Genomic DNA, 72089 nt, shown 5'->3' with positions numbered 1-72089 from the left:
TGTTGAAGGCAGAGCTGAAGTCCACAAACAGGATCCTGGCGTAGGATGCTGGGGCATCCAGATGCTGTAGGGTGAAGTGGAGGGCCATGTTAACTGCGTCGTCCACAAACCTGTTGGCTCTGTAGGCAAACTGAAGGGGGTCCAGGAGAGGGTCTGTGATGGCTTTGAGGTGTGCCAGGACCAGGCGCTCAAAAGACTTCATTACCACAGATGTAAGGGTGACCGGTCTGTAATCATTTAGTCCTGTTGGCCTTAGCTTTGTGGGCACAGGGATGATGGTGGATGACTTGAGACAGGCTGGTACATGGCATGTCTCCACGGAGGTGTTAAAGATGTTGGTGAACACCGGAGACAGCTGGTCAGCGCAGTGCCTGAGGATGGCTGGAGAGACAGAGTCCGGCCCGGCTGCTTTGCGTGGATTCAGCCTCTTGAAAAGTCTATTAACTTCTCCCTCCTGAAAGGAGAGAGTCGTCTCTGTAGTATGGGTGGGGGGTGGGGCCTCTTGGGTGGGAAGGGGTGGTTCAGGACAGTCCAATTGTCTTTCAAATCTACAGTAGAACTCGTTCAGGTCGTTGGCTAGGCGGGAGTCGTTAGTGGTGTGGGGGGCTCTGGGTTTGTAGTTGGTGATCTGCCTGAGCCCTCTCCAGACAGAAGCAGCGTCGTCGTTAGTAGAGAACTGGTGTTTTAGTCTCTCTGAGTACAGTCGTTTAGCCTCTCTCACCGCTTTGCTAAACCTGTTCTTCGACTCCTTGAATCTGTCTCTATCCCCACTCCTAAACGCTTCCTCCTTCTCCAACCTCACCCTTCTGAGCTTTGCTGAGAACCAGGGCTTATTGTTGTTAAAGTTCACCCTGGTACGTGTTGGGATACAGCAGTCCTCACAGAAGCTGATGTAGGACGTCACAGCCTCTGTGAGTTCATCCAGACTATTGGTAGCAGTCGTGAACATATCCCAGTCAGTACAGTCTAAGCACGCCCGCAAATCTTCCACAGCCACACTGGTCCACTGTTTAGATGTCCTCACAGCAGGTTTACAGAGTTTTAGTTTCTCCCTGTATGCAGGAATCAGGTGGACCATGGCATGGTCAGAGTGTCCTAGTGCTGCTCGGGGGACGGCGTGGTAGGCTCTACTGACTGTAGTGTAGCAGTGATCCAGAGTGTTCCCTTCTCTGGTTGCGCATTTAATGAATTGTATGTATATTCTTAGTTTTTTCGGTAAAGTCACGTTGAAGAGAAACAACAAAATATATATAAAACATTGACTTTTCCAAGAAGGAGGTTCTTTGTAAGCCATCTGGCTTCCATGAAAGATTCGTTCATGAGGCTATCCACATATACAAGCACAGAGACAATTTCAACCGAGAAGATGGATTCTATCTTAGCAATCATTGGAAAGATTTGATAAATCATTTCTGTTCTTGATTGATTGTTCACGCTTACAGTGGCTTTCAGACAGCATACATTATAAAAAATTTCGTCTCCCCCCTCCTCTTTTAAAAAAAAATAGATGGACTAGTCCTGGGCAAACTGCCAATCGCTGCGCGTGACGCCAACGTTTTTTTTATAAATAAATAAATGTGCCGTTTAAAAATAAATTTATGCAAACCAACACACCTGATGATGACCGTTTGAGTTATGGTCTAAACGTCGTGAGAATTTTTTATTGTTTTATATATATTTTGTTATTTTGTTGTTTTTCTTCAACGTGACTTTACCGAAAAAACTAAGAATATGAATTACTGCAGTCACGAAAGCTTTAAATCAAAATTGAATTGTATGTATTTGGGGAGTTCGTGGCTGAGATTACCTTTGTTAAAGTCGCCAAGTACGATAACCAACGAATCTGGATTTGCTCGCTCCACACTCAGAATCTGATCGGTGAGCATGCGTTGGGCCTCTTTAACCTGTGGACAAGGCGGCAAATAAACTCCGACCAAAATGAGCGACGCGAACTCGCGAGGCGAGTAAAACGGTTTACAGGTTATAAAAATTGATTCAAGGAGTGGAGAACAATGTTGCAGAATCACTGTGACATCTACACACCAGCCACTGTTAATGTAAAAACAAATACCACCGCCTTTCGTCTTGCCGGAGAGTGCTATGTCACGATCCGATCTTACAAGATGGAATCCTGATAGTTGTAGCGAAGTGTCCGGAATCAAATCACACAGCCATGTTTCCGTGAAGCACAAAACAGAAGCTGAAAGAAAGTCTTTGTTTTTTACCATCAGTAGCTGAAGTTCATCCATTTTGTTGTACAGTGAACGTACGTTGGAGAGGAAAAAGCTCGGAAGCACTGTTCGGATCCCACGTCTGTGTAGCCGTACTAGAGCCCCCGACCGTTTACCCCTTGGGCGGAGTTTCGCTGCTTGAGCAAAGCCTAGCGCGGCATTGACTAGAATGCCTACTAATTCTGCCGCTGGAAGCAGAAAAGTAGGAAATAAATCCGCAGGAGTTGTTTCCCTGATATTTAAAAGTTCGTCTCTTGTTAGAGAACTCCGGAAATCTTGTCAAAACACTGAATTGACAGACAAAACAAGACAAAACAGGGCGCACAGACCAGCTGAGGCTACCATCATCGGCGCCATCTTCGCACCAGCATGGGTGTGCTGAACAGCAGGCTCCTCTCACCAGCACGGGTGTGATGAACAGTAGGCCTCTCTCACCAGCTCAGGAGTGGTGAACAGCAGGCCCCTCTCACCAACACGGGTGTGATGAACAGCACGCCCCTCTCACCAGCACGGGTGTGATGAATAGTAGGCCTCTCTCACCTGCACGGGTGTGTTGAACAGCAGGCCCCTCTCACCAGCACGGGTGTGCTGAACAGCAGGCCCCTCTCACCAACACGGGTGTGATGAACAGCAGGCCCCTCTCACCAGCACGGGTGTGCTGAACAGCAGGCCCCTCTCACCAGCACGGGTGTGTTGAACAGCAGGCCCCTCTCACCAGCACGGGTGTGCTGAACAGTAGGCCCCTCAACACGGGTGTGCTGAACAGCAGGCCTCTCTCACCAGCACGGGTGTGCTGAACAGCAGGCCCCTCAACAGCAGGCCTCTCTCACCAGCGCAGGTGTGCTGAACAGCAGGCCCCTCAACAGCAGGCCTCTCTCACCAGCGCAGGTGTGCTGAACAGCAGGCCTCTCAACAGCAGGCCCCATTCACCAGCACGGGTGTGCTGAACAGCAGGCCCCTCAACACGGGTGTGCTGAACAGCAGGCCTCTCTCACCAGCATGGGTGTGATGAACAGCAGGCCCCTCAACAGCAGGCCTCTCTCACCAGCACGGGTGTGATGAACAGCAGGCCTCTCTCACCAGCACGAGTGTGTTGAACAGCAGGCCTCTCTCAAGACAAAACTGGACAAAACAGGGCGCACCAACCGGCCGAGGCTGCCATCATCGGCGCCATCTTGTCCAAGCATTTTAGGGCCTTCGGCCAGGAAAGTCACAACATTTGCACATGAAGGACGCATTCACGCAAGCGGCCCATGCTCCGTTTTGAAGTTTTAAAATGAAACATCTTTGAATCGTGTTGTGTTTTGAATTAGATTATTGTTATTTCTTCATTAAAAGCTTATTTCATTTTACATCCGGAAGGCTTCGTTGAGGACATTTCGTGTGAATTTTCTCTCGTCATTAAGTAGATGGCCTTGCCGGGGGCTCGGTTCGATGCGGACTTTCACCTGTTTGGGATTGCGGGATCGAGATGAGGCGACACGGAGCTGCTGGCCGTCTGCAGATCGATTAAAACGTAATCGAGCGTCTGTCCCTGCGCCTCCGTCGTTGGTACAGGGGGTGCGTGTCTCTGTTGTGGAGTTTCTGGATCATGTTTGGAATTGCCACAATTTTGACCGTGACACCAGTATGCAATGACCTAATAATTGTTTTTTTACCCTTTTATCTGGCAACAAAACTCACACCTTTTTTTTACAAGGAGTCATGTTTACATTGACTACAATACCTGCGGTCGGACTGCAAACACAAAACAACAACTCTGATAATGTATGTGGCACTGTCCTTGAAATTTATTGGTCCACACCCGAGACAGCTTTCTTTAGAGCCTCGTCTCACGTTGGTGTTGGACCAGAAGACGCCAAAGAACATTTTCTTGCTGTGGTTTCTTGCTGTGGTTTTCACACCTGATGATGATTGCTTCTTGTGTTGCAGTCGAAACGTTGTGAGAATTTTATTGTTTTATATTTTTATTATTTTATTGTTTCCCTTCTACGTGGTGGTGACTTTACCGAAAGAATCAAGAATATAAGTGAGCTTTCTCTCTCTCTCTGCGTGTCCTCGTGTTATTATTATTTCCTGCAGTCACCAAAGTTCCAAATCTCTTATTGACACAAGGCCGTAATTATAATATATTATAATTATAATATGTTATAATAATTATAATATATTGGTGGGGGACATATCCCCCCACAATAATCAAATATGGTCAAAATGCCCCCCCCAATATATTGCTATAAAATAAATATTTTTTTAAATAATAATTGCTATGCTATGTTAATAAAAACAACTTGCTAAACCTTGGCCACAAAATGTGGACTTGTCTTCATGTAACAATACGTAGATTTTTGTTTATATGATTGCCTTGTACTTTATGAATCCCTAATCTCTGCCATTACATACTATGAAACAAGAAAAGTTAAAAAAATAAACAACAGAGCAATGTAATACAATACAATATTATACATTATTGTATAAAATAAAAAAAATTCCATCCCATGTGTTAGTGAAATGTTTCAATATTTTAGGAAATGTCAGGAAATTAGTTTTCAAATTTAGATTTTTCTTTCTGGGGGGGGGGGACCCCAGACCGCCTGGTAGATTTGGTCCCCACCAATGTTGACTCCATGGCCACGGCCTTGCATTGACTCGCGGATTTCTCTACACCCCCTCCCCTCTCTCTCTGCCCCCCTCTCTCTCTATTTAAGGCCTCGACACAGAGGCGTTGTTTCTCTGTGTGCCTACAGTGAGGGAAAAAAGTATTTGATCCCCTGCTGATTTTGTACGTTTGCCCACTGAAAAGGAAATGATCAGTCTATAATTTTAATGGTAGGTTTATTTGAACAGTGAGAGACAAAATTATGAATTGATTCGCATTTTAATGAGGGAAATAAGTATTTGACCCCCTCTCAATCGGAAAGATTTCTGGCTCCCAGGTGTCTTTTATACAGGTAACGAGCTGAGATTAGGAGCACACTCTTAAAGGGAGTGCCCCTTATCTCAGCTCGTTACCTGTGTAGAGGTGTTAACTACGCGCTGTTGCGTAACCTGCGTTGCAACCAGGGCAGTGCAGCATTACCCCTGGGTACAACGGTTGGGGTCAGTCGAGGTGAAACGGATCGTGGCCAGGGTTTGGTGCGAACCAATCAGACGGTTCCACGTGGGAATGTATGATTGGTTCTACCTGGCCACGAAGGGGTATAAGACGGGTGACCCAACGGACCTCGGGGAGTTCTCTCCCTGCACGAAGATAGAAGACTGGGCTGAAGCCTAGCTAGGACCCTGGACCAGCCTTTCAGCCCTTCTAAGGGCTAAGGCTCGGCATACCCAGTGGTCAGGACCCACCGGGCCAGCGGTGGGTCAGATAGACTCCCCTAGGTCCTAGCCGGAGGACTAGGATAGCGGTAGACGTGTGAGTCCCGCCAAGTCCGGAGGTTGTACCTCCTTAGGTATCAAGGAGGTTAGCGGTAGACGTGAGAGTCCCGCCAGGTCCGGAGGCTGTACCTCGCTAGGGTATCGAGTGAGGGGACCGAATATCCCTCTGTGTGTGTTAAGCGTTGTATAAGGAAATAATACAATAAACAGAGTGTGCCTCCTAAAGAAGTCTGCTCGTCCTTACAACACTACACCTGTATAAAAGACACCTGTCCACAGAAGCAATCAATCAATCAGATCCCAAACTCTCCACCATGGCCAAGACTAAAGAGCTCTCCAAGGATGTCAGGGACAAATATTGTAGACCTACACAAGGCTGGAATGGGCTACAAGACCATTGCCAAGCAGCTTGGTGAGAAGGTGACAACAGTTGGTGCGATTATTCGCAAATGGAAGAAACGCAAAAAAAACTGTCAATCTCCCTCGGCCTGGGGCTCCATGCAAGATCTCACCTCGTGGAGTTGCAATGATCATGAGAACGGCGAGGAATCAGCCCAGAACTACACGGGAGGATCTTGTTAATGATCTCAAGGCAGCTGGGACCATAGTCACCAAGAAAACAATTGATAACACACTTCACCGTGAAGGACTGAAATCCTGCAGCGCCTGCAAGGTTCCCCTGCTCAAGAAAGCACATATACATGCCCGTCTGAAGTTTGCCAATGAACATCTGAATGATTCAGAGGACAAATGGATGAAAGTGTTTTGGTCGGATTAGACCAAAATGGAGCTCTTTGGCATCAACTCAACTCGCCGTGTTTGGAGGAGGAGGAATGCTGCCTATGACCCCAAGAATACCATCCCCACCGTCAAACATGGAGGTGGAAACATGCTTTGGGGTGTTTTTCTGCTAAGGGGACAGGACAACTTCACCGCATCAAAGGGACGATGGACGGGGCCATGTACCGTCAAATCTTGGGTGAGAACCTCCTTCCCTCAGCCAGGGCATTGAAAATGGATGGTGGATGGGTATTCCAGCATGACAATGACCCAAAACACATGGCCAAGGCAACAAAGGAGTGGCTCAAGAAGAAGCACATTAAGGTCCTGGGGTGGCCTAGCCAGTCTCCAGACCTTAATCCCATAGGAAATCTGGAGGGAGCTGAAAGTTCAAGTTGACAAACGTCAGCCTCGAAACCTTAATGACTTGGAGAAGATCTGCAAAGAGGAGTGGGACAAAATCCCTCCTGAGATGTGTGCAAACCTGGTGGCCAACTACAAGAAACGTCTGACCTCTGTGATTGCCAACAAGGGTTTTGCCCCCAAGTACTAAGTCATGTTTTGCAGAGGGGTCAAATACTTTTTTCCCTCATTAAAATGCAAATAAATTTATAACATTTTTGACATGCGTTTATCTGGATTTTTTTGTTGTTATTCTGTCTCTCACTGTTCAAATAAACCTTCCATTAAAATTATAGACTGATCATTTCTTTGTCAGTGGGCAAACGTACAAAATCAGCAGGGGATCAAATACTTTTTTCCTTCACTGTATGTGTGTATCTCTCTCTGTGTGTCTCTGTGTTATCTCTCTCTGTCTATGTGTCTCCGTGTCTGTGTTTTGTCTCTCTTTCAAATTGAGCAATCTTTGGAAGAACGTTATCAACCAGGTGGGGTGTTGACTCTTATGTTGGCCGACTCTCTGTGTTGTATTGCATTACATTTCTATTCTAGATTTAAAGCTTTCGTGACTGCTAGGATCCATATTCTTTGGTTCTATTGGGTAAAGTCACGTAGGTAAAAAATAAAATAACAAAAATCACGACGTTTTGGCCACAACACAAGCGGCCTTCATCAGGTGAAGGGACAAGACTGTCTGGAGGACAGCGCTGGAGTGGAAAAAGCCACGCGAAGATCACGACCTTTAAGCTGTGTGAGAAGAAACAAAGCGCCTTGACAAAGGAATTAGCATATAATTCAGCATTGAAATGGCTCATTGAAATAGCTAAGTTAAAGTATACACATCCGCAGAGGCACCCCTTGACAAAGGAATTAGCATATAATTTAGCATTGAAATAGCTGAGTGATTAGCCATGTAACTGGTCACAGAAATAGCTATGTTAAAGTCAGAGCATATACATTCACTGAGGCACCTAGTACAAATCAAACAGAAGAATTTAGCGAAACACAACCACGCTCAGACCGCGGACCTTTAAACTGTGTGCGAGCAAACAAGGTGTCCTGACAAAGAAATTAGCATAAAAATATCATTTGATTGGCCGATTTTAGAAAAGAGGTGGTGTACGTGCCGGTGGACTTGCCGTTTGGCGCGGGAGGGGGGGGGGGGAGTTTGCCTATTGATGGTGTGAAAAGGGAATTTATAAGAGCTACAAAAGTTTGGGGTACCACTACTTGAAAAATATACTGTACCATTGAAATTAGTTTAATGTTTAGTTCGATTTAGAACATCTTTCCAATGGTTGCTTAATTTGAAACCATCTTCTCGGTTGAAATTGTGTCTGTGTAGATCTGAATTGCCTCGTGAACAAATCTCTGATAAAAACCCGTGGGTTTGCAAAGAACCTTGGTATCGGAGAAAATTATATCGTGATCACCCACAGCGTTGTAACAGTGATCAGCCACGGCAGAAGAATTTGTTTTGCCGTGTTTCAAATCTGATTTGTGCTCGCGAATTCGGTCAGAGACATGTCGCTTTGTCTCCCCGATATAGCAATCACCGCAGGTACAACTCAATTTGTAAACCCCGGGGCACTGTAAGTCAGGAATCACATCCTTCACGGATGGGATCAGATCACGAATTTTGTGTACTGTATTGAACCGGACCTGGATCTTGTGTTTGTTTAGAATTTTGGAAATCTTTTTAGTAACGCCTGCTATATATGGTAGTGTGATGGTTTTGACCGGAGTATCAAGTGGTTGTTTCTGTATGGAGGGAGAAACAGCTTGGCGGATGGTACGGTCAGAGTAACCATTCCTTTTGAGGGCCAGGTGTACATGTTTTAATTCACTGGTCAGGTGGTGTTGGTCCGAAATGCAATGAGCCCTATGGTATAAAGTTTGATGAGAGAATTATTTTGGGCTGGGTGGTGGTGGGAATCAGGTTTCAAGTAGGAATCTGTGTGGGTGGGTTTCCTGTAGACAGAATGCCCCAATGAGCCATCAGGTCTCCTCTCAAACAGAACATCTAAGAATGGTAGCTTGTCATCTTTCTCCACTTCCATGGTGAATTTGATGGCGGGATGTTTGGAATTGATGTGGTGTAGGAAAAGGTTCAGAGCTGGGAGGCCATCTGGCCAAATGACGAAAGTGTCATCCACATATCTCTTCCACAGGGAAGGTCTGAGGGTGGAAGTCTGGATGGCATCTGATTCAAATTTCTCCATTAAAATATTGACTATCACTGGTGATAAGGGGGATCCCATGGGGGTACCCTCATTTTGTTTGTAGAAGGAGCCATTCCAAGTAAAGTAGGTATTGTTGAGGCAGTGCCTAACCAGTGCAGATGTGTCGGGGTCTAGTCCATGTTGGACCATATTTTCAATTATTTCAATGGTATCAGGTACTGGGACCTTGGTGAACAAAGAGACCACATCGAAGCTGACAAGGATATTGTCAGGGGACAGTACAACGTCTTTGACCATGGAGACCAATTAGGCTGAGTCAAGTACTGCTGAGGTGGTCTTGCCAGTGAAAGGCAGCAAGGTATCTGACAGAAAACGGGCTAGTCTATAGGTAGGGGAGTTGGTCGTGGATGCGATGGGTCGTAATGGGGTGCCTTCTTTATGAATCTTGGGAAGAACATAGAATCTAGGGGGTCTTGCAGCAGAACGTTTTAGGGAGGGACGTTTTGTTGGGTCGATTAGGGAGGTCGAACTTGCGATGATCTTGTTAGTTTTCATCGCTAGGCTATTAGTAGGGTCATTTTTTTATTTTTGAGTAACTTCCATCATTGAGCAGATTCTGGATTTTGTTGTTGTATGAATCTTTATCCATAATAACAGTAGCGTTGCCTTTATCGGCTGAGAGGATGACTATATCACTTCTGTTTTTTAAATTCGCGAGTTCAGAGCGTTCATTTTTGCTGATGTTACTAATGGGTTTCTTAGCATTCTTAAGAATAGTGGCTATTTCAGCTCTCGCAACGTCTGCTTGGATGTGTCCTACGCCTTTGAGGGCTACATCGACCTGAGAGATGATATCATCTACTGGTATGTGTTTTGGGGTGACAGCAAAATTTAGTCCCCTAGCCAGTACTGTTTTCAGAATGTCCGAAATCGGGGTGCTACTCTGATTAATGACGATTTTGTTAACATCTAGTTTTGTTATATGTGGAACTGGGTTCTTCTTTGATAGGTGGTTGAATTTAGAAATCAGGTTAGCTTTACATTTGACTAACAGTGACTCAGCAGAAGAAGCAGTCATGTTGTCTACGTGATTCCAATCAGAAGGTGACATTTTTTGTGTTAACATTAAATGAGCTTGTAGGAGAGGCCTGTCTAAAGTATCGAGTTCAAATCGGAGTAGCCTTATCCTCTCTGAGATTAAAGATAGGCTGGCCTTAAGCAGAATCTGTTTAGAATTCGGAGAAGATACAGCAGCAGAAGTGAGTGTGAAAGCGATGGGTATTACCTTGTGATCGCGGCATCTTTTGAGGAAGGTCAGCGTCTCGATGAGTTGCGACTTCTTGTCCCGTTGTCTGTTAAAAGCTCTAACAGATAGGTGAAAACTCTCCCCATAGAGGTTATCAATTCTAGATTTAAAGCTTTCGTGACTGCTAGGATCCATACTCTTTGGTTCTATTGGGTAAAGTCACGTAGGTGAAAATAAAATAACAAAAAAATTAACAAAAAATCACGACGTTTCGGCCACAACACAAGTGGCCTTCATCAAGTGAAGGGACGAGACTGTCAGGAGGACAACGCTGGAGTGGAAGAAGCCACGCTCAGATCACGACCTTTAAGCTGTGTGAGAAGAAAAACACCAAGCGCCTTGACAAAGGAATTAGCATATAATTTAGCATTGAAATGGCTCATTGAAATAGCTAAGTTAAAGTATACACATCCGCAGAGTTACCCCTTGACAAAGGAATTAGCATAGAATTTAGCATTGAAATAGCTGAGTGATTAGCTAGTAACTGGTCACAGAAATAGCTATGTTAAAGTTAGAGCATATACATTCACCGAGGCACCTAGTACTCATCAAACAGGAGAATTTAGCGAAACACAACCACGCTCAGACAGCGGACCTTTAAACTGTGTGCGAGCAAACAAGGTGTTCTTCAGAATGCTAAGAAACCCATTAGTAACATCAGCAAAAATGAACGCTCTGAACTCGCGAATTAAAAAAAAACAGAAGTGATATAGTCATCCTCTCAGCCGATAAAGGCAACGCTACTGTTATTATGGATAAAGATTCATACAACAACAAAATCCAGAATCTGCTCAACGATGGAAGTTACTCAAAAATAAAAAAAATGACCCTACTAATAGCCTAGCGATAAAAACCAACAAGATCATCACAAGTTCGACCTCCCTAATCGACCCAACTAAACGTCCCTCCCTAAAACCTTCTGCTGCAAGACCCCCTAGATTCTGTGGTCTTCCCATGATTCATAAAGAAGGCACCCCACTTCGACCCATCGTATCCACGATCAACTCCCCTACCTATAGACTAGCCCGTTTTCTGTCAGATACCTTGCTGCCTTTCACTGGCAAGACCACCTCAGCAGTACTTAACTCAGCCCAATTGGTCTCTATGGTCAAAGACGTTGTATTGTCCCCTGACGATATCCTTGTCAGCTTCGATGTGGTCTCTTTGTTCACCAAGGTCCCAGTACCTGACACCATTGAAATAATTGAAAATTTAGTCCAACATGGACTAGACCCGACACACCTGCACTGGTTAGGCACTGCCTCAACAATACCTACTTTACTTGGAATGGCTCCTTCTACAAACAAAATGAGGGTACCCCCATGGGATCCCCCTTATCACCAGTGATAGCCAATATTTTCATGGAGAAATTTGAATCAGACGCCATCCAGACTTCCACCCTCAGACCTTCTCTGTGGAAGAGATATGTGGATGACACTTTGGAGAAAGATGGCAAGCTACCATTCTTAGATGTTCTGTTTGAGAGGAGACCTGATGGCTCATTGGGGCATTCTGTCTACAGGAAACCCACCCACACAGATTCCTACTTGAAACCTGATTCCCACCACCACCCAGCTCAAAAGAATTCTCTCATCAAAACTTTATACCATAGGGCTCATTGCATTTCGGACCAACACCACCTGACCAGTGAATTAAAACACGTACACCTGGCCCTCAAAAGGAATGGTTAGTCTGACCGTACCATCCGCCAAGCTGTCTCTCCCTCCATACAGAAACAACCACTTGATACTCCGGTCAAAACCATCACACTTCCATATATAGCAGGCGTTACTAAAAAGATTTCCAAAATTCTAAACAAACACAAGATCCAGGTCCGGTTCAATACAGTACACAAAATTCGTGATCTGATCCCATCCGTGAAGGATGTCATTCCTGATTTACAGTACCCCGGGGTTTACAAATTGAGTTGTACCTGCGGTGATTGCTATATCGGTGAGACAAAGCGACATGCCTCTGACCGAATTCGCGAGCACAAATCAGATTTGAAACACGGTAAAACGAATTCTTCTGCCGTGGCTGATCACTGTTACAACGCTGTGGGGGATCACAATATAATTTTCTCCGATACCAAGGTTCTTTGCAAACCCACGGGCTTTTATCAGAGATTTGTTCATGAAGCAATTCAGATCTACAAACACAGACACAATTTCAACCGAGAGGATGGTTTCAAATTAAGCAACCATTGGAAAGATTTTCTAAATCGAACTAAACATTAAACTAATTTCAATGGTACAGTATACTTTTTCAAATAGTGGTACACCAAACTTTCGCAGCTCTTATAAATTCCCTTCTCACACCATCAATAGGTAAACTCCCCCCCCCCCCCGCGCCAAACGGCAAGTCCACCGGCACGTACACCACCTCTTTCCGAAAATCCGCCAATCAAATGCTAATTTTATGCTAATTTCTTTGTCAGAACACCTTGTTTGCTCGCACACAGTTTAAAGGTCCGCTGTCTGAGCGTGGTTGTGTTTCGCTAAATTCTCCTGTTTGATGAGTACTAGGTGCCTCGGTGAATGTATATGCTCTAACTTTAACATAGCTATTTCTGTGACCAGTTACAAGCTAATCACTCAGCTATTTCAATGCTAAATTCCATGCAAATTCCTTTGTCAAGGGGTACCTCTGCGGATGTGTATACTTTAACTTAGCTATTTCAATGAGCCATTTCAATGCTAAATTATATGCTAATTCCTTTGTCAAGGCGCTTGGTGTTTTTCTTCTCACACAGCTTAAAGGTCGTGATCTAAGCGTGGCTTCTTCCACTCCAGCGCTGTCCTCCAGACAGTCTCGTCCCTTCACCTGATGAAGGCCGCTTGTGTTGTGGCCGAAACGTCGTAATTTTTTGTTATTTTATTTTCAACTACGTGACTTTACCCAATAGAACCAAGAGTATGGATCCTAGCAGTCACGAAAGCTTTAAATCTAGAATGCATTTAATAACCCAACTTGTTTCTGTGATACTGTGCAAGCCCAGAGTTAATAAATACTCGTCAGGGCGCTTTGTCCGAGCTGTGTGTGTGTGGCGCTGACCCCTGGTGACCAGCACAGAGGGCACGGCACGGAGCCACAGCAATTCCACCACAGCTGTTGACGACCACGCCTTGTTCAACACCACACACACGTGACTTCCTCCTCATGCACCTAGCCTGGCACAGCAGTACAACACACACACGTCACCTGCTGGGTCTGTCACGTGACTTCATGCAACTAGCCTGGCACAGCAGTACAACACACGGCACCTGCTGGGTCTGTCTCTGTCACCTCCTGGTGCACCTAGCCTGGCACAGCAGTACAACACACACGCCACCTGCTGGGTCTGTCACGTGACTTCCTCGTGCACCTAGCCTGGCACAGCAGTACAACCCACGTCACCTGCTGGGTCTGTCTCTGTGACCTCATGCACCTAGCCTGGCACAGCAGTACAACACATGGCACCTGCTGGGTCTGTCTCTGTGACCTCATGCACCTAGCCTGGCACAGCAGTACAACCCATGGCACCTGCTGGGTCTGTCTCTGTGACCTCATGCACCTCGCCTGGCACAGCAGTACAACCCATGACACCTGCTGGGTCTGTCTCTGTGACCTCCTCATGCACCTAGCCTGGCACAGCAGTCAACACACGTCACCTGCTGGGTCTGTCTCTGTGACCTCGTGCACCTAGCCTGGCACAGCACTACAACCCACGGCACCTGCTGGGTCTGTCTCAGTGACCTCATACACCTAGCCTGGCACAGCAGTACAACCCATGGCACCTGCTGGGTCTGTATCTGTGACCTCATGCACCTAGCCTGGCACAGCAGTACAACCCCGGCACCTGCTGGGTCTGTCTCAGTGACCTCATGCATCTAGGCTGGCTGATTTTAACGACACAACATTTATATATTTACGCCATCTAAACCAACAAAACCTCTATTACGGACTCAATCACTCACTCGGCACTCACTCACTCAGCCAGTCACTCACTCAGCCAGTCACTCACTCAGCCAGTCACCCACTCAGCCAGTGACTCACTCAGCCAGTCATTCACTCAGCCAGTCACTCACTCACTCAGCCAGTCACTCAGCCAGTGACTCACTCACTCAGCCAGTCACCCACTCAGCCAGTCACTCACTCACTCAGCCAGTGACTCACTCAGCCAGTCACTCACTCACTCAGCCAGTCACTTAGCCAGTCACTCTGCCAGTCACTCACTCAGCCACTCACTCACTCAGCCAATCACTCACTCACTCACTCAACCACTCACTCACTCACTCAGCCAGTCACTCACTCAGCCAGTCACTCACTCACTCAGCCAGTGACTCACTCACTCAGCCAGTGACTCACTCAGGAGCTCAGCTGCTTACTCAGTCGCTTGCTCACGAAATTACTCAATCACTGAGCCAGTTTGACAGTAAACTTTATGTTTATATATCCAACAACACAGCACGAAATAACATCATCGTCTGGCTAATCAGGACCTCCGTCAGCCTACCCCACACCACACAATGGTACCCACATGCTTACCCCTCCACCGTGGTGGTGGTGGTGCTGGAATTGGTGGTGGTGGTGCTAGCATTGGTGGTGTTGGATCGTGGTGGTGTTGGTGGTGTCGTTCAGTGGGTGTTAGCGGTGGTGGTGTTGGTGGTGGTGGTGTCGTTCAGTGGGTGTTAGCGGTGGTGGTGTTGGTGGTGGTGTCGTTCAGTGGGTGTTAGCGGTGGTGGTGTTGGTGGTGGTGTCGTTCAGTGGGTGTTAGCGGTAGTGGTGGTGGTGTCGTTCAGTGGGTGTTAGCGGTGGTGGTGTTGGTGGTGGTGTCGTTCAGTGGGTGTTAGCGGTGTTGGTGGTGGTGTCGTTCAGTGGGTGTTAGCGGTGGTGGTGGTGGTGTCGTTCAGTGGGTGTTAGCGGTGGTGGTGGTGTTTATGGTGGTGTTGGTGGTGGTGTCGTTCAGTGGGTGTTAGCGGTGGTGGTGGTGTTGGTGGTGTCGTTCAGTGGGTGTTAGCGGTGGTGGTGTCGTTCAGTGGGTGTTAGCGGTGGTGTTGGTGGTGGTGTTGGTGGTGGTGTCGTTCAATGGGTGTTAGCGGTGGTGGTGGTGTTGGTGGTGTCGTTCAGTGGGTGTTAGCGGTGGTGGTGGTGGTGTCGTTCAGTGGGTGTTAGCGGTGGTGGTGGTGTTGGTGGTGGTGTCGTTCAGTGGGTGTTAGCGGTGGTGGTGTTGGTGGTGGTGTCGTTCAGTGGGGGTTAGCGGTGGTGGTGGTGTTGGTGGTGGTGTCGTTCAGTGTGTGTTAGCGGTGGTGGTGGTGTTGGTGGTGGTGTCGTTCAGTGGGTGTTAGCGGTGGTGGTGGTGTTGGTGGTCGTGTCCTTCAGTGGGTGTTAGCGGTGGTGGTGGTGGTGTCGTTCAGTGGGTGTTAGCGGTGGTGGTGGTGGTGGTGTCGTTCAGTGGGTGTTAGCGGTGGTGGTGGTGTTGGTGGTCGTGTCCTTCAGTGGGTGTTAGCGGTGGTGGTGGTGTCGTTCAGTGGGTGTTAGCGGTGGTGGTGGTGGTGGTGTCGTTCAGTGGGTGTTAGCGGTGTTAGCGGTGGTGGTGTTGGTGGTGGTGTCGTTCAGTGTGTGTTAGCGGTGGTAGTGGTGGTGGTGGTGTCGTTCAGTGGGTGTTAGCGGTGGTGTTGGTGGTGGTGTCGTTCAGTGGGTGTTAGTGGTGGTGGTGTTGGTGGCGGTGTCGCTCAGTGGGTGTTAGCGGTGGTGGTGTTGGTGTCGTTCAGTGGATGTTAGCGGTGGTAGTGGTGGTGGCGGCGTCGTTCAGTGGGTGTTAGTGGTGTTGGTGGTGGTGTCGTTCAGTGGGTGTTAGCGGTGGTGGTGTTGGTGGTGGTGTTGGTGGTGGTGTCGTTCAATGGGTGTTAGCGGTGGTGGTGGTGTTGGTGGTGTCGTTCAGTGGGTGTTAGCGGTGGTGGTGGTGGTGTCGTTCAGTGGGTGTTAGCGGTGGTGGTGGTGTTGGTGGTGGTGTCGTTCAGTGGGTGTTAGCGGTGGTGTTGGTGGTGGTGTTGGTGGTGGTGTCGTTCAATGGGTGTTAGCGGTGGTGGTGGTGTTGGTGGTGTCGTTCAGTGGGTGTTAGCGGTGGTGGTGGTGGTGTCGTTCAGTGGGTGTTAGCGGTGGTGGTGGTGTTGGTGGTGGTGTCGTTCAGTGTGTGTTAGCGGTGGTAGTGGTGGTGGTGGTGTCGTTCAGTGGGTGTTAGCGGTGGTGTTGGTGGTGGTGTCGTTCAGTGGGTGTTAGTGGTGGTGGTGTTGGTGGCGGTGTCGCTCAGTGGGTGTTAGCGGTGGTGGTGTTGGTGTCGTTCAGTGGATGTTAGCGGTGGTAGTGGTGGTGGCGGCGTCGTTCAGTGGGTGTTAGTGGTGTTGGTGGTGGTGTCGTTCAGTGGGTGTTAGCGGTGGTGGTGTTGGTGGTGGTGTTGGTGGTGGTGTCGTTCAATGGGTGTTAGCGGTGGTGGTGGTGTTGGTGGTGTCGTTCAGTGGGTGTTAGCGGTGGTGGTGGTGGTGTCGTTCAGTGGGTGTTAGCGGTGGTGGTGGTGTTGGTGGTGGTGTCGTTCAGTGGGTGTTAGCGGTGGTGTTGGTGGTGGTGTTGGTGGTGGTGTCGTTCAATGGGTGTTAGCGGTGGTGGTGGTGTTGGTGGTGTCGTTCAGTGGGTGTTAGCGGTGGTGGTGGTGGTGTCGTTCAGTGGGTGTTAGCGGTGGTGGTGGTGTTGGTGGTGGTGTCGTTCAGTGGGTGTTAGCGGTGGTGGTGTTGGTGGTGGTGTCGTTCAGTGGGTGTTAGCGGTGGTGTTGGTGGTGGTGTTGGTGGTGGTGTCGTTCAATGGGTGTTAGCGGTGGTGGTGGTGTTGGTGGTGTCGTTCAGTGGGTGTTAGCGGTGGTGGTGGTGGTGTCGTTCAGTGGGTGTTAGCGGTGGTGGTGGTGTTGGTGGTGGTGTCGTTCAGTGGGTGTTAGCGGTGGTGGTGTTGGTGGTGGTGTCGTTCAGTGGGGGTTAGCGGTGGTGGTGGTGTTGGTGGTGGTGTCGTTCAGTGTGTGTTAGCGGTGGTGGTGGTGTTGGTGGTGGTGTCGTTCAGTGGGTGTTAGCGGTGGTGGTGGTGTTGGTGGTCGTGTCCTTCAGTGGGTGTTAGCGGTGGTGGTGGTGGTGTCGTTCAGTGGGTGTTAGCGGTGGTGGTGGTGGTGGTGTCGTTCAGTGGGTGTTAGCGGTGGTGGTGGTGTTGGTGGTCGTGTCCTTCAGTGGGTGTTAGCGGTGGTGGTGGTGTCGTTCAGTGGGTGTTAGCGGTGGTGGTGGTGGTGGTGTCGTTCAGTGGGTGTTAGCGGTGTTAGCGGTGGTGGTGTTGGTGGTGGTGTCGTTCAGTGTGTGTTAGCGGTGGTAGTGGTGGTGGTGGTGTCGTTCAGTGGGTGTTAGCGGTGGTGTTGGTGGTGGTGTCGTTCAGTGGGTGTTAGTGGTGGTGGTGTTGGTGGCGGTGTCGCTCAGTGGGTGTTAGCGGTGGTGGTGTTGGTGTCGTTCAGTGGATGTTAGCGGTGGTAGTGGTGGTGGCGGCGTCGTTCAGTGGGTGTTAGTGGTGTTGGTGGTGGTGTCGTTCAGTGGGTGTTAGCGGTGGTGGTGTTGGTGGTGGTGTTGGTGGTGGTGTCGTTCAATGGGTGTTAGCGGTGGTGGTGGTGTTGGTGGTGTCGTTCAGTGGGTGTTAGCGGTGGTGGTGGTGGTGTCGTTCAGTGGGTGTTAGCGGTGGTGGTGGTGTTGGTGGTGGTGTCGTTCAGTGGGTGTTAGCGGTGGTGGTGTTGGTGGTGGTGTCGTTCAGTGGGGGTTAGCGGTGGTGGTGGTGTTGGTGGTGGTGTCGTTCAGTGTGTGTTAGCGGTGGTGGTGGTGTTGGTGGTGGTGTCGTTCAGTGGGTGTTAGCGGTGGTGGTGGTGTTGGTGGTCGTGTCCTTCAGTGGGTGTTAGCGGTGGTGGTGGTGGTGTCGTTCAGTGGGTGTTAGCGGTGGTGGTGGTGGTGGTGTCGTTCAGTGGGTGTTAGCGGTGGTGGTGGTGTTGGTGGTCGTGTCCTTCAGTGGGTGTTAGCGGTGGTGGTGGTGGTGTCGTTCAGTGGGTGTTAGCGGTGGTGGTGGTGGTGTCGTTCAGTGGGTGTTAGCGGTGTTAGCGGTGGTGGTGTTGGTGGTGGTGTCGTTCAGTGTGTGTTAGCGGTGGTAGTGGTGGTGGTGGTGTCGTTCAGTGGGTGTTAGCGGTGGTGTTGGTGGTGGTGTCGTTCAGTGGGTGTTAGCGGTGGTGGTGTTGGTGGTGGTGTTGGTGGTGGTGTCGTTCAATGGGTGTTAGCGGTGGTGGTGGTGTTGGTGGTGTCGTTCAGTGGGTGTTAGCGGTGGTGGTGGTGGTGTCGTTCAGTGGGTGTTAGCGGTGGTGGTGGTGTTGGTGGTGGTGTCGTTCAGTGGGTGTTAGCGGTGGTGGTGTTGGTGGTGGTGTCGTTCAGTGGGGGTTAGCGGTGGTGGTGGTGTTGGTGGTGGTGTCGTTCAGTGTGTGTTAGCGGTGGTGGTGGTGTTGGTGGTGGTGTCGTTCAGTGGGTGTTAGCGGTGGTGGTGGTGTTGGTGGTCGTGTCCTTCAGTGGGTGTTAGCGGTGGTGGTGGTGGTGTCGTTCAGTGGGTGTTAGCGGTGGTGGTGGTGGTGGTGTCGTTCAGTGGGTGTTAGCGGTGGTGGTGGTGTTGGTGGTCGTGTCCTTCAGTGGGTGTTAGCGGTGGTGGTGGTGGTGTCGTTCAGTGGGTGTTAGCGGTGGTGGTGGTGGTGTCGTTCAGTGGGTGTTAGCGGTGTTAGCGGTGGTGGTGTTGGTGGTGGTGTCGTTCAGTGTGTGTTAGCGGTGGTAGTGGTGGTGGTGGTGTCGTTCAGTGGGTGTTAGCGGTGGTGTTGGTGGTGGTGTCGTTCAGTGGGTGTTAGTGGTGGTGGTGTTGGTGGCGGTGTCGCTCAGTGGGTGTTAGCGGTGGTGGTGTTGGTGTCGTTCAGTGGATGTTAGCGGTGGTAGTGGTGGTGGCGGCGTCGTTCAGTGGGTGTTAGTGGTGTTGGTGGTGGTGTCGTTCAGTGGGTGTTAGCGGTGGTGGTGTTGGTGGTGGTGTTGTTCAGTGGGTGTTAGCGGTGGCGTCAGCGATGTGCTCCAGCTCGTCGAGGTACCGCTGTCTCAGCGACCCCAGGTACGTGGCCAGGCTGGCTCCGTCCAGCCGCGAGTGTCGCGCCGCCTGGCCCAGCCGCGTCGCGAGGCGGTGGACGGCCGCTCTGCGCAGCACGGGCGCGGAGTCGGCCTGACGCTCCATCTGGGGGGGGTCGCGGAGGGGTCACGGGGGGGGGGTCACGGGCGGGTCGCGGGGGGGTCGCGGCGGGGGTGTCGGCGGGGGTCAGCGTTGTTACCCAGCTCTTGCCGCCGATCCGAGCCAGAAGCCCCGTGGCGTCGCGCAGCAGGGAGGGCGGCAGCGATGACAGCGTGGCCATCTCCAGACCTGGACGCGGGGCACGCGGAGGGGGAGGGGGAGGGGGGGTGGGAGGGGGAGGGTGGTGGCCGTGAGACGCCGACCGCGTCGCGGAAGGCGACGGCTTCTTCTTCACGATGTTTGAGGCGCCGGCGGCCTCGGCAGGGCCGTCCCCACTTTGTGCCGCGATGAGTTTTTCCGGGCCGAGGGGTTTCCCCCCTCCCACTACCGGGACCTCGCGGAAATGCTCGGCAAATCTGAAAACCTGTTCCCTGGGGGTCGGAGATCGGGTCATCGTTCTTTCCCCCAATGATGGTAATTGGTTGTGGCGCCGCAGGTTACTTTCTTGATGGGAGTTAAAGAGCGATTTGTGATCGCGGGCCACTGATGCAGACTCCATCTCCTCGGCAACCCGCGACCGCCACCCATCCTTGCGGCGCCTCGCGGCTCTCCGAACCTCCGAGCGAGGGCTGCGGTAAGCCTCCTCATTCTCCGCCGTGGGATTCTGTAGCCGATGATAGTGGGCCTGTCGCCATCCTGAACACCTCCTCTGTCAGCCAGGGTCTCTGGGGAGGTCTGGACCGCGTACCCAAAGCAGCCATTTCAGCTGCATGAGTCACAGTCCTAAACCTCGCCCATTTACCCTCGACATCAGGAGGAGTGGGGGACGATGCCAATCCCAGCCGGCAGAGCATGCCACTAAGGGTTTGAATGGGGTCCTGGATGTACACCCACCACCGGAGTGGAAGAATTGCAGGTGCATCTTACAGATTACAAGTCGATGGTCAGAGGGCAGATCAGCTCCACGGTAGGTCCTGGTGTCAGGGACATGGGCTCGCATCCGCTGGTCCGTCACTATGTAGTCCAGCAGATGTTCTTGCTTGGACCCGGCATGCATCCATGATGTTGTGTGGATGCACCGATGCCGGAACAACGTGTTGGTATTTACAAGCCCATGGGCTGCACAAAAATGTAGCAGCCTCCTGCCGTTGTAATTGAGCTGGTCTGGCCCATTCCTTCCAATCACTCCAGACCAGGTGCATCATGACCAACTCGGGCATTCACCCAACAAGATGACTATCCCGAGGGGCCACTTTAGCTCGCACCTGTGACAGGAGGTCATAGAAGGCATCCGACTCATCGGCCTTGCCTGGATCCCTCCACGGATGTTCGTCTTCGGTGGGGGCATAAGTAACCACGACCACCACTCCTCACATCCGGTTGTTGGGAAGGCGAGCCCAAAGTAGCCTGGGGCTTACAGCTTCCCACACCTCACCACCACGCTCCCACGCCCCCTTCATTCTTTTGTTTAGAAGAAGAGCCACTCCCTGTTGTTTGGCAGTCTCCTGCCGTGAGAAGAGGACTGTCCACCCCTCATGGTGGTAGGAGCCAGAGCCGGTCCACCGGACCTCCTGAATACCACAGAGATCCAGGCGGTACCGGTCCAGCTCCCGACAGAGGAGTGGCAGCCTCTCCTCCGCAGTGAGCGTTCGAACATTCCACGTGGCCACCCGTAGTGGTTTTTCGTTGTTTCTGGAGGAGCCCCGAGGGTAGATATTCAGTCTCCTGGCTCTGCCAAATGGGGTTTGGTCAGGAGACGTCATAGACGCCTGTCCCCCCGGGGCCTCCGGCACAAGCTTATTAGTTACATATTTCGGTTTAACTCGTGGTTTCGTGGTAATTAATTGAAGGTGGAAGGGTTACCAGCCCCTCGCACCTGTCCAGAGCCCCCGTTTAGCCCCTGTGGTAGACACATTTGCCATGAGGGGAGGAGCCAATCAAAATTGGATCTCCCCCCAAAGCACTGTCCACGACAGAGTTGCCTGTCCGGCACCGCGAGGAGGTAGGGGGTTGTTTTGCCGGACCACACACACACACATGTACACACACACACACGTACACACACACACACGTACACAACAACAACAACCGCCATTCGCCACTAAGTGGCGGTGACGTCACCACGACGCTTGTGCCAGGCTATGTGCACCGTGAGGCCACGTGAAGTGTCGAACGCCCGCTGGCAGGAGGTCACTGGGCAGACCCAGGTGCCACGGGTCAACTGACTGAGATGACTGGCTGATGCACCACCTGTGCCCCCTACTGTGCCAACCTGCTGTGCTTTAGCCACCCGGCGCTCCGCTCGTTGTTCTGAGCATCGCTCCTCCGCCCTCCGTTGTTGTTGGAGGGCGACTGCCTCCAACTGCCCAGTAGCATCCTTCATGAGCCTCCTCCACAGAGGCCGATCTTGACACCGCTGGTACCAGTCATCGGCAAGTCCACTCAGCTCCACGTCCTCCTGTACCACATCACTCCATCTCTTCTCTAGCCCGTGCCGTGCCTGCTTAGCCCCCTCAATCCGGCCAAACAAAAGCTGTTTCGGCATGCGGGCTACATGACCCAGCCATCGCAGCCTTGCCTGCCGGAGGAGCTCACCGATGGGACCCTGCCCAGATCTTTCAAGGATTTGTGAGCTCCTCACACAATCCAGTCTGGTTAAACCCAGGATGGATCGTAGGCAGGCCAGCCTAAATGTTTCTAACCGGCGAAGATGTTCCACTAGGGGGGTCCACGTTTCGCAAGCGTAGAGAAGGGAGGGAATGACCGTGGCCGAGAAGACCTGAAGCTTAGTGCGGAGCGACAGACCAGGTAGCTTCCACACAGCGTTACGCAACCGATGAAAAGATATTGCCGCTCGACTGATTCGGAGTGAGACCTCTGCTGTTAAACTGGAGCCAGTCATAAGCACACTGCCCAGGTATGGGAAACTCTCCACTCTCTCCACAACTGCCCCATCACCGATTGGGAGTTGTGGGGGTGTAGTGTCCGATGGTACAAAATACCCAGGCAGGTGCTTAGTTTTGGTGGGGCTGATGGTAAGGCCCCACCTCTTAGTGGCACGCTCCAGTCTCAGCAGCAGCGTCTCCAACTCCTCCTCTGACTGAGCAGCTATTACCAAATCATCAGCATACATAACGTGGTTGAGCAATAGGGAGCCATCCCTTGACCGCACCCGGGCATCGATTAGCCTCCCATTATATCTGTACCATATGGAGATTCCCCCGGTACAGCTATTGAAGGCTTCACGAACTACGTGGTCAAAATAGATGTTAAATAATGTGGGAGCCAGAGGACATCCCTGTCGCACCCCAAGGTGTACAGGGAATGGCTCTGACTCCCAGCCACGTAGTTTTACCCGGGCCCGCTCACCATCATGAAGGTCCTTAATGATCGTGAGCAGAGGGTCAGGTACTCCAAACGCACGAAGAACACACACACGTACACATACACACACGTACACACACACACGCGTAGTACCATAGTGCGTGTCCGGCGTGTGCCCCTGCACCAGCTTGTACGTGCACGTTACACGTGGCACCGTCCGCGAGTCGTCGGCACCAGCGGCTTTACCGTCACGACGGCCGGCCCAGGGCAGCTGCTGCTGCTGCTGCTGCTGATTGCGCGACTCCACCAGGAAGTGGCTGTTGGAGACGTTGGGGTAGAGGGTAGAGAGGTGGCTCAGCTCCAGGTGGTGGGTGGCGAAGATGGTGAACGTCTGGGGGGGGGGGGGGGAGACACACAGGGGTGGTGAGGGTGGTGAGGGTGGTGAGTGTGAGTGGTGAGTGTGAGTGGTGAGTGTGAGTGGTCACCACCTTGCGCTGCAGGAGACACTCACAGACCGAGTGACAGATCCCCAGGGCCTCGTGGACCCCGGTGCCCCTCCCGAGCTCGTCGATGATCACCAGAGAGCGGTCGGTGGCTGTGCGAACTATGTAGTTCACCTGGGGTCATGGGGGTCACCGGGGGTCACCCACCCACTCACCCACACACACACCCACCCACTCACCAACTCACTCACTCACCAACTCACTCACTCACCAACCCACTCACTCACCCACCCACTCACCCACCCACTCACACACCCACACACCCACCCACTCACCAACTCACTCACTCACCCACCCACTCACACACCCACTCACCAACCCACTCACCCACCTACCCAACCACTCACCCACCCACTCACCCACCCAACCACTCACCCACCCACTCACTCACCCACCCACTCACCCACCCACTCACCCACCCAACCACTCACCCACCCACTCACTCACCCACCCACCCACTCACCCACCCACTCACCCACCCAAACCACTCACCCACTCACTCACTCACCCACCCACTCACCCACCCACTCACCCACCCAACCACTCACCCACCCACTCACTCACCCACCCACCCACTCACCCACCCTCTCACTCAACCACCCACTCACCCACTCACTCACCCACCCAACCACTCACCCACCTACCCACTCACCCACCCACTCACACACCCACTCACCAACACACTCACGCACCTACCCAACCACTCACCCACCCACTCACCCACCCAACCACTCACCCACCCACTCACCCACCCACTCACTCACACACCCACTCACCCACTCAATCACACACCCACCCACCCACTCACCCACCCACTCACACACCAGCCCACCCACCCACTCACCCACCCTCTCACTCACCCACCCACTCACCCACCCACTCACACACCCACTAACCCACCCACTCACCCACCCACTCACCAACCCACTCACCCACCTACCCAACCACTCACCCACCCACTCACCCACCCAACCACTCACCCACCCACTCACTCACCCACCCACTCACACACCCACCCACCCACTCACCCACCCTCTCACTCAACCACCCACTCACTCTCTCACACACCCAACCAACCACTCACCCACCCACTCACACACCCACCCACTCACCCACCCAACCACTCACCCACCCACTCACTCACCCACCCACTCACACACCCACCCACCCACTCACCCACCCTCTCACTCAACCACCTACTCACTCTCTCACACACCCAACCAACCACTCACCCACCCACTCACACACCCACCCACTCACACACCCAACCAACCACTCACCTACCCACTCACCCACCCACCCACCCACTCACCCACCCACCCTCTCACTCCCCACCCACCTCTCTCATCTCGATGGTGAAGGTGGAGGAGAGTGGCTGGATGTCGTCGTCCACACCGATGCGAGTGAAGATCTGATCAGCGATCCTCACGCAGGCAAAGTCGGCTGGCACGAAGCAACCTGAAGCAGTGGTAGCACCCAAACACTCACTCACTTACTTACTCACCTACTCACTCACTCAAACACTCACTCACTCACTTACTCACCTACTCACTCACTCAAACACTCACTCACTTACTTACTCACCTACTCACTCACTCAAACACTCACTCACTTACTTACTCACCTACTCACTCAATCACTCAAACACTCACTCACTCACTTACTCACCTACTCACTCACTCAAACACTCACTCACTTACTTACTCACCTACTCACTCACCAACTCACTCACTCACTCACCCACCCACTCACTCACCAACTCACCCACTCACTCACCAACCAACTCACTCACCAACTCACCCACCCACTCACCAACTCACTCACTCACTCACCCACCCACTCACTCACTCACCAACTCACCCCCCCACCCACTCACCGATCTGTGCCATCACCTGGCAGAGTGCCACCTGTCTCAGCAGCGTGGACTTGCCGCTGTTGTTGGGCCCCGTGACAATGAGGAAGTTGGAGGCGTCCGACAGGAAGACGTCGTTAGGCACCAGCGGCCAGCCCAGCACCCGCTCCAGGATGGGGTGGCGAGCCCCTTTGAGGGCCAGCGTGTCAGAGAATTCCGGACGGACTGCAGCTCACCACAGACAGTGGGGGGGAGGTCACGGGAGGTCACGGGGGTGAAGGTCATGGGGGTGGAGGTCAAGGGGGGGAGGTCACGGGGGGGAGGTCATGGGGGGGAGGAGTCAAGGGGGGAGGTCGCGGGGTAGAGGTCACAGGGCGGAGGTCACGGGGGCGGAGGTCATGGTGGCGGAGGTCACATGGGGAGGTCACAGGGGTGAAGGTCACGGGGGCGGAGGTCACGGGGGCGGAGGTCACGGGGGGAGGTCACGGGGGGTGAAGGCCACTCACTCACTCATCCACTCACCCACTCACTCACTCCCTCACTCACTCACTCACCCACCCACTCACTCACCCACCCACCCACTCACTCACTCCCTCACTCACCCACTCACCCACTCACTCACTCACTCACCCACCCACCCACTCACTCACTCCCTCACTCACCCACTTACCCACTCACTCACCCACCCACCCACCCACTCACTCACTCACCCACCCACCCACTCACTCACTCACTCACCCACCCACCCACTCACTCACTCACTCACCCACCCACCTACTCACCCACTCACCCACTCACTCACCCACCGACTCACTCACCCACCCATCCACTCACCCACTCACTCACCCACTCACTCACCCACCCACCCACCGCGTACCGGACTTGGTGAGCGTGGTGCGGTGAGCAAATGCCAGCAGCATGTCCACCATGGACACTGCGTCAGCAAGCTTGTAGAGACACACAATGTCCTCCCGGATCTCCGCAAACAGCTTAGACAACACCCTGGGCACGGAGACAGAGCGGGGGTCACCCTCCCCCCCCCCCAAAGGGTGTTGTGTAAAGAGTAGTGTACAGTAGTGTATAGTGTGCATAGTGTAGTGTACAGTAGAGTATAGTGTAGTGTATAGTGTAGTGCATAGTGTAGTGTAGTAGTGTACAGTAGTGTATAGTGTAGTGTATAGTGTAATGTATAGTGTAGTGTAGTAGTGTACAGTACTGTATAGTGTAGTGTATAGTAGTATAGTGTAGTGTATAGTGTAGTGTATACTGTAGTGTATCGTGTATAGTGTAGTGCATAGTGTAGTGTATAGTGTAGTGTACAGTAGTGTATAGTGTAGTGTATAGTGTAGTGCATAGTGTAGTGTACAGTAGAGTATAATGTAGGGTATAGTGTAGTGAAGAGTGTAGTGTATAGTGTAGTGTATAGTGTAGTGCATAGTAGTGTATAGTGTAGTGTATAGTGTAGTGTATAGTGTAGTGTAGTAGTGTACAGTAGTGTATAGTAGTGTATAGTGTAGTGCATAGTGTAATGTATAGTGTAGTGTATAGTAGTGTATAGTGTAGTGTATAGTGTAGTGCATAGTGTAATGTATAGTGTAGTGTATAGTGTAGTGTAGTAGTGTACAGTAGTGTATAGTGTAGTGTATAGTGTAGTGTATAGTGTAGTGTATAGTAGTGTATAATGTAGTGTATAGTGTATAGTGTAGTGTATAGTGTAGTGCATAGTGTAGTGTATAGTAGTGTATAGTGTAGTGTATAGTGTAGTGTATATTGTAGTGTATAGTGTAGTGTATAGTGTAGTGTATAGTAGTGTAGTGTATAGTGTAGTGTATGGTGTAGTGTATAGTGTAGTGTATAGAAGTGTAGTGTATAGTGTAGTGTATAGTAGTGTAGTGTATATTGCAGTGTATATTGTAGTGTGTAGTAGTGTAGAGTATAGTGTAGTGTATAGTAGTGTAGTGTATAGTGTAGTGTATAGTGTAGTGTAGTGTATAGTGTAGTGTATAGTGTAGTGTATAGTAGTGTATAGTGTAGTGTATAGTGTAGTGTATAGTAATGTATAGTGTAGTGTATAGTGTAGTGTATAGTAGTGTATAATGTAGTGTATAGTGTAGTGTATAGTAGTATAGTGTAGTGTATAGTGTAGTGTATAGTAGTGTATAGTGTAGTGTATAGTGTAGTGTGTAGTGTAGTGTATAGTGTAGTGTATAGTGTAGTGTATAGTAGTGCAGGGCATAGCCAGGGGGTTCCTCTGCAACCCCCACAGGTAGAAGCGGCAGTGAGTCAAGGAACAGATGGAGATTAGTCCACCACACTCTGCCTGGGGCAGGGGTGTTCCCTCACACGTTGGACATGAGGTAGATCTCCTCCACGGCCTCTTGGCTGCGGCAGTTCAGCCTCATGAGGTCCATGGTGGTGTAGCTGAGAAGGTTCCCACGTTTGCTCACCTGGTGAGTGAGGGGTGTTGAGTGGTGAGTGAGGGGTGGTGAGTGGTGAGTGAGGGGTGTGGTGAGTGGTGAGTGAGGGGTGGTGAGGGGTGGTGAGTGGTGAGTGAGGGGTGGTGAGTGGTGAGTGAGGGGTGGTGAGTGGTGAGTGAGGGGTGGTGAGTGGTGAGTGAGGGGTGGTGAGTGGTGAGTGAGGGGTGGTGAGTGGTGAGTGGTGAGTGAGGGTGGTGAGTGGTGAGTGAGGGGTGGTGAGTGGTGAGTGAGGGGTGGTGAGTGGTGAGTGAGGGGTGGTGAGTGGTGAGTGGTGAGTGAGGGTGGTGAGTGGTGAGTGAGGGTGGTGAGTGGTGAGTGGTGGGGTGAGTGGTGGTGATTGGTGAGTGGGGGGTGGTGAGTGATGAGTGAGTGGTGGTGAGTGGTGAGTGAGGGGTGGTGAGTGGTGAGTGATGAGTGAGTGGTGAGTGAGGGGTGGTGAGTGGTGAGTGAGGGTTGGTGAGTGGTGAGTGAGGGGTGTGGTGAGTGGTGAGTGAGGGTGGTGAGTGGTGAGTGAGGGGTGGTGAGTGGTGAGTGAGGGGTGGTGAGGGGTGAGTGAGGGGTGTGGTGAGTGGTGGGGTGAGGGGTGAGACTCACACGTAGACACATAGACTCACACATAGACTCACACATAAACACATAGACTCACACATAGACACATAGACTCACACATAGACTCACACATAGACTCACACATAGACACATAGACTCACACATAGACTCATAGACTCACACATAGACACATAGACTCACACATAGACTCACACGTAGACACACACATAGACTCACACATAGACACATAGACTCACACATAGACTCATAGACTCACACATAGACACATAGACTCACACATAGACTCATAGACTCACACATAGACACATAGACTCACACATAGACTCACACATAGACTCACACATAGACACATAGACTCACACATAGACTCATAGACTCACACATAGACACATAGACTCACACATAGACTCACACGTAGACACACACATAGACACATAGACTCACACATAGACACATAGACTCACAGATAGACTCACACACAGATACACATAGACTCACACATAAACACATAGACCCACACATAGACACATAGACTCACACATAGACTCACATATAGACTCACACGTAGACACATAGACTCAAACATAGACTCATAGACCCACACATAGACTCACACGTAGACACATAGACTCACACATAGACACACACATAGACACATAGACTCACACATAGACACATAGACTCATACATAGACACAGACCCACACGTAGACACATAGACTCACACATAGCCTCACACCTAGACACATAGACTCACACGTAGACACAGACTCACACATAGTCTCACACCTAGACACATAGACTCACACATAGACTCACACATAGACACAGACTCACACATAGACACAGACTCACACTTAGACACATAGACTCACACATAGACACAGACTCACACCTATACACATAGACACACCTAGACACAGACTCACACCTATACACATAGACTCACACATAGACTCTGCGCCTATGAGTGGTGAGTCTGTGAGTGGTGAGTCTATGAGTGGTGAGTCTGAGTCTCTGTGTGATGAGTCTATGGGTCTCTGCGTGGTGAGTCTGTGGGTCTCTATGTGATGAGTTTATGGGTCTCTGCATGGTGAGTCTATGGGTCTCTGTGTGATGAGTCTCTGGGTCTCTGTGTGATGAGTCTATGGGTCTCTGTGTGATGAGTCTATGGGTCTCTGTGTGAGTCTATGAGTCTCTGTGTGGTGAGTCTGTGGGTCTCTGTGCGATGAGTCTATGGGTCTCTGTGCAATGAGTCTATGGGTCTCTGTGTGATGAGTCTATGGGTCTCTGTGTGATGAGTCTATGGGTCTTTGTGTGATGAGTCTATGGGTCTCTATGTGATGAGTCTATGAGTCTCTGTGTGGTGAGTCTGTGGGCTCTGTGCGATGAGTCTATGGGTTTCTGTGCGATGAGTCTATGGGTCTCTGTGCGATGAGTCTATGAGTCTGTGTGGTGAGTCTGTGAGTCTCTGTGTGGTGAATCTGTGAGTCTCTGTGCGTTGACCTTGATGAAGACCTCTGGCAGACGCTGTTCGGGCTGCAGGGAGTGAGCGGACGTCTGGATGTAAAAGCCACGCACGGCGCTGTAGCTCATGGACATGGGCAGGTTGTGAATCTCGGAGAGCTGTTTGATGATCTCTGGGAGAGAGAGAATGGGCAGGTTGTGAATCTCGGAGAGCTGTTTAATGATCTCTGGGAGAGAGAGAATGGGCAGGTTGTGAATCACGGAGAGCTGTTTGATGATCTCTGGGAGAGAGAGAATGGGCAGGTTGTGAATCACGGAGAGCTGTTTGATGATCTCTGAGAGAGAGAATGGGCAGGATGTGAATCACGGAGAGCTGTTTGATGATCTCTGGGAGAGAGAATGGGCAGGTTGTGAATCACGGAGAGCTGTTTGATGATCTCTGAGAGACAGAATGGGCAGGTTGTGAATCACGGAGAGCTGTTTGATGATCTCTGGGAGAGAGAGAATGGGCAGGTTGTGAATCTCGGAGAGCTGTTTGATGATATCTGGGAGAGAGAGAATGGGCAGGTTGTGAATCTCGGAGAGCTGTTTGATGATCTCTGAGAGAGAGAATGGGCAGGTTGTGAATCTCGGAGAGCTGTTTGATGATCTCTGAGAGAGAGAATGGGCAGGTTGTGAATCTCGGAGAGCTGTTTGATGATCTCTGGGAGAGAGAGAATGGGCAGGTTGTGAATCACGGAGAGCTGTTTGTTGATCTCTGGGAGAGAGAGAATGGGCAGGTTGTGAATCACAGAGAGCTGTTTGATGATCTCTGGGAGAGAGAGAGTGGGCAGGTTGTGAATCACGGAGAGCTGTTTGTTGGTCTCTGAGAGAGAGAGATTGGGCAGGGGAGAGAGGGGGAAGAGTGGGGGAGAAAGGAGGAGAGGGGGGGGGAGATGATGGTGGAACCCACGACCTCCTGCGTACCAGGCGAGGTAGTTGACATCTCGCAGCCACCGTGATGATGACGATGATGAGAGAGACACGCAAACTCCAAACGTACAGCAGCAGGCGGTAGAGAGAGAGGAAGAGAGAGATACAAAGACGGCCGGGGAGGGCTACGGGTGGGTCAGCCGTGCCGTGCCTTCGATGTCTCCGACGGCCTCGGAGAGGATGCGCCGAGCGAGGTCCAGGAAGCCGTTGAGGCCGGGGCGCACGACGTGGCAGCGCCGTGTCCTGGCCGAGAGGAGGTTGCCCTTGCGGAAGGGCAAATCGTCGGTCAGCACCGTGCGCAGCTTGGCCAGGATCGCAGGGAACCTGGCACGGGGACAGCGGGGGAGGAGACGCGGTGGGGGTTGTGGTGTCGCCGCCGCCATCGACGCCGCCACCGTCGCCGACAACAACAACGACAACGGCAACCGCCGTTCACCACTAAGTGGCGGTGACGTCACCACGACGCTTGTGCCAGGCCATGTGCACTTCGAGGCCACGTGAAGTGTTGAACGCACGCTGGCACGAAGGTCACGGGGCAGACCCAGGTGCCAGGGGGGGACTGAGTGAGATGAGTGGCTGATGCACCACCTGTGCCTCCTACTTTGCCAACCCGCTGTGCTTTAGCCACCCGGCGCTCCGCTCGTTGTTGTGAGCATCGCTCCTCCGCCCTCCGTTGTTGTTGGAGGGCGACTGCCTCCAACTGCCCAGTAGCGTCCTTCATGAGCCTCCTCCACAGAGGCCGATCCTGACACCGCTGGTACCAGTCATCGGCAAGTCCACTCAGCTCTACGTACTCCTGTACCACGTCACTCCATCTCTTCTCTAGCCCGTGCCTCCTGTACCACACCACTCCATCTCTTCTCTAGCCCCCTTGATCGGCTGAACAAAAGCTGTTTCGGCATGTGATCGCTGGGCATGCGGGCTGCATGACCCAGCCAACGCAGTGTTGCCTGCCGGAGGAGCTCACTGATGGGACTTTGTCCAGATCTTTCAAGGATTTGTGAGCTCCTCACACAATCCAGCCTGGTTAAACCCAGGATGGATCGTAGACAGGCCAGCCTAAATGTTTCTAACCAGCAAAGATGTTCCATTAGGGGGGTCCACGTTTCACAAGCATAGAGAAGGGAGGGAATGACTGTGGCCGAGAAGACCTGAAGCTTAGTGCGGAGCGACAGACCAGGTAGCTTCCACACAGCGTTACGCAACCGATGAAAATATAATGCCGCTTGACCGATTCCGAGTGCTGTTAAACCGGAGCCGGTCATGAGCACACTGCCCAGGTATGGGTAACTCTCCACTCTCCCCACAACTATCCCATCACCAATTGGAAGTTGTGGGGGTGGAGTGTCCGATGGCAGAAAATACCCAGGCAAGTGCTTAGTTTCAGTGGGTAAGGCTCCACTTCTTAGTGGCAAGCTCCTGGTTCAGCAGCAGCGCCTCCAACTCCTCCTCTGAGTGAGCAGCAATTCCCAGATCATCGGCATACATTACATGGTTGAACAATCGGGAGCCATCCCTTGACCGCACCCGGGCATCGATCAGCCTCCCATTCTATCTGTACCAGATGGGAATTCCTCCGGTACAGCTACTGAAGGCTTCACGAACTACGTGGTCAAAATAGATGTTTAATAATGTGGGAGCCAGAGGACATCCCTGTCGCACCCCAAGGTGTACAGGGAATGGCTCCGACTCCCGGCCACGTAGTTTTGCCTGGGCCCGCTCACTATCATGAAGGTCCTTAATGATCATGAGCAGAGGGTCAGGGACTTCGAAAGCACGAAGAACAACCCAGAGCCCAGGCCTACTGATGGTGTCATAGGCCTTGACCAGGTCAATAAAGCGGAGATGTAGGTCTTGTTGGAATTCCCTACACCTATACTATACTGTAGACAGAAAATATGACATGTTGCAGGAACGCCTTTTCCTGAAACCGCATTGGGGTTCCGCATGCCTCTCCTAAGCGTGCCTTGAAAGGCGATGTTGAATAATCCTTGCCAGGACCTTTCCCGGCACACTGAGGAGTGAGATACCCCTGTAGTTGTTACAGTCTGTGCGGTCCCCTTACTACAAAGAGGGGGACCACCAGGGCATTCTTCCAATCCTGCGGAACCCATCCAGTGGTCCAGACTGTTGTTATGATGTCATGTAGGGCAGTTTGTGAACAAACGCCACCCTCCCTCAGCATTTTGCTTGGGAGATCGTCTCTGCCCGGTGCCTTTCCTGGTCTCAGACTCTGGATCGCCTTCAGTACTTCCTCAACAGATGGCACCTCAGCCAGCTACTCAAGGGGGTGACTTCTTCCAATATTTGAGGCACCGCAGCCTCAGTAGTGTCATCCCCACTTTGGCCCACGATGTTTTCCAGGTTGAGGGATTTTCCCTCCCCCAGGACCTCACAGAAATGCTCAGCAGATATGCAAACCTGTTCCTCGGGGTCGGAGATTGGATCACTGTTCTTTCCCCTAATGATGGTAATAGGTGTGGCGCTGCTGGTTATATTTTTTATGGAGTTAAAGAGCGATTTGTGATCGCGGGCCATTGAGGCAGACTCCATCTCCTCAGCAACCCGCGACCACCACCCATCCTTGCAGCGCCTCACGGCTCTCCAAACCTCCGAGCGAAGGTTGCGGTAAGCCTCCTCATTCTCCGACGTGGGATGCTGTAGGCTATGAGAGTGGGCCTGTCGCTTTTTCTCAGCCAGCCTGAACACCTCCTCTGTCAGCCAAGGTCTCTGGGGAGGTCTGGACCGTGTACCCAAAGCAGCCATTGCAGCTGCATGAGCCACAGTTCTAAATCTCGCCCATTGTCCCTCGACATCAGGAGGAGTGGGGGACGATGCCAACCCCAGCCGCACTGAGACCAGGCCACTATGAGTTTGAATGGGGTCCTGGGTGTACACCCACTACCGGAGTGGAAGAATGGCAGGCGCATCTTACAGATGACTAGTCAATGGTCAGTGGGCAGATCAGTACCACGGAAGGTCCTGGTGTCAAGGACATGGGCCCGCATCCGCTGTTCCGTCACTATAACATCCAGTAGATGGCCTTGCTTAGACCTGGCATGCATCCATGATGTTGTGTGGATGCGCCGATGCCGGAACAGCGTGTTGGTAATTATAAGCCCATGGGCTGCACAAAAATCTAGCTGCCTCCTGCCGTTGTTATTGAACGGATCTGGCTCATGCCTTCCAATCACTCCAGACCAGGTGCCAGCATCATGACCAACTCGGGCATTGAAGTCACCCAACAAGATGACTCTATCCCGAGGGTCCACTTTAGCTAGCACCTGTGACAGGAGGTTATAGGAGGCATCTGACTCATCGGCCTTGCCTACATCCCTCCACGGATGTTCATCTTCGGTGGGGGCATAAGTAACCACGACCACTACTCCTCACCTCCGGTTGATGGGAAGGCGAGCCCAAAGTAGCCTGGGGACTACAGCTTCCCACACCTTACCGCCACGCTCCCACGCCCCCTTCATTCTTTTGTTTAGAAGAAGAGCCACTCCCTGTTGTTTGGCAGTCTCCTCCCCTGAGTAGAAGACTGTCCACCCCTCACGGTGGCAGGAGCCAGAGCCGGTCCACCGGACCTCCTGATTACAACAGAGATCCAGGCGGTACCGGTCCAGCTCCCAACAGAGAAGTGGCAACCTCTCCTGCGCAGTGAGCATTCGAACATTCTACGAGGCCATCCGTAGTGGCTTTTCGTTGTTAAAGGAGGAGCCCCGAGGGGAAGGATTCAGTCTCCTGACTCCGCCAAATAGTGTTTGGCCAGGAGACGTCATAGATGCCTATCCCCCCGGGGCCTCTGGCACAAGCTTATTAATTACATTTTTCATTCATGGTTTGGTGATAATTAATTGAACGTGGATGGGTTACCAGCCCCTCGCACCCATCCAGAGCCCCCAATTGGCCGCTGTGGTGGCTACAAACGTCATGAAGGGAAAAGCCAAAAATCTAAATAGGCACCTCCCCCCATGGCACTGCCCACCACAGCGTTGCCATCCAGCACCAAAGAGGAGGTAGGGGGTTGTTTTTGCCACCGTCACAACCCCCACCATCACCACCATCACCCTCACTACCGTCACCACCACCACTATCACCACCACCCCCACCACCACCCACACCACCACCCCCACTACCACCACCGTCACCACCGTCACCACCGTCACCACCACCCCCACCACCACCCCCACCACCAGCACCACCACTACCACCGTCACCACCATCACCCCCACCACCACAACCACCCCCACCACCACCCACACCACCACCCCCACCTCCACCCCCACCACCACCACCACTGTCACCACCCCCACCATCACCACCACCTCCTCCACCACCCCCACCCACACCACCACCACCACCTCTTCCTCCACCACCATCACAAACCACCACCACCCCCACCACCACCCATCCCCCACCACCGTCACCACAGTCACCACCATCACCACCACCACCACCCCCACCACCACCACCAGCCTGGTCTCCTCGTCACCTGCAGTCCAACAGGGAGCTCTGGTAGGCTGTCAGCAGTGGAGTCTTGCAGGGGCTAAGCGCTCGCTGGGAACACAGCAGGGGAGAGATAGGTGAGGGTGACACCTGCACCTGTCACTCACCACTCACCACCTCACCACTCAACTCACCTCACCCTTCACTCAACACTCACCCACCCCTCACCAACCCCTCACCTCACCACTCACCACCTCACCACTCACCACCTCACCACTCACCACCTCACCACTCACCCCACCACCCACCTCACCACGCACCACCTCACCACTCTCCTCACCACTCAACTCACCTCACCCTTCACTCAACACTCACCCACCCCTCACCAACCCCTCACCTCACCACTCACCACCTCACCACTCACCTCACCACCCACCTCACCACTCACCTCACCACGCACCTCACCACTCACCTCACCACTCACCTCACCACTCACCTCACCACCCACCTCACCACTCACCTCACTACTCACCTCACCACTCACCTCACCACCCAACTCACCACGCACCACCTCACCACTCACCTCACCACCCAACTCACCACGCACCACCTCACCACCCAACTCACCACGCACCACCTCACCACTCAACTCACCTCACCCTTCACTCAACACTCACCCACCCCTCACCAACCCCTCACCTCACCACTCACCTCACCTGCCACTCACCCTACCTGTGGGTGTTGTGGAGGCACCCCCAGTGGCAGCTGTCTCTGTGTGTGAGTCTGCTGTTGCCTAGGGGCACCCCCAGTGGCAGCTGTCTCTGTGTGTGTCTGCTGTGGCCTAGGGGCACCCCCAGTGGCAGCTGTCTCTGTGTGTGAGTCTGCTGCTGCCTAGGGGCACCCCCAGTGGCAGCTGTCTCTGTGTGTGAGTCTGCTGTGGCTTAGGGGCACCCCCAGTGGCAGCTGTCTCTGTGTGTGAGTCTGCTGTTGCCAGGGGCACCCCCAGTGGCAGCTTAATGATAATGATAGTGATGATAGTGATGATAGGGATTAACGATAATTAGTGATGACAGTGATTAATAATAATTAGTGATGATAGTGATTAACAATAATTAGTGATGATAGTGATTAACAATAATTAGTGATGATAGTGATTAACAATAATTAGTGATGATAGTGATTAACAATAATTAGTGATGATAGTGATTAACAATAATTTGTGATGACAGTGATTAATAATAATAATTAGTGATGATAGTGATCAACAATAATTAGTGATGATAGTGATCAACAATAATTAGTGATGATAGTGATTAACAATAATTCGTGATGATAGTGATTAACAATAATTAGTGATGACAGTGATCAATAATAATTAGTGATGATAGTGATCAACAATAATTAGTGATGACAGTGATCAACAATAATTAGTGATGATAGTGATTAACAATAATTAGTGATGATAGTGATTAACAATAATTAGTGATGATAGTGATTAATAATAATTAGTGATGATAGTGATTAACAATAATTAGTGATGATAGTGATTAATAATAATTAGTGATGATAGTGATTAATGATAATTAGTGATGATAGTGATCAACAATAATTAGTGGTGATAGTGATCAATAATAATTAGTGATGATAGTGATTAACAATCATTAGTGATGATAGTGATTAACGATAATTAGTGATGACAGTGATTAACAATAATTAGTGATGATAGTGATCAACAATAATTAGTGGTGATAGTGATCAATAATAATTAGTGATGATAGTGATTAACAATCATTAGTGATGATAGTGATTAACGATAATTAGTGATGACAGTGATTAACAATAATTAGTGATGATAGTGATTAACAATAATTAGTGATGACAGTGATTAATAATAATTAGTGATGATAGTGATTAATAATAATTTGTGATGACAGTGATTAACGATTAGTGATGATAGTGATTAATAATAATTAGTGATGATAGTGATTAACAATAATTAGTGATGACAGTGATCAATAATAATTAGGGATGATAGTGATTAATAATAATTAGTGATGATAGTGATCAACAATAATTAGTAATGATAGTGATTAACAATAATTAGTGATGATAGTGATTAACAATAATTAGTGATGATAGTGATTAACAATAATTAGTGATGATAGTGATTAATAATAATTGGTGATGATAGTGATTAACAATAATTAGTGATGACAGTGATCAATAATAATTTGTGATGATAGTGATTAACAATAATTAGTGATGATAGTGATTAATAATAATTAGTGATGATAGTGATTAACAATAATTAGTGATGATAGTGATTAACAATAATTAGTGATGATAGTGATTAGCGATAATTAGTGATGATGGGTGATCAACAATAATTAGTGATGACAGTGATCAATAATAATTAGTGATGACAGTGATCAACAATAATTAGCGATGATAGTGATTAACAATAATTAGTGATGATAGTGATTAACAATAATTAGTGATGATAGTGATTAACAATAATTAGTGATGACAGTGATTAATGATAACTAGTGATCATAGCGATGAACAATAATTAGTGATGACAGTGATCTTGGGCAGGCGATGTAACCTGCAGTGGAGACACCAACTCCAGGACATGCTTGAGGTGGATGGCGTAGTTGATCTTAGACTCAGCAGTTCTCAACTGGAACAGGGTAGATGGATAGACAGATACATAGATAGATACATTTTGATTTAAAGCTTTTGTGACTGCAGGGATTAATATTCTTGGTTCTTTCGGTAAAGTCACCACGTAGAAAGGGAAACTATAAAATAATAAAAATATAAAACAATAAAATTATCACGAAGTTTCGACTGCAACACGAGCAATCATCATCAAGGTGTGAAAACCACAGCAAGAAAATGTTATTCTTTTATATTTATATTATTTCCCTTCTACGTGACTTTACCGAATATAGATAGATACATGTAGAGATAAATATAGACAAATAAATAGATCACTAAATAGCCTCTCTCTCTACATCACGGGTGGGGAACCTTTTTTCTACCAAGGGCCATTTGGATATTTACAACATCATTCGCGGGCCATACAAAATTGATCAACTTAAAAATTAGCCCGTTATATCTGGTCAAACGTTTAATTAACTCGCCCCTAATGTGATGGCCTGGAACTGCTTCTCTTTGGCGAGGCGTTTGGTGATGTTAGCCGGTATTGACGATGTTGTTGCTACTCACAACTGCTCTTCCAGGATTGCTCTACCTAGATTTATTGAATTTCGAGTCCCGCCTGCGGTTGCCTTGGCAGGGCCAGAGGCTGGACGTTCCCCACCCCTGTTTAACGTGATGAAGGGGTACTGTGTGGTGCTGAGCGAGGTGATGCTGATGATGATTAAAGTGATCATCTCACCGTCTCTGTCTTAGGGATTTGAATCAGCATTGAGAGCAGGTGGTCTACATCCAGAAACTGACTGATAGCTGCACACACATACACACAGACATCACACATATACACACAGACACACACACACAGACATACACAACAACAACAACCGCCATTCGCCACTAAGTGGCGGTGACGTCACCACGACGCTTGTGCCAGGCCATGTGCACCTTGAGGCCACGTGAAGTGTCGAACGCCCACCGGCAGGAGGTCACGGGGCAGACCCAGGTGCCACGGGTCGACTGACTGAGATGACTGGCTGATGCACCACCTGTGCCCCCTACTGTGCCAACCTGCTGTGCTTTAGCCACCCGGCGCTCCGCTCATTGTTGTGAGCGTCGCTCCTCCGCCCTCCGTTGTTGTTGGAGGGCGACTGCCTCCAACTGCCCAGTAGCGTCCTTCACGAGCCTCCTCCACAGAGGCCGATCTTGACACCGCTGGTACCAGTCATCGGCAAGTCCACTCAGCTCCACGTCCTCCTGTACCACATCACTCCATCTCTTATCTAGCACAAGCAGCATCCGTTTAGCCCCCTCGATCCGGCCGAACAAAATCTGTTTGGGCATGTGGTGATTGGGCATGCGGGCTACATGGCCCAGCCAACGCAGTCTTGCCTGCCGGAGGAGCTCACCGATGGGACTTTGTCCAGATTTTTCGAGGATTTGTGAGCTCCTTACACAATCCAGCCTGGTTAAACCCAGGATTGATCGTAGGCAGGCCAGCCTAAATATTTCTAACCGGCGAAGATGTTCCATTTGGGGGGTCCACGTTTCACAAGCGTAGAGAAGGGAGGGAAGACCCAAAGCTTCGTGCGGAGCGACAGACCAGGTAACTTCCACACAGCGTTACGCAACCGATGAAAAGACATTGCCGCTCGACTGATTCGGAGTGCGATCTTTGCTGTTAAACCGGAGCCGGTCATGAGCGCACTGCCCAGGTATGGGAAACTCTCCACTCGCTCCACAACTGCCCCATCACCCACCCACCCACTCACCCACCCACATACCCACTCACCCACCCACGCAACCACTCACTCACCCACTCACCCACCCACCCACTCACTCACCCACTCACGCACTCACTCACCCACTCACGCACCCACTCACCCGCCCACCCACATACCCACCCACCCACTCAGCCACCCACCCACCAACCCACCCACCCACCGGCCTGCACTCTATAGAAGTTGTCTTCCTGCATCAGCTCATCCACACAGTCGAGACGGCCTCTGAGCGTCTCTTCGTCCACCAGCGGCTCGTGGATGTTGGCTCTGAGCCGGCGCGCTCCTCCACGCGTCCTCGTGTAGTTGAGCACCCCGAATAGCGAGTGGGAGCTCCTGGGTGCACGCTCGCACGCACACACACACACACACGCACACACACGGGTGGAGGAGGGTCACACACACACACACACCAACACACACCCACACACACTCATACCACACTCGCACCCACACATACACGCACACACACCAACACACACACACACTACCACACTCGCACCCACACACACCCCCACACACACCAACACACACCAACACACACACTAACACACACACACCAACACAAACCACAAAACAACAACAACAACCGCCATTCGCCACTAAGTGGCGGTGACATCACCACGACGCTTGTGCCAGGCTATGTGCACCCTGAGGCCACGTGAAGTGTCGAACACCCGCTGGCAGGAGGTCACGGGGCAGACCCAGGTGCCACAGGTCGACTGACTGAGATGACTGGCTGATGCACCACCTGTGCCCCCTACTGTGGCAACCTGCTGTGCTTTAGCCACCCGGCGCTCCGCTCGTTGTTGTGAGCGTCGCTCCTCCGCCCTCCGTTGTTGTTGGAGGCCGACTGCCTCCAACTGCCCAGTAGCGTCCTTCACGAGCCTCCTACACAGAGGCCGATCTTGACACCACTGGTACCAGTCATCGGCAAGTCCACTCAGCTCCACGTCCTCCTGTACCACATCACTCCATCTCTTCTCTAGCCCGATCCGCACCCATTTAGCCCCCTCAATCCGGCCAAACAAAAGCTGTTTCGGCATGCGGTGGCTGGGCATGCGGGTTGCATGACCTATCCGAGGGGCCACTCTATCCCGAGGGGCCACTTTAGCCAGCACCTGTGACAGGAGGTCATAGAAGGCATCTGACTCATCGGCTTTGCCTGCATCCCTCCACGGATGTTCATCTTCGGTGGGGGCATAAGTAACCACGACCACCATTCCTCGCCTCGGGTTGATGGGAAGGCGAGCCCAAAGTAGCCTGGGGCTTACAGCTTCCCACACCTCACCGCCACGCTCCCACGCCCCCTTCATTCTTTTGTTCAAAAGAAGAACCACTCCCTGTTGTTTGGCAGTTTGCTGCCCCGAGTAGAGGACTGTCCACCCCTCATGGTGGCAGGAGCCAGAGCCGGTCCACCGGACCTCCTGAATGCCACATAGATCCAGGCGGTACCGGTCCAGCTCCCGACAGAGGAGTGGCAGGCTCTCCTCCGCAGTGAGCGTTCGAACATTCCACGTGGCCACCCGTAGTGGTTTTTCGTTGTTTCTGGAGGAGCCCCGAGGGTAGATATTCAATCTCCTGGCTCCACACACAACCACACACACCACACACACCCACACACCCACACACCCACACCACACCAACACCCACACACACACACCACACACACCAACACACACACCAACACACACACACCAACACACAGAAGGGGGAGTGGCTATCCCCGCTAGCGAGGGAGGAGGAGGAGGAGGCATCGTCTACCGAGGGTCGTGGGAGTTGCGCAGCAGCTCCAGGTTGGCGGCCGTGGTGCCGTCGATCATGGCGGTGCGCTCACTGCCGCAGAAGGAGACGCGCACGGAGGCCGGGGCGAGCACCACGCCCTGGATGAACTCCACATACTGCAGCAGCGCCGCCAGCGAAGCCAGGCAGTAGTATCTGGGGGTGGTGGGCAGGGGCGAGGGTGAGTGGGAGGGTGAGAGGGGGGTGGGTGAGTGGATGGGTGAGTGGGTGGATGAGTGGATGGGTGAGTGGATGGGTGGGTGGGTGAGTGAGTGGGTAACCCTAACCCTAACCACTCCATCTCTTCTCTAGCCCGTACCGTGCCCGTTTAGCCCCCTCGATGCGGCCGAACAAAAGCTGTTTGGGCATGCGGTGGCTGGGCATGCGGGCTACATGGCCCAGCCAACGCAGCCTTACCTGCCGGAGGAGCTCACCGGTGAGCTCCTCATCCACTCACCCACACACTCACCCATAGACCCACACACTCACCCACACACTCACCCACACACTCACCCACACACTCACCCACACAATCACCCACAAACTCACCCACTCACCCACATACCCACACACTCACCCACACACTCACTCACCCACTCACCCACCCACTCACCCACCCACACACACACCCATAGACCCACACACTCACTCACCCACCCACTCACCCACACACACCCACACACTCACCCACACACACCCACTCACTTCCCCTGCACGTCCATGAGCACGGTGGCCATGTGGGGCACGCAGAGCCTTCGCACGGCGTCCATGCCCCGCTCCTCGTTGAAGTATTTCCTCAGCACCGTGGTCACGTGGGCCTCCTGCACACGCACTCACCACGAGGTGGCAGCACCCACTGTGGTGCGTCTGTGGGTCTCTGTGTGATGAGTCTATCGGTCTCTGTGTGGTGAGTCTATGGGTCTCTGTGTGGTGAGTCTGTGGGTCTCTGTGTGATGAGTCTATGGGTCTCTATGTGATGAGTCTATGGGTCTCTGTGTGATGAGTCTGTGGGTCTCTGTGTGATGAGTCTATGGGTCTCTGTGTGATGAGTCTATGGGTCTCTGCGTGATGAGTCTATGGGTCTCTGCGTGATGAGTCTATAGGTCTCTGTGTGGTCTGTGGGTCTCTGTGTGGTGAGTCTATAGGTCTGTATGTGATGAGTCTATGGGTCTCTGCGTGGTGAGTCTATGGGTCTCTGTGTGATGCGTCTGTGGGTCTCTGTGTGGTGAGTCTATGGGTCTGTATGTGATGAGTCTATGGGTCTCTGCGTGGTGAGTCTATGGGACTCTATGTGGTGAGTCTATGGGTCTCTGTGTGGTGAGTCTATGGGTCTCTGTGTGGTGAGTCTAGGAGTCTCTGTGTGATGAGTCTATGGCTCTCTGTGTGATGAGTCTATGGGTCTCTGTGTGATGAGTTTATAGGTCTCTTTGTGATGAGTCTATGGGTCTCTGCGTGATGAGTCTATGGGTCTCTGTGTGGTGAGTCTATGGGTCTCTGTGTGGTGAGTCTATGGCTCTCTGTGTGATGAGTCTATGGGTCTCTGTGTGATGAGTCTATGGGTCTGTATGTGATGAGTCTATGGGTCTCTGCGTGATGAGTCTAGGAGTCTCCGTGTGCTGAGTCTATAGGTCTCTGTGTGATGAGTCTATGGGTCTCTGTGTGATGAGTCTATGGGTCTCTGTGTGATGAGTCTATGGCTCTCTGTGTGATGAGTCTATGGCTCTCTGTGTGATGAGTCTATGGGTATCTGTGTGATGAGTCTATGGCTCTCTGTCTGATAAGTCTAGGAGTCTCTGTGTGATGAGTCTAGGAGTCTCCGCGTGGTGAGTAGTGGCGATGCCGTCCGTGCGTGCTCACAGGGAAGTAGTCCCTCAGCAGGGTGAACATTTTGCTGGCGTTTGGGTTGCAGGCCGTGTGGGGCATCACCACCTCCAGTGGGCGTAGCACCTGCAGCTTGGTGATCGCCTGAACAAGCAGCAGCAGCAGCAGCGCCAGCAACGAGAACAACAGGCTGAGGTGCAGCAGGAGGAAGTCACGGGACAGACCCAGGTGCAGTGGGTTGACTGCTGTGCCAGGCTAGGTGCACCAAGAGGAGGTCACGGGACAGACCCAGGTGCAGTGGGTTGACTGCTGTGCCAGGCTAGGTGCACCAGGAGGAGGTCACGGGACAGGCCCAGGTGCAGTGGGTTGACTGCTGTGCCAGGCTAGGTGCACCAGGAGGAGGTCACGGGACAGGCCCAGGTGCAGTGGGTTGACTGCTGTGCCAGGCTAGGTGCACCAGGAGGAGGTCACGGGACAGACCCAGGTGCAGTGGGTTGACTGCTGTGCCAGGCTAGGTGCACCAGGAGGAGGTCACGGGATAGACCCAGGTGCAGTGCGTTGACTCCTGTGCCAGGCTAGGTGCACCAGGAGGAGGTCACGGGACAGATCCAGGTGCAGTGCGTTGACTCCTGTGCCAGGCTAGGTGCACCAGCAGGAGGTCACGGGACAGACCCAGGTGCAGTGGATTGACTGCTGTGCCAGGCTAGGTGCACCAGGAGGAGGTCACGGGACAGACACAGGTGCAGTGGGTTGACTGCTGTGCCAAGCTAGGTGCATGAGGTAAGGTAAAATAAAAAAAACTAGTGTTTAATAGTTTAAGACTAACCTAACCTGTCAATGTATATATACTGCATACCGTCAGAATAACGACACGCACACATTGGCACGTAGCTACTTACGTGGCTATGGGGCCCCGCACTTTCAAGGGCCCCGCGCTAAACGCTTTCAAGCAATCAATTCCGGTTCGGTGATTCCGCTCTCTTACCAGAGTTCGAAACCGCCCTTCAGCTTTTACGAACGGCCGAGTGTGTTGAAGGTTCAGTTTCAGTTTTCAGTTTATTTTGGGTATAGTCCTGTGAGCCATCCGGCTCTTGAATCGGAGTGCAACCGCAACAAACCAACAAAAACACGAGCAAGAAAAGCATCAAATTTTGACTTAAAGCTTCCGTGACTGCAGTGGTTCATATTCTTAGCTCTTTCGGTAAAGTCACGTTAAAGGGAAATAATAAAATAATAAGCACAGAGACAATTTAAACCGAGAAGATGGATTCTGGCTTAGCAATCATTGGAAGGATTTGATAAACCATTTCAGGTCTTAATTGATTGTTCACGCTTACGGTGGCATTTAGACAGCATACATTAATTTTTCGTCTCCCCCCTCCTCTTTTCAGAACATAGATGGACTCGTCCTTCTAAATAAACTGTCAAATCGCTGCCCGTGGTGCTAACGTTTTATAAATAAATAAATGCACCCTTTAAAAATAAATACATAAATGCAAACCGACACACCTGATGACGACTGTTTGTGTTATGGTCGAAACGTCGTGAGAATTTTTATTGTTTTATATATATTTTATTATTTTATTGTTTCCCTTCAACGCGACTTTACCGAAAGAGCTAGGAATATTAATTACTGCAGTCACGAAAGCTTTAAATCAAAACAACCACAGCCACAAGCAAACTTAGGTTAGAGATGCGTCGCATTATCCGGCCGTACGGCAAGTGACAAAAATGACAATCGCTATACCGCACAGGTGAAGAATGTGCGTGTTTTAGTTTTTAATTCAGGGCCCGCTTCATAACACGCACTGCACGGGGGGGGGGGGGGGGGGCCCTTTATGTTCATGCACGGAGAGAGAAGGAGGCTGACCTTGACGTAGGGCTGGCTGTCGGGGAACTGACACAGGACCAGCTCGGGGCAGCGCAGGTCGATGCTGGCCAGGCCGACCTCGCCCCGAGCGATACCTCGGCCCTCTGCCAACGCCACCACCACCGACCTCGCCTCCACCTCCTCCTCCTCGTCGTCGTCGCCGGCGTCGGCGTCGTCAGTCGTGGAGAACGAGGTCGCTGCGGGGCCACAAGAGAGACGAGGTGCTGCCTCCTGTCGTGAGTCGATGAACGGTGGTGAGTCTACGGGTCTCTGTGTGAGTCTATGGGTCTCTGTGTGAGTCTACGGGTCTCTGTGTGAGTCTACGGGGCTCTGTGTGTGAGTCTACGGGTCTCTGTGTGAGTCTATGGGTCTCTGTGTGTGAGTCTACGGGTCTCTGTGTGAGTCTATGGGTCTCTGTGTGTGAGTCTACGGGTCTCTGTCTGAGTCTATGGGTTTTTGTGTCAGTCTATGGGTCTCTGTGTGAGTCTATGGGTCTCTGTGTGATTCTACGGGTCTCTGTGTGAGTCTATGGGTCTCTGTGTGAGTCTACGGGTCTCTGTGTGAGTCTATGGGTCTCTGTGTGAGTCTACGGGTCTCTGTGTGAGTCTATGAAGGGTGGTGAGTCTATGGGTCTCTGTGTGAGTCTATGGGTCTCTGTGTGAGTTTACGGGTCTCTGTGTGAGTCTATGTGTCTCTGTGTGAGTCTATGGGTCTCTGTGCGAGTCTACGGGTCTCTGTGTGAGTCTATGAAGGGTGGTGAGTCTATGGGTCTCTGTGTGAGTATATGGGTCTCTGTGTGAGTTTACGGGTCTCTGTGTGAGTCTATGTGTCTCTGTGTGAGTCTATGGGTCTCTGTGCGAGTCTACGGGTCTCTGTGTGAGTCTATGAAGGGTGGTGAGTCTATGGGTTTCTGTGTGAGTCTATGGGTCTCTGTGTGAGTCTACAGGTATCTGTGTGAGTCTATGGGTTTCTGTGTGAGTCTATGGGTCTCTGTGTGAGTCTATGGGTCTCTGTGCGAGTCTACGGGTCTCTGTGTGAGTCTATGAAGGGTGGTGAGTCTATGGGTCTCTGTGTGAGTCTATGGGTCTCTGTGTGAGTTTACGGGTCTCTGTGTGAGTCTATGTGTCTCAGTGTGAGTCTATGGGTCTCTGTGCGAGTCTACGGGTCTCTGTGTGAGTCTATGAAGGGTGGTGAGTCTATGGGTTTCTGTGTGAGTCTATGGGTCTCTGTGTGAGTCTACAGGTATCTGTGTGAGTCTATGGGTTTCTGTGTGAGTCTATGGGTCTCTGTGTGAGTCTATGGGTCTCTGTGCGAGTCTACGGGTCTCTGTGTGAGTCTATGAAGGGTGGTGAGTCTATGGGTTTCTGTGTGAGTCTGTGGGTCTCTGTGTGAGTCTATGGGTTTCTGTGTGAGTCTACGGGTCTCTGTGTGAGTCTACGGGACTCTGTGTGAGTCTACCGGTGGACGTGGTGGCCCTGCTGCTGCTGCCGGGCGCATGCCTCTGGCGTTGCCGCCGCGAGCTGCCCGGCGCTGCACGGAACCGGGAAGCGGGGAGGGGCACCCGCGGGGCCCAGGAGGAGAAGCCTGGCATCACCATGGTGGGAGCATCACCGCAGCCGCCACCGCCACCACCGCCGCCGCGGGCCCTGCCGCCGCCGCTGGTGGTTGTGGCGGTGTCGGCGTTGCCGCTCCGGTCGGCCCAACCCGACTCTGGGAACAAGAGAAACGGGGGGGCGGCGGACGGAGACTTAATTAAAGCGATCCGTTTTCTTTGAGGCTTCTCACGCTCTCGGCCCTGTTCTAACGTGGCACGTGGGGAGTGCGATGGCGTCCCCAGTGGACGCGGGCCCCAGAAGACCGACATCGTTCAAGAGAGAGGCTTCACCAAAAACAGAAGCGAGAGAGCTTGCATACTTCGACAGCTGGCGAGGAACGACGCCTCCCTCTCGTCTCCCACCCACCAACCCCAGCGAGGTCTTCTGCAAAAATCCTGTTCGGCAGGATTAACGGTGCTCCCCTTTGACAAGACCCTAGCGGAGGGTGCGAGCTGATTTTTGAAAGGGGGGGGGGGGGGTGGAGAGGCTGCGTAGGGCCACACCTTCGCTCGACGCAATATCACAGAACGGTGCCCGGAATGGAAAGCCGTGGGCTTGTTGGGGCCTTAACACTCCACAGGGAGCGGAGAGCAGCGAGAGGCAATCTGTTCCTTAAAACTGCCGTGACCGCAGGAATTCGTGTTGTTGAGTTATTTCGGCAAAAACTCACGTAGGTACGAAAACATTTTAATGGATCACGACGTTTGGATCGCGACACAAGCAACCGTCACCAGGTGTGAAACGAACACAGAAGGTGGACCGCCGACGTAGGAGCTGACGTAGGAGCAGTCCACGTGACCTCACCGAAAGAACCAAAGGATAAGGAGCAAGAGGATCCAAAGTACGGTAATCCGTCAACATCAAAATAATCCGCGGAGAGGCGTCATCCCCCTCAGGGGCGGAGCCAGGATTTTCAGCCCGGGGTGACATTCAACAAATGTTAACTTCAAAAATGATTAGAGATTTCGATTTAAAGCTTTCGTGACTGCAAGGATTCATCTTCTTTGGTTCTTGCGGTAAAGTCACCACGTAGAATGAGAATAAAATAATAAAACAATAAAATTCTCACGACGTTTCGGCCACAACACAAGTGGCTTTCTTCAGGTTTAAAGGGACAGACCTGTTTGGACGACAGGTGGCCTGAAGAAGGCCACCTGCGTTGCGGCCGAAATGTCGTGAGAATTTTATTGTTTTATTTTATTATTTTATTCTCATTCTACGTGGTGGTGACTTTACCGAAAGAACCAAAGAAGATGATTAGAGAGTCAGGCTTGTTGAACCAGACGCCATCGGTTTGGCGACACGCTCTGACGGTGCAGTTACACGAAGTCCGCCAGACCAAGTGTCGTGCACTTACACGCACAATGTTTCAGATTTTTCGATTTTTTATTTTTTTTCAGGGGTGACAATTGTCTAACCCTGTCACCCCCCCCCGCCCCCTGGCTCCGCCGCTGATTGCCCTCCTGCACTCTCTCCGACCTTGCATCCTGGAGTGGCGTGCCGCGGGCGTGGAGCTGAGCAAAGACGAGGAGGCGGAGGAGGTGGTGGTGCTGTGTAGCTTGGCTCTGGTCTTTGTGCGCCGGGGAGGAGAATCCAGCAGTAGGCCAAACGAGTACTTGGGACCCTTCGTGGACATCCTGCAACCAAGCCTGGGGGTGAGCGAGATGTTGACTACCTCACCTGGTATACAGCAAGACGTCGTGTGTTCCACCACCATCATCATCATCACGGTGGCTAGGAGATGTTGACTACCTCGCCTGGTATACAGCAGGGGGTTGTGGGTTCCACCATCATCATCATCACGGTGGCTAGGAGATGTTGACTACCTCGCCTGGTATACAGCAGGAGGTCGTGGGTTCCACCACCAACATCATCATCACGGTGGCTAGGAGATGTTGACTACCTCACCTGGTATACAGCAGGTCGTGGGTTCCACCACCACCATCATCATCATCACGGTGGCTAGGTGATGTTAACTACCTCGCCTGGTATACAGCAGGAGGTCGTGGGTTCCACCATCATCATCATCATCACGGTGGCTAGGAGATGTTAACGTCTGAGCCTGGCAGTGATTAGGAAGCTTGGGGAATATTCAAATCTGTGCGAGGGGCTTAACGCTGCTCAAACGATGAGGATCTGCGAGATTACCTCATCCGATTTCAAAAGAGCGGATCACCTGTCAGACACACACACAGACATCACACACACACACACACAAGACACACACAGACATCACACACACACACAAGACACACACAGACATCACACACACAAGACACACACACAGACATCACACACACACACATCACACAAGACACACACAGACATCACACACACACAGACACACACAAGACACACACAGACATCACACACACAGCCATCACACACACACAATACACACACAGACATCACACACACACACAAAAGACTCACACAGACATCACACACACATCACACACACAGACATCACACGCACACAGCCATCACACACACACACAAGACACACACAGACATCACAAACACACAAGACACACACACACAAGACACACACACAGACATCACACACACAGACATCACACACACAAGACACACACACACACAGACATCACACAAGACACACACACATCACACACACATCATACACACAGACATCACACACACACAGACACACACAAGACACACACAGACATCACATACACACAGCCATCACACACACACACAAGACACACACAGACATCACACACACATCACACACACACAGACACACACAAGACACACACAGACATCACACACAGCCATCACACACACACACAAGACACACACAGACATCACACACACATCACAAAAGACTCACACAGACATCACACACACATCACACACACAAGACACACACAGACATCACACGCACACAGCCATCACACACACACACACAAGACACACACAGACATCACAAACACACAAGACACACACAGACATCACACACACAGACATCACACACACAGACATCACACACACAAGACACACACACACACATCACACAAGACACACACAGACATCACACACACATCATACACACAGACATCACACACACACAGACACACACAAGACACACACAGACATCACATACACACAGCCATCACACACAAGACACACACAGACATCACACACACATCACACACACACAGACACACACAAGACACACACAGACATCACACACACACAGCCATCACACACACACACGCACAAGACACACACAGACATCACACACACATCACACACACACAGACACACATAAGACACACACAGACATCACACACACACAGCCATCACACACACACACAAGACACACACAGACATCACACACACAACACACACAGACATCACACACACAAAGACATCACACACACACGACACACACAGACATCACACACAGACATCACACACACACACAGACATCACACACACACGACACACACACAGACATCACACACACACAGACATCACACACACATCACACAAGACACACACAGACATCACACAGACACACACAAGACACACACAGACATCACACACACAGCCATCACACACACACACAATACACACACAGACATCACACACACACACAAAAGACTCACACAGACATCACACACACATCACACACACAAGACACACACAGACATCACACGCACACAGCCATCACACACACAAGACACACACAGACATCACACGCACACAGCCATCACACACACAAGACACACACAGACATCATAAACACACAAGACACACACACAGACATCACACACACAGACATCACACACACAAGACACACAGACACACACACAGACATCACACAAGACACACACAGACATCACACACGCATCATACACACAGACATCACACACACACAGACACACACAAGACACACACAGACATCACATACACACAGCCATCACACACACACAAGACACACACAGACATCACACACACACAGCCATCACACACACACACACAAGACACACACAGACATCACACACACACAGACACACATAAGACACACACAGACATCACACACACACAGCCATCACACACACACACAAGACACACACAGACATCACACACACAACACACACACAAGACACACACAGACATCACACATACAAAGACATCACACACACACGACACACACACAGACATCACACACACAGACATCACACACACATCACACACACACAGACATCACACACACACAGACATCACACACACACAAGACACACACAGACATCACACACAAAGATCCCCCGTACAGCCTTAACAATCTGTAGGGGCAAGTGCTGTAAGAGAGTAGCAGCACCTATAAGGGCCGGCACTGTGGCACACAAGGGGGTGGGTGGCCAGTACCACGCCCGACCGCCTTTGTCTCCCCCAGTGGTGATGTTTACTACACACCACCACACCAGGTACTCATTTGAGGCTGAGTCGACCTAGGGGAGGCCCAGGACCGGTTCAGAGAATCGTAGCGCGGCGTAGCGCTAATCACTACACTACCGCTCCCCACATACACACACACAGACACACACACAGAGACACACACATCACACACAGAGACACACACACATCACACACAGAGACACACCCAGAGACACACACACAGAGACACACACATCACACACGGAGACACACACATCACACACAGAGACACACACAGAGACACACACACCACACACAGAGACACACACACAGAGACACACACAGAGACACACACGGAGACACACACACATCACACACAGAGACACACACCACACACAGAGACACACACACAGAGACACACACGTACACACACAGAGACACACACCACACACAGAGACACACACACGTACACACACGGACACACACGGAGACACACAGAGACATACACAGATACATACTCACATACACACAGATACACACACATACACACAGATACACATACACACACAGAGATAAATACACATACACACAGACACACAGATACACACACACACTATTACACTATTCAACTACAGACGAGAGACCTTCTGCAGTGATCTATCAGTGCAGGAGCGGAGCTGCTGTGAGGCGAGGCGCTTGGAGCTCTCTGATTGGTCCAAGCGGCGACTTGGAGCCAATCAGATTTGGTTCCTCCCTAGCCACGTGACGCGGGATTTTTTTTCCCGCCAAATTTTTGAGACTCCTCCTCGGCCAGGCGCCATTTTGAGAGTCGTGAGGTGCGGATTTGAATTTTTTTTATTTCGGAGCAGAAATTAACGACGATGACGACCCCCCAGGGGTGCGAGATCGCCTCTCGTGAGGGAAAACGTGAGGTAAAAAGTGGCCTCAAATGTCCAGCCCGTGATTCGCAGATAGTTTAAATATGCACTGTTGAATTTATGGGCAGTGTTGGGTCTATGGGCGCGGTACTGAGTCTATGGCCATTGACAAAATACAAACGATTTAATTTGTGAATAATAATGTAGCCTGGTTATTAAGTATGGTGAGTGTACTGACAGTCTATAATGTAGACTGTAGCCTGGTTATTAAGTATGGTGAGTGTACTGACAGTCTATAATGTAGACTGTAGCCTGGTTATTAAGTATGGTGAGTGTACTGACAGTCTATAATGTTGACTGTAGTAATGGTTATTAAGTATGGTGAGTTTACTGACAGTCTATAATGTTGACTGTAGTAATGGTTATTAAGTATGGTGAGTGTACTGACAGTCTATAATGTAGACTGTAGCCTGGTTCTTAAACTTGGTGAGTGTACTGACAGTCTATAATGTAGACTGTAGTAATGGTTATTAAGCTGAGTGAGTGTACTGACAGTCTATAATGTAGACTGTAGCCTGGTTATTAAGTATGGTGAGTCTACTGACAGTCTATAATGTAGACTGTAGTAATGGTTATTAAGTATGGTGAGTCTACTGACAGTCTATAATGTAGACTGTAGTAATGGTTATTAAGTATGGTGAGTGTAATGACAGTCTATAATGTAGACTGTAGTCTGGTTATTAAGTATGGTGAGTCTACTGACAGTCTATAATGTAGACTGTAGTAATGGTTATTAAGTATGGTGAGTGTAATGACAGTCTATAATGTAGACTGTAGTAATGGTTATTAAGTATGGTGAGTGTACTGACAGTCTATAATGTAGACTGTAGCCTGGTTGTTAAGTATGGTGAGTTTACTGACAGTCTATAATGTAGACTGTAGTAATGGTTATTAAGTATGGTGAGTGTACTACAGTCTATAATGTAGACTGTAGTAATGGTTATTAAGCATGGTGAGTGTACTGACAGTCTATAATGTTGACTGTAGTAATGGTTATTAAGTATGGTGAGTGTACTGACAGTCTATAATGTTGACTGTAGTAATGGTTATTAACCAGAGTGTACTGACAGTCTATAATGTAGACTGTAGTAATGGTTATTAAGTATGGTGAGTGTACTGACAGTCTATAATGTAGTCTGTAGCCTGGTTATTAAGTATGGTGAGTGTACTGACAGTCTATAAGGTAGACTGTAGTAATGGTTATTAAGTATGGTGAGTGTACTGACAGTCTATAATGTAGACTGTAGCCTGGTTATTAAGTATGGTGAGTGTACTGACAGTCTATAATGTAGACTGTAGTAATGGTTATTAATCTGAGTGAGTGTACTGACAGTCTATAATGTAGACTGTAGTAATGGTTATTAAGTATGGTGAGTGTACTGAGAGTCTATAATGTAGACTGTAGCCTGGTTATTAAGTATGGTGAGTGTACTGACAGTCTATAATGTAAACTGTAGCCTGGTTATTAAGTATGGTGAGTGTACTGAGAGTCTATAATGTAGACTGTAGTAATGGTTATTAATTCTGGGTGAGTGTACTGACAGTCTATAATGTAGACTGTAGTAATGGTTATTAAGCTGAGTGAGTTTACTGACAGTCTTTAATGTAGACTGTAGAAATGGTTATTAAGTATGGTGAGTGTACTGGCAGTCTATAATGTAGACTGTAGTAATGGTTATTAAGCTGAGTGAGTGTACTAGCAGTCTATAATGTAGACTGTAGCCTGGTTATTAAGCTGGGTGATTGTACTGACAGTCTATAATGTAGACTGTAGTAATGGTTATTAAGTATGGTGAGTGTACTGACAGTCTATAATGTAGACTGTAGTAATGGTTATTAAGTATGGTGAGTGTACTGACAGTCTATAATGTAGACTGTAGTAATGGTTATTAAGCTGAGTGAGTGTACTGACAGTCTATAATGTAGAATGTAGCCTGGTTATTAAGCTGAGTGAGTGTACTGAGAGTCTATAATGTAGACTGTAGCGGTACGTAGCTAACCGTGCTAATTGTGTTCTGGTTGCATTTTGCACAATTATAATCGTACAATATGGCACCAATCTTTAGCACGAATGTTCAGTTTTATCCTGAAAATTCATCTCTGACACTTTCAGTGAATACCTGAAATGATTTCCATTGAGAATGTCAATCTCTTGACGCGTAAGGGAAAAATATCCCGGTGGGTTATGACCACGCGATGCCATGCATTCACCAAGACAATGCAGTGAATGTGCTGGGGGAAAGTAAGCACATTAAGAGCAAATATCCTAAATAAATTTAAAATAAAACTTGACCATAACTTACTTTTTGGATTTTTCGGTGAAGTCACATAACGGCCAGCATGTTTTTTTTCCCTCCAAATGTTATTGTAATCTGTGCACATGACCTGATGAAACGAATAACCTTTTTTATTTAAATAACCCACGTGACAGATCCAACTCATCTCTTTTCTTCAACTATAAACTAGTTTTTCTATTTTATTGTACAAGGTAAGGCCCACTGAGCTATGTGGCGTTTTTTCACAAGCGACCTGGCCATCACGAATGAAAGCTCAACACAACGTGACTTCATCGTGTGGAAATGTATCGCAGTGAAATATTTTAAATGCGTGATGTTAATTCTAAATCTGGAGGGGGGGAAACCGGAGGAACCAGAAACAAATCCACGTGACCACGAGGCGAGAGACACACACACTCCAAATATACTACCAGCAGCTCCACTATCAACAACAACAAGCGCCATTCGCCACTCAGTGGTGGTGACGTCACCACGACGCTTGTGCCAGGCCATGTGCACCTTGAGGCCACGTGAAGTGTCGAACGCCCGCTGGCAGGAGGTCACGGGGCAGACCCAGATGCGACGGGTCGACTGACTGAGACGACTGGCTGATGCACCACCTGTGCCCCCTACTGGGCCAACTTGCTGTCCTCAACGGATGGCACCTCAGCCAGCCACTCACAGGGGGTGACTTCCTCCAATATTTGAGGCACCGCAGCCTCAGTAGGGTCATCCCCACTTTGTCCCACGTTGTTTTCCTGGCTGAGGGATTTCCACTTCCCCAGGACATCAGGAATGCTCAGAAAATCTGCAAACCTGTTCCTGGGGGTCGGATATTGGATCACCGTTCTTTCCCCTAATGACGGTAATAGGTGTGGCGCTGCAGGTTACTTTTTTGATGGAGTTAAATAGAGATTTGTGATCGCGGGCCACTGAGGCAGACTCCATCTCCTCAGCAACCCGTGACCACCACCCATCCTTGCAGCGCCTCACGGCTCCCCGAACCTCCGAGCGAAGGCTGCGGTAAGCCTCCTCATTCTCCGACGTGGGACGCTGTAGCCGATGAGAGTGGGCCTGTCGATTTTTCTCAGCCAGCTTGAACACCTCTTGTCAGCCAGGGTCTCTGGGGAGGTCTAGACCGTGTACCCAAAGCAGCCATTGCAACTACATGAGCTACAGTCCCAAACCTCGCCCATTTCCCCTCGACATCAAGAGGAGTGGGAGACAATGCCAATCCCAGCCGCAAGCGATGATGAAATTCTCGTTTGTAACTTTCATCAGCTAGCTGAGACCATGCCACTAAGGGTTTGAATGGGGTCCTGGGTGTACACCCACCACCGGAGTAGAAGAATTGCAGGTGCATCTTACAGATGACAAGTCGATGGTCAGTGGGCAGATCAGCTCCACGGTCGGTCCTGGTGTCAAGGACATGGGCTCGCATTCGCTGTTCCGTCACTATGTAGTCCAGCAGATGTTCTTGCTTGGACCCGGCATGCATCCATGATGTGGTGTGGATGCGCCAATGCCGGAACAGTGTGTTGGTAATTACAAGCCCATGGGCTGCACAAAAATTTAGCAGCCTCCTGCCGTTGTTATTGAGCTGATCTGCCCGATGCCTTCCAATTACTCCAGACCAGGTGCCAGCATCATGACCAACTCGGGCATTGAAGTCACCCAACAAGATGACTCTATCCCCAGGGACCACTTTAGCCAGCACCTGTGACAGGAGGTCATAGAAGGCATTTGACTCATTGGCCTTGCTTGCATCCCTCCACGGATGTTCGTCTTTGGTGGGGGCATAAGTTACCATGACCACCACTCCTCGCCTGTGGTTGATGGGAAGGCGAGCCCAAAGTAGCCTGGAGCTTACAGCTTCCCACACCTCATCACCACGCTCCCACAGCCCTTCATTCTTTTATTCAGAAAAAGAGCCACACCCTGTTGTTTGGCAGTCTCCTGCCCCGAGTAGAGGACTGTCCACCCCTCATGGTGGCAGGAGCCAGAGCCAGTCCACAGGACCTCCTTATTACCACAGAGATCCAGGCAGTACTGGTCCAGCTCTTGACAGAGGAGTGGCAGCCTCTCCTCCGCAGTGAGCATTCGAACATTCCACGTGGCCACACGTAGTGGCTTTTTGTTGTTTTTGGAGGAGCCCCGAGGGGAAGGATTCAGTCTCCTGGCTCCGCCAAATTGGGTTTGGTCAGGAGACGTCATAGACGCCTGTCCCCCCGGGGCCTCCGGCACAAGCTTATTTATAAAATATTGTGGTCGTGGTTTAGTGGTAATTAATCGGAGGTGGAGGGGTTACCAGCCCCTCACACCTGTCCAGAGCCCCCACTTAGCCACTGTGGTGGTTACAAACGCCATGAGGGGAAAGGCCAATCCAAATTGACCCTCCCCCCCGGCACTGCCCACGGCAGCGTTGCCCGTCCGGCACCACAAGGAGGTAGGGGGTTGTTTTGCCGGACACCACCACCATTACCACCACTACTACCACCAACACTACCACCACCATTACACCACCACTACTACCACCACCACTAGCACCATCACCACCACCACTTCCACCACTTCCACCATTACCACCACTACTACCATACACTACCATCACTACCACCACCACCATTACCACCACTACTACCAGCAACGCTACCACTACCATTACACCACCACTACTACCACCACCACTAGCACCATCACCACCACCACTTCTACCGCCACTTCCACCATTACCACCACCACCACCACCACTACTACCATACACTACCATCACTACCACCACCAATACCACCACCACCACTACTACCGTACACTACCATCACTACCACCACCATTACCAACATCACTACAATCACTGACCACCACCGCTACCACCAATACCACCACCACTACCAGGACGTTTGCGTGCTGAATGCTGGAATCTGATCCCGCGTCTCCTCCCTCTCCTCCGGCCCTCCCCCTTCACCAGCAGCCTCCCAGACGGCCTCCCCCGGCCCGGGCCCCGGCCCCGGCCACGGCCACGGCCGCCCCCTCTGCGAGGGCTCGCTCCTCCTGGCCCATCCGGGTGCCCAAGCGCTCTGCGGATGACGCCGGAGGAGGAGGAGGAGCCGAGTCCCACGCGGCGCCCTTCAAGGTCGCTCGCCCGCTCCACGACGACGATGCCGGGGGGCCGGGGCCTGCGCCGGGGCCTCCCCGCCGCGACCGTCGTCTTCGTCGCCCCGTGACGCTCCGGGCTCTCGAGGGGGGGCGCCGCCGCCGGGAGACTCCGGCGGCGGCGCCCCCCCAGGAGAGCTCCCACGGCGGCGGCGGCGGCGGCGGCGGCGCCCGGACGACGCCGACACCGGGAATCGGCCCGAGGGTCGCCCCGGAGCGCGGAGATGGCGGCGGAGAGTCGGGGCCGGCGCTCGGTGCCGACGAGGTGGCGGGCAAGGAGGAGGCGGAGGAGGCGGAGAGATGCAGGGAGGCCGCGGTTGAACCGCGTGCGGCGTGGAAGAGACACTTCGACTTTTGGTGGCAGGGCGTGGGCAGGAGGGCGAGCAGCAGGAGGGGCGGAGGAGGAGGAGGCGGAGCGAGAGGAGGAGGAGGGGAAGAGGAGGCCGAGGCGGTGATGAAGGCGGAGGAGGAAGAGGAAGAGGAGGAGGTTTTGGCCGGGCGGTCGCCGCTAAGCAAGCGGCGGGAGGTGGCGGCGGCGGCGGATTGCCCGGCGGGACCGAATCCCGATCCCTGCCCGGGCTCCTCTACCTGCCGCGCTCCTCCGCCTCCTCCGCCTCCTCCGTCTCCTCCGTCGCCGCCGGCTCCTCTTCCGCTGCCGCCGTCGCCGCCACCGGCGCCGGCGGTCGCGGGCAAGCGGCGCTCGGCCCCGCGTGGGGCGACGTTCCACTTCTCCTCGCTGATGACGCGGCCGCTGGCTGAGCCGCCGCCGCCCACTGAGAGGCGCCGGGGTCGCGCCCTGGAGAAGCAGCGGCAGCGACGGAAACAAATTCAGCAACAATACCGGCAGCAGAGAGCGTCGCCGTCGTCGTCCAGCTGTTGGTCGTTCTCGCACGCATCGTCGTCGTCGTCTTCATCATCGTCATCGCCGGAGGAGGTGGTGGAGGGGGACGAGGCGAAGGAGCGGAGGGACGACAAGGAGGAGGAGGTGGTGGTGGAGGGTGACGAGGTGAAGGAGCGGAGGGACGATGAGGAGGAGGAGGGGGAGGTGGTGGTGGAGGATGGCGAGGTGAAGGAGCGGAGGGACGAGGAGAAGGTGGTGGTGGGTGACGAGGTGAAGGAGCGGAGGGGCAAGGAGGAGGGGGAGGTGGTGGTGGAGGGTGACGAGGCGAAGGAGCGGAGGGGCGAGGAGGAGGAGGTGGTGGAGTCTACGGGGGGCGTCCGCAGGCTGCTGCTGAAGTTTTGCGCCAGCCGCCTGCAGCCGAGCGTCGACAACGCAGGAGACGATGGGGAGGTGGCGGACAACGAGTAGGAGGAGAACGAGGAGGAGGAGAGGAAGACGAGGAGGAGGAGGAAGAAGAAGAGGAGGAGGGGACTACGGAGATCACGCAGTGCAGCCGATGATGGCGACTGCAAGTCGGGCGACGAGGTGGAGGAGGAGAGGGTGGCGAGTCTCAAGAGGGTGGAGGAGTGCCGTATTCTCAAGCAGATAGACGACATCATGGCTGAGATACCCCAGCTGGAGGGGAGATGCAGGGTGAGGAGGAGGAGATGAGGTGTAGGGTGGTGAGGAGGGGCTGGGTGGTGAGGTGTAGGGTGGTGAGGAGGGGCTGGGTGGTCAGATGTAGGGTGGTGAGGAGGGGCTGGGTGGTGAGGTGTAGAGTGGTGAGGAGGGGCTGGGTGGTGAGGTGTAGGGTGGTGAGGAGGGGCTGGGTGGTGAGGTGTAGGGTGGAGAGGAGGAGGGTGAGGAGACTCCAGGGCAGCGGGTGAGGGCGTTGGGAGTGGCTCACTCAGTCACTCACTCACTCAGTCACTCACTCAGTCACTCACTCAGACACTCACTCAGACACTCACTCAGACACTCAGTCACTCACTCAGTCACTCACTCGCTCACTCAGTCACTCACTCAGACACTCACGCAGTCACTCACTCGCTCACTCGAACACTCAGTCACTCACTCAGTCACTCACTCAGTCACTCACTCAGACACTCACTCAGTCACTCAGTCACTCACTCAGACACTTACTTAGACACTCACTCAGACAGTCACTCACTCAGTCACTCACTCAGACACTCAGTCACTCACTCAGTCACTCACTCAGACACTCAGTCACTCACTCAGACACTCAGTCACTCACTTAGTCACTCACTCAGACACTCACTCAGACACTCAGTCACTCACTCAGTCACTCACTCAGACACTTACTCAGACAGTCACTCACTCAGTCACTCACTCAGACACTCACTCAGACACTCAGTCACTCAGACACGTACTCAGACACTCAATCACTCACTCAGTCACTCACTCAGACACTCAGACACTCACTCAGACACTCAGTCACTCACTCAGTCACTCACTCAGACACTCACTCAGACACTCACTCAGACACTCAGTCACTCACTCAGTCACTCACTCAGTCACTCACTCAGACACTCACTCAGTCACTCACTCAGTCACTGACTCAGACACTTACTTAGACACTCACTCAGACAGTCACTCACTCAGTCACTCACTCAGACACTCAGTCACTCACTCAGACACTCAGTCACTCACTCAGTCACTCACTCACTCAGACAGTCACTCAGTCACTCACTCAGACAATCAGTCACTCAGACACACACTGACACACTGACACACACACACTGACACACACACTAACACACACACACTCAGACACACACTGACACACACACTGACAAAGCAAAAAACCAAGATCCCCCGTATAGCCTTAACAGACAGTAGGGGCAAGTGCTGTTAGCGAGCACCTACACACACTGACAACAACAACCGCCATTCGCCACTAAGTGGCGGTGATGTCACCACGACGCTTGTGCCAGGCTATGTGCACCCTGAGGCCACGTGAAGTGTCGAACGCCCGCTGGCAGGAGGTCACGGGGCAGACCCAGGTGCCACAGGTCGACTGACTGAGATGACTGGCTGATGCACCACCTGTGCCCCCTACTGTGGCAACCTGCTGTGCTTTAGCCACCCGGCGCTCCGCTCGTTGTTCTGAGCGTCGCTCCTCCGCCCTCCGTTGTTGTTGGAGGGCGACTGCCTCCAACTGCCCAGTAGCATCCTTCACGAGCCTCCTCCACAGAGGCCGATCTTGACACCGCTGGTACCAGTCATCGGCAAGTCCACTCAGCTCCACGTCCTCCTGTACCACATCACTCCATCTCTTCTCTAGCCCGTGCCGCGCCCGCTTAGCCCCCTCAATCCGGCCAAACAAAAGCTGTTTCGGCATGCGGTGGCTGGGCATGCGGGCTACATGACCCAGCCATCGCAGCCTTGCCTGCCGGAGGAGCTCACCGATGGGACCCTGCCCAGATCTTTCAAGGATTTGTGAGCTCCTCACACAATCCAGTCTGGTTAAACCCAGGATGGATCGTAGGCAGGCCAGCCTAAATGTTTCTAACCGGCGAAGATGTTCCATTAGGGGGGTCCACGTTTCGCAAGCGTAGAGAAGGGAGGGAATGACCATGGCCGAGAAGACCTGAAGCTTAGTGCGGAGCGACAGAACAGGTAGCTTCCACACAGCGTTACTCAACCGATGAAAAGATATTGCCGCTCGACTGATTCGGAGTGAGACCTCTGCTGTAAAACTAGAGCCAGTCATAAGCACACTGCCCAGGTATGGGAAACTCTCCACTCTCTCCACAACTGCCCCATCACCGATTGGGAGCTGTGGGGGTGGAGTGTCCGATGGTACAAAATACCCAGGCAGGTGCTTAGTTTTGGTGGGGCTGATGGTAAGGCCCCACCTCTTAGTGGCACGCTCCAGCCTCAGCAGCAGCGTCTCCAACTCCTCCTCTGACTGAGCAGCTATTCCCAAATCATCAGCATACATAACGTGGTTGAGCAATAGGGAGCCATCCCTTGACCGCACCCGGGCATCAATTAGCCTCCCATTATATCTGTACCATATGGAGATTCCCCCGGTACAGCTATTGAAGGCTTCACGAACTACGTGGTCAAAATAGATGTTAAATAATGTGGGAGCCAGAGGACATCCCTGTCGCACCCCAAGGTGTACAGGGAATGGCTCTGACTCCCGGCCACGTAGTTTTACCCGGGCCCGCTCACCATCATGAAGGTCCTTAATGATCATGAGCAGAGGGTCAGGTACTCCAAAAGCACGAAGAACGACCCAGAGCCCAGGCCTACTGATAGTATCATAGGCCTTGACCAGGTCAATAAAGCAGAGATGTAGGTCTTGTTGGAATTCCCTACACCTCTGCTGTAGCAGACGGACAGAAAATATGGCATCTGTGCAGGACCGCCCTTTCCTGAAACCGCATTGGGGCTCTGCAAGCCTCTCCTCAGCGTGCCTGGCAAGGCGATGCTGAATAATCCTTGCCAGGACCTTTCCCGGCACACTGAGGAGTGAGATGCCCCTGTAGTTGTTACAGTCTGTGCGGTCCCCCTTCTTAAAAAGGGGGACCACCAGGGCATCCTTCCAATCCTGCGGAACCCGTCCAGTGGTCCAGACTGTAGTTATGTCATATAGGGCAGTCTGTGCACAAACGCCACTCTCCCTCAGCATTTCGCTTGGGAGATCATCTCTGCCAGCTGCCTTACCTGGTCTCAGACTCCGGATCGCCTTCAATACTTCCTCAGCAGATGGCACCTCAGCCAGCCACTCACAGGGGGTGACTTCTTCCAATATTTGAGGCACCGCAGCCTCAGCAGGGTCATCCTCACTTTGTGCCACGATGTTTTCCTGGCTGAGGGATTTTCCCTCCCCCAGGACCTCACAGAAATGCTCAGCAAATCTGTGAACCTGTTCCTGGGGGTCGGAGATTGGATCACCGTTTTTTCCCCTAATGATGGTAATAGGTGTGGCGCTGCAGGTTACTTTTTTGATGGAGTTAAATAGAGATTTGTGATCACGGGCCACTGAGGCAGACTCCATCTCCTCAGCAACCCGCGACCACCACCCATCCTTGCAGCGCCTCACGGCTCTCCGAACCTCCGAGCGAAGGCTGCGGTAAGCCTCCTCATTCTCTGACGTGGGATTCTGTAGCCGATGACAGTGGGCCTGTCGCTTTTTCTCAACCATCCTGAACACCTCCTCTGTCAGCCAGGGTCTCTGGGGAGGTCTGGACTGCGTACCAAAAGCAGCCATTGCAGCTGCATGAGTCACAGTCCTAAACCTCGCCCATTTACCCTCGACATCAGGAGGAGTCGGGGACGATGCCAATCCCAGCCGCAAGCGATGATGAAATTCTCGCTTGCAACTTTCATCAGATAACTGAGACCAGGCCACTTTATGTTGGAATGGGGTCCTGGGTGTACACCCACCACCGGAGTGGAGGAATGGCAGGCGCATCTTACAGATGACTAGTCGATGGTCAGAGGGCAGATCAGCTCCACGGTAGGTCCTGGTGTCAAGGACATGGGCTCGCATTCGCTGGTCCGTCACTATGTAGTCCAGCAGATGTTCTTGCTTGGACCCGGCATGCATCCATGATGTTGTGTGGATGCGCCGATGCCGGAACAGCGTGTTGGTAATTACAAGCCCATGGGCTGCACAAAAATCTAGCAGCCTCCTACCGTTGTTATTGAGCTGATCTGGCCCATGCCCTCCAATCACTCCAGACCAGGTGCCAGTATCTATGACCAACTCGGGCATTGAAGTCACCCAACATGATGACTCTATCCCGAGGGGCCACTTTAGCCAGCACCTGTGACAGGAGGTCATAGAAGGCATCTGACTCATCGGCTTTGCCTGCATCCCTCCACGGATGTTCATCTTCGGTGGGGGCATAAGTAACCACGACCACCATTCCTCGCCTCCGGTTGATGGGAAGGCGAGCCCAAAGTAGCCTGGGGCTTACAGCTTCCCACACCTCACCGCCACGCTCCCACGCCGCCTTCATTCTTTTGTTCAAAAGAAGACCCACACCCTGTTGTTTGGCAGTCTGCTGCCCCGAGTAGAGGACTGTCCACCCCTCATGGTGGCAGGAGCCAGAGCCGGTCCACCGGACCTCCTGAATGCCGCATAGATCCAGGCGGTACCGGTCCAGCTCCCGACAGAGGAGTGGCAGCCTCTCCTCTGCAGTGAGCGTTCGAACATTCCACGTGGCCACCCGTAGTGGCTTTTCATTGTTTCTGGAGTAGCCCCGAGGGTAGGTATTCAATCTCCTGGCTCCGCCAATTGGGGTTTGGCCAGGAGACGTCATAGACGCCTGGCCCCCCGGGGCCTCCGGCACAAGCTTATTAGTTACATATTTCAGTTTAATTCGTGGTTTCGTGGTAATTAATTGAAGGTGGAGGGGTTACCAGCCCCTCGCACCCATCCAGAGCCCCCGTTTAGCCCCTGTGGTGGACACATATGCCATGAGGGGAGAAGCCAATCAAAATTGGATCTCCCCCCACAGCACTGTCCACGACAGAGTTGCCCGTCCGGCACCGCGAGGAGGTAGGGGGTTGTTTTGCCGGACACACACTGACACACACACTGACACACCATGATACACACACTGACTGGAGGAGGTGGAGCGTGGTCAACACATCTACGCCTGAAACATTTTAGAAAGAAGCGGAGAACACGGAACAACCCACCTGTTGTCCATTTCGATTTCCGTGTTGCCTCTAATCTTCAGTCTTGCTGTGTATCCACCGTCTGCTGGAGCTCACCTTCTATAGCGAAGATATCCATCATCTCCAGTTTGTGTGTCTTTAATAAATTGTCTCGAATATTTCTTGCTGCTCTCTATGTCCTTCATACATGCTGCTGCATTGACATTAAGGTTTCCGCATGGTCCATGAATCATATTTGCGGTCACTACTGCAAACAGATTTTGGGTCTTCCTCTGGATTTGGAAACTCGGCAGATATAACATCGATTTGGATTGCATGATTTTTTTCTTTCAGCCAGATTAAAATATGAGCGTGGGGAAGTCATCTACATCATTAGACCACCTTTGGCGGTACCAAAATTAAGAACGGAAATGGTTTAAAACATCTTTCCAATGGTTACTAAGCCAGAATCCATCTTCTTGGTTGAAATTGTCTCTGTGCTTGTATATGTGAATGGCCTCATGAACAAATCTCTCATGGTGGCCGGTTGGTTTGCAAAGAACCTCCGTCTTGGAGAAGTCAATGTCATGTGAGCCCACTGAATTATAACAGTGATCTGCCACGGCAGAGGAGTTCGTTCTACCGTGTTTCAAGTCTGCTTTATGTTCGCGGATGCGGTCCGAGATATGTCGTTTGGTTTCTCCAATGTAGCTACTACCACAGAGGCACTTTAGTTTGTAAACGCCCGGGTACTGTATGTCTGGAACAGCATCTTTTACAGATGGAATCAGATCACTTATTTTATGTACTGTGTTGCATCGGACCTGGATCTTGTGTTTATTCAGGATTTTGGAGATCTTTTTAGTGACCCCTGCAATGTAGGATAAGGTGATGGTTTTGAGTGGATCCACAAGAGGATCCTTCATGACTGGAGTGATGGCTTTGCGGATTGTGTAGTCGGAGTAACCATTAGCCCTGAGAGGCTGAGAGCCTGGTGTACGTGCTAAAGTTGAGGGTAAGAATCCACCCATTTTTTCGCCATATAGCATTGTGATATATAACGACTTATTGTTGGTAGCTTAGCTGATTGGAGAATATATAGAGTTTATTGATAACATTGAGGTAATTTATATTTTAGTTTTTTATTGGTTCACTATATAATATTCATTATATAGTGTAGTGTATACCCAGTTACTGTGAATAGCTCAGATGTGTAGGCTTTGACTTCAAGATAGCCATTTCTGTGACCAGTCACAAGCTAATCACTCAGCTATTTCAATGCTAAATTCTCCTAGTTATTTAAATGTTAAATTCTCCTGTTTGATTTGTAATAGGTGCCTCTGTGAATGTGTATGCTCTGACTTTAACATAGCCATTTCTGTGACCAGTCACAAGCTAATCACTCAGCCGTTTCAATGCTAAATTCCAAGCTAATTCCTTTGTCAAGGCGCTTTGTTTCTTCTCACACAGCTTAAAGGTCGCGATCTGAGCTTGGCTTTGTTCGCTCCAGCGCTGTCCTCCAGACAGTCTCGTCCCTTCACCTGATGAAGGCCGCTTGTGTTGTGGCCGAAACGTCGTGAGGATTTTTTGTGTTATTTTATCAATTTATTATTTTATTCTCATTCTACGTGACATTACCGAAAGAACCAAAGAAGATATCCTGGATCGTTTTAGTGAACGCTACAACAACAATACTCATTTCTATACAACGTCTGCCTCACGTGATTACTCTGTGTGGTTCATAAGGTGGCGCGTGTGCTGCTTTGATGATGGCAATTCAACCCCCGACCCACCACCCTCCCCAACAACTCGCTCCAACCATTCTGTGGTCATGATTTGGGACTGTGATTCTATTTGCAAGTAAGCTTACATTCTAACAATGAGGGTTGAAAGCATTAAGCATTAGCTCTGTCTGCATGTCTGCTCTGTTGTAAAGATGATCCAATATGAACACAATTGTAGTACAACAGCTCACGTTGCTATTAGGGACCTAACAATGTTGAAAACTGGCCAAAATTGATTAAACGGCCCACTCATGGTCCAGAGCAGAACTCGGTACCACCTAAGGTAGCAAAACTTCAGTCGCACCCATTTATTTGGATGGAAAATGAAAGTAAATTACTTGATAGTCTCACTCATTGCATTTGTTTATCACTGGCCACATAGAGAAATTGAAACTGCTCAATGTAGGCCACCTCACGTGGTACCGACAAAGGAGACACCTCATGGGCTATGAAAAAATAAGAATAGGTTGTATCCTTTCTGGCAATAAAACAGATCTTAAGATTCATTGAAGAAGGTTTCTGTTTGGTGTTTGAACATCTAAACACCCGTTTTATTGCCAAAAAAGGATCAAATCTATTCTTATTTTGTCATACTTTGAAACCGGCAAAACAGTCTCATTTTGAAGCGTCTCATGGACTATTGGATGGGGAGAAAAAAACCGGCGCTAAAAGTCAGCGCCGACCTCTCCTGTCGTGCCCAGTGACGTCATCACGGGCGAAGTTCACCGCGCGAAGTCATACGCCGCTCAAAACGCAAAATCATCGCTCGGTGAACATTTCCGAGGACAAACAAACGCATGCCGGGAACCGTGTGAGTTTGTGTTTCTTGTTTCCTCTGCGCAATGTGGGGGAGGGCTTCATCCAGCAGTGGATTGACAAAAGTGCTGTATGCATACTGCACAGGCTACGCTAACGTCACATTTAGGCCCACGGACCGAACAAACGCGTCTCTCCTTCTCCATCCGTCTCCACTCTCTCTCTTCCTCTCTCTACTGCTGGCCTGTAGGTTTGGGCCGAGCGAGTTCCTGCCGGGGATTTGGCTTTTCAGGAGCTGATTCCCCCCGTGGCTTTGTCGGCACGAGGCGACCGCGTGGAGTGTCAAGGGCTCCACCGGGCCCCAAGGGGCTGCCCCAGCACCACCGTAGTAGCCAAACCATCGGCGCTCGGCATGGCCTGTATGAAGGTCCTGCCGGACCTCATGTTGCGCACGGGGTACAACATCGTCCAGGAGAACGGACAGAGGAAGTTCGGACCGCCGCCCGACTGGCAGGGACTCCCTCCCGCCCATGGCTGCGAGGTGTTTCTGGGGAGGATCCCGCGCGACCTCTACGAGGACGAGCTGGTGCCCGTGCTGGTGACGGTGGGGAAGCTCTACCAGCTCCGCCTCATGATGGATTATAGCGGAGAGACCCGCGGCTATGCGTTCGCTACCTACGCGACGCTCGCCCAAGCCACGGATGCCGTCAAGAAACTCGACAAGGTAGAGATCCGTCCCGGACGCCGCATTGCAGTCTGCATCAGCGTGGACAATCGCCGCCTCTTCATTGGGGGGCTGCCAAAGGACAAGAAGCGAGCGGAGGTGATGATGGCGATGAGCGGTGCCACGGAGGGCGTGGTGGACGTCAAGATGAGCGTCTGTTACTGGGACAAAACCCTCAACCGAGGCTACACGTTCATCGAGTACGAGAGCCATCGCGCGGCCGCCATGGCCCGGAAGAAGCTCCTTCGAATTGACTTCCTGCCGTGGGGCCGGACCATCAAGGTGGACTGGGCCATCCTGGAACGGGCGGCCGCGGCCGCGGCGGCGGCGGCAGAAGACGAGGAGGAGACGGAGCCGGCGGTGCCAGACCTACTGCAGCCGGAGTGCACGGCCACCGGCAAGGCCGCCCACAGCCTGTTTGGGGGCTGGGGGGCACGCACGTGGCTGTGGTGGGTACCTCTCCACCCGCGGCCCATGCCCATTGCTCTCGAGGCGCTGCCGGAGGCGGCCATGCTGTCGTGGCAGGCGCGGCTGCGGATGCTGTGCCGGACCACCGGTGTCAGCTACCCGACCTTCGAGCTGCACGCTCACTCGGGGCCCGGGATACCCACGGGCCTCCTCTATAAGGTGTCGATTCCCGGGGTGGGAGAAGGCGCCGGCATCTTCTCCGCATTTCTGAGCTCCAGCGAGGAGGGATCACGGGAGGTGGCGTGTCAGCTCGCCTACAACATCCTCAGCGATGCGAATCCTCTGAGAATGCGCCCAGCCCCCGCCGCGACACCGCCTCCCAGCCGTCTCTCCCAGGACCTCTCGGCGTAACCCGGCTCCTTCCCCGTGACCCAGCAGGTGATCGCCACGTGCTGTACCTGCTCCAAAAACGACATGTACCCGTAGCGACATGCGTCCATTGCAGCGGCGTTCGTCAGACCGCTGACGATGTTCTACCCACGAGCCCTCACTTAGCCTTCGCTCTGAACCTCACGTCCGTTGCGGCGTTCAAACTGCAAATTATCCGGCCGCTCACTCTCCACGTTCCCGCACGCTCTCCACTCAGCCATCCGCCCCCTTTCCTTTTTCCCTCGTGGGGGGGGGGGGGGACCACCCCTGACTTCATTTGACTCGTCGCCCCGTACGCGTCCTCATTCGCTCCTTCTCACCGGACCATGCGCCGCTACCTCGCTCGCTATGCACGTCTCACCAAATGACTCTCCACGTTACGTCTCGTCACTGTGCCGGCTCTTCTTGGCCACGATTCCGGCTGGCGGCGTGACGGCGATGGAGAGAGATGCCGGCGAACGGCGACACGCCAGGACCCGGGACCCCACGCACGAGGCCCGAGCTCCGGGTCCGCTCCCCCTTATATCCCCCCCAGGCGTGGCTAGGCCCCGCCTCCGGCCACGCCCTCTCGTGGAACCTTCGAGCAGGTGACCGGAGTAACTCGGCTAGCCCCACCTGTTGCCTTTGCCCCAGATACGCCTCCTTCCCTGATTGGTTGTTACCTCTGTGGCCGTACCCGTGAAGCCCTTGCCAGGCCAGCGGGTGTCACCCTGTCATGTCAGCAGGTGTCACCCTGTCATGTCAGCAGGTGTCACCCTGTGATGTCAGCAGGTGTCACCTTGTCATGTCAGCAGGTATCACCCTGTCATGTCAGCAGGTGTCACCCTGTCATGTCAGCAGGTGTCACCCTGTCATGTCAGCAGGTGTCACCCTGTCAAGTCAGCAGGTGTCACCCTGTGATGTCAGCAGGTGTCACCCTGTCATGTCAGCAGGTGTCACCCTGTGATGTCAGCAGGTGTCACCCTGTCATGTCACCAGGTGTCACCCTGTCATGTCAGCAGGTGTCACCCTGTCAAGTCAGCAGGTGTCACCCTGTGATGTCAGCAGGTGTCACCCTGTCATGTCAGCAGGTGTCACCCTGTGATGTCAGCAGGTGTCACCCTGTGATGTCAGCAGGTGTCACCCTGTGATGTCAGCAGGTGTCACCAGGTGATGTCAGCAGGTGTCACCCTGTCATTACACTTCAATGAAAACCGACAACAGAATCCTTGAAGAAAAAAACTCATTCAGGTGTTTGACATGTCGACGCCATTTCGTTTTGAAAATGTACGGGAGAAAAATATATTTTTTTCACGTCGCATTCTGATGTCAGAACATTTGATTGTTTATCAAATTGAAAAACCCCTGAACAACTTTGCTGCACACGGATATGTCCGTGCACCGCCTCGTTTCCACGGCCTCTATCCCGGTGCCATCTGTATTTCAGTTCTGTTCCTTCACCTGAAGAAGGCTACTTGCGTTGTGGCCGAAACGTCGTGATTTTTGTTGTTTTATCTTTTTACTTACGTGGTGACTTTAGCGAATAGAACCAAAGAGTACACATAGAGCTGTTAAGAGTTTGATGTTTTATTGATTTTCAGTTTAGATGTTTTTTTCCGGTAATGTTTCTGTTGTTTATGTTTCAGTGGAAATAAAGTCCTAAAAAGTCTCTCTCCACTCTCTCTCTCTCTCCACTCTCTCTCTCCACTCTCTCTCCACTCTCTACTCTCTCTCTCCACTCTCTCTCCACTATCCCTCTCTCTCCACTCTCTCCACTCTCTCTCTCCACTCTCTCTCCACTCTCTCTCTCCACTCTCTCTCTCTCCACTCTCTCTCCACTCTCCACTCTCTCTCTCTCCACTCTCTCTCTCCACTCTCTCTCTCCACACTCTCTCTCTCTCCACTCTCTCCACTCTCTCTCCACTCTCTCCACTCTCTCTCTCCACTCTCTCTCTCCACTCTCTCTCTCTCCACACTCTCTCTCTCCACTCTCTCTCTCCACTCTCTCCACTCTCTCTCCATTCTCTCTCTCCACTCTCTCTCTCTCCACTCTCTCTCTCCACTCTCTCTCTCCACACTCTCTCTCTCTCCACTCTCTCTCCACTCTCTCTCTCCAACCTCTCTCTCTCCACTCTCTCTCTCCACTCTCTCTCTCCACTCTCTCTCCACACTCTCTCTCTCTCTCTCCACTCTCTCTCTCTCTCCACTCTCTCTCTCCAACCTCTCTCTCTCTCCACTCTCTCTCTCTCTCTCCACTCTCTCTCTCTCCACTCGCTCTCCACTCTCTCTCTCTCCACTCTCTCTCTACTCTCTCTCTCTCTCCACTCTCTCGGCCGAGTCTCTGCCACTTGTGGTTCTGAGTGTCGCACGCTTGGGATCCTTCTCGCCCTCCTCTGCGGTTCTGTGTGTGACCGATGACGTGTGTGGAGAGCTGAAGGGTAGCGGTCAGCGCTACGCTGCCCCACGATCCTGGCGACCCAAGTTCGATTCCCACTCACGTCCAACACCGGTGACGATTATCTGAACCGGTCCAGGGCCTCCCTTAGGTCGACTCCGCCTCAAATGAGTACCTGGTGCGGTGTGTAAACATCGCCACTGGGGAGACAAAGGCGGTCGGGCGTGGCGTTGGCCACCCACCCCCTCGTGTGCCATGCCGGCCTTCATAGGTGCTGCTCGCTAACCGCACTTGCCCCTACAGTCTGTTAAGGCTACACGGGGGATCTTTGTCTGTGTGCGGCACGGTGAGTGTGTGTAGCGAGTGTCTCTGCTGGGCGTATCAGAAGGCAACGAAAATAAGGACAACTTGGTAGTCACACAGACACAGTGACACACACGTGCAGAGACACACACACACATGCAGAGACACATAGACATACACACGCAGAGACAGACACACACATGCAGAGACACATAGACATACACACACAGAGACAGACACACATACGCAGAGACAGACACACACATGCAGAGACACAGACATACACACGCAGAGACAGACACATACGCAGAGACACATAGACACACACACGCAGAGACAGACACACATGCAGAGACATATAGACACACACGCGCAGAGACAGACACACATGCAGAGACACAGACATACACACGCAGAGACAGACACATACGCAGAGACACAGACACACACACGCAGAGACAGACACACATGCAGAGACACATAGACATACATAAGCAGAGACAGACACACACACAGAGACACATAGACACACACACGCAGAGACAGACACACACACGCAGAGACAGACACACGCAGACACACACGCAGAGACACAGACACCCGCAGACACATAAACACACACGCAGACACATAGACACACACACGCAGACACATAGACACACATGCAGAAACAGACACACAGACACACACAGACACACACGTAAAGACAGACACACATAGACACGCACGCAGAGACACAAAAACACGCAGAGGCACATAGACACACACGCACACACCGATACAGACACACACACAGACACATGCAGAGACACAGACACACACCGATACAGACACACAGTCACACACAACAACAACAACCGCCATTCGCCACTAAGTGGCGGTGACGTCACCATGACCCTTGTGCCAGGCCATGTGCACCTTGAGGCCACGTGAAGTGTCGAACGCCCGTGGGCAGGAGGTCACGGGGCAGACCCAGGTGCCACGTGTCGACTGACTAAGATGCCTGAGATGACTGGCTGGTGCACCACCTGTGCCCCCTACTGTGCCAATCTGCTGTGCTTTAGCCACCCGGCGATCCGCTCGAGACAGACAACAACAACAACCGCCATTCGCCACTAAGTGGCAGTGACGTCACCACGACGCTTGTGCCAGGCTATGTGCACCCTGAGGCCACGTGAAGTGTCGAACGCCCGCTGGCAGGAGGTCACGGGGCAGACCCAGGTGCCACGGGTCGACTGAGATGACTGGCTGATGCACCACCTGTGCCCCCTACTGTGCCAACCTGCTGTGCTTTAGCCACCCGGCGCTCCGCTCGTTGTTGTGAGCGTCGCT

General features: G+C 51.8%; 1 protein-coding gene across 1 annotated transcript; it reads right to left on the bottom strand.

Moving 5' to 3' along the window:
• Nucleotides 1-19382: 19382 nt before the first annotated feature.
• Nucleotides 19383-50466, bottom strand: LOC116937257 (mutS protein homolog 4-like). The gene is made up of 21 exons (XM_076059954.1): nt 48834-50466; nt 48165-48322; nt 46549-46800; nt 45091-45287; nt 43257-43364; nt 42105-42220; nt 41382-41555; nt 39784-39953; nt 38585-38652; nt 37787-37861; nt 35228-35292; nt 30879-31056; nt 29800-29928; nt 27591-27694; nt 26125-26249; nt 25272-25472; nt 24735-24853; nt 23381-23509; nt 23046-23283; nt 19669-19757; nt 19383-19574 (listed from the first exon to the last, which is right to left on the bottom strand). The coding sequence occupies exons 1-21, from the start codon at nt 48836-48838 to the stop codon at nt 19383-19385; spliced, it is 2892 nt and encodes a 963-aa protein (XP_075916069.1). The 5' UTR covers nt 48839-50466.
• Between the last annotated feature and the right edge of the window lie 21623 nt (nt 50467-72089).

The sequence above is a fragment of the Petromyzon marinus genome, unplaced genomic scaffold, assembly GCF_048934315.1.
Source record: "Petromyzon marinus isolate PM22_M1 ecotype Great Lakes invasive population unplaced genomic scaffold, UKy_Petmar_22M1.pri1.0 PM_G_Scaffold_14, whole genome shotgun sequence".
Lineage (NCBI taxonomy): Eukaryota > Metazoa > Chordata > Hyperoartia > Petromyzontiformes > Petromyzontidae > Petromyzon > Petromyzon marinus.
Note: the sequence above shows the minus strand (reverse complement) of the source record. Positions and strands in the feature narration are given on the sequence as shown.

Excerpts from the sequence above, each read along its gene's own strand:
- LOC116937257 (XM_076059954.1), bottom strand. Across the intron at positions 37,862-38,584 it reads AAATCCCTAAGACAGAGACG|TTGAGAACTGCTGAGTCTAA; the intron begins GTGAGATGATCA and ends ACCCTGTTCCAG. Across the intron at positions 26,250-27,590 it reads ATCTACCTCATGTCCAACGT|GGTGTTGTCTAAGCTGTTTG; the intron begins GTGAGGGAACAC and ends CTCCGTGCCCAG.